Source organism: Gossypium hirsutum, chromosome A07, assembly GCF_007990345.1.
Source record: "Gossypium hirsutum isolate 1008001.06 chromosome A07, Gossypium_hirsutum_v2.1, whole genome shotgun sequence".
Classification (NCBI taxonomy): domain Eukaryota; kingdom Viridiplantae; phylum Streptophyta; class Magnoliopsida; order Malvales; family Malvaceae; genus Gossypium; species Gossypium hirsutum.
Genome location: NC_053430.1, coordinates 98,165,941 through 98,235,260, shown reverse-complemented (window position 1 = coordinate 98,235,260; position 69,320 = coordinate 98,165,941). Strand labels below are relative to the sequence as shown.

Sequence of the window (69,320 nt, the reverse complement as noted above, 5' to 3'; positions counted from 1 at the left end):
AATAGTGAGAATTTATTTTCTAAGTATAAATTCTATTTTCTAGAATAACAATTTTACCAGTTTCTATTGAAGAGAGATTTATTTTCCCCTTGCAATTATAATCATGTTTAGCGGAATATATGTGAATGAATGCATGTCATTATTTTATTATTTTATATGATAATGTAATTTTGTCAAAGTTGTGATTCCTAGAAAATTGATTGTAATTATTATTAATTTTTGGGTATATGTAATTAGATCGTGGACTATCTGTAACACCCCCTACCCGTATTCATTGCCGAAATAGGGTACGAGGCATTGCCGGAGTTTACGAATTAATTAAAATTTTTTATTAAAAAAATCAATATAACCCCTTTATAGATATCTAACCTTCCCTGCAATTTTAAACCGAGACTCATCCAAATCAACCAATCCAATTCAACAAATTTTCAAGATAGATTCATGCATATTTATAAGATAACCTCATCACACATCAAAACCAAGATTTGTTAGCCATACCATTGGCTGACCTTACATTCATTTCACAGAATCATTTACTTTATTAGCTTATACATGCTATTGATTTCCAAAATAAAGTTTCTTTATATACCGAAGTCCTGAGGTTGATAGTGTGATGTGTCTCCGACCAAATCCGACCTCCGAGCTCTTAACACTACAAAACAGGGGAAAATGAAATAGGGTAAGCACTTTGTGCTTAGTAAGCTCATGTAACAAGAAATATACTTACCTAATATTTCCAATACAATACAGTAAACATTCATATATCCATTCAATGCATTATTACCCTAACATGCACAAACTCAACATTCAAGTTAGTACAATAATTTCCATGTATCAATAATATATATATGATGATTGATGTGTTCACCAATACCATGATTTCTATTTCCTTGTTACTTTTCCATATTTATCCCGTTATTTTATCGGAATTGCGATAGATTTTTCAGAGGTACACTTTTAATGTACAATTCTGAGTCCATCAAATCATATTCATGTGCGCATATTTCCATTTCAGATAGCACACTTCCACGAACCTCAACCTTGTAGCGGGATTACCAGTCCAGGCTAAATCCCCTGCAATATAAACTCAGAGTATTGTCCGGATTACAAGTCTAGGATAAATCCCCTGCAACGACAATTACTCTAATGAGCTTGGATCTGAATTACCAGTCCAGGCTAAATTCAGACCTAATTCGGATTACTCGTCCGGGCTAAATCCATTTTCCGCATATTCTTCGGGAGAGCTATATCAAGATAGGATCACCCGTCCGGGCTAGATCCTTTTTACCGTCAATTCCTTTTCAGAGATCCATCAAATTTTCCTTTCATTCAACTGGGATTTCTTTCTCTTTTATCAAATATGTCAATGTTTCATAAAATTTCATATATTGAACATTCAAATCATATTCATATCGAAAACATGCATTTCAAGCATTTAAGAATATAATTCAAGTTACATGAACTTACCTTGATACTTGTTCCTGTACAAAAATCTATTAATCCCGAACTTTTTCCTTTCCTCGATCTAGCTTCGTATTTGAATCTTCTGGATTTGGTGCAAAAATTATGAAGTACCAGCTTAGAGAACCCTTCCTATGGCGTTTTGGCTGATGAGAATGAAGAAAAATGAAGAGAAATTTAGATATTTCCTATTTAGTCCTATCTTTATTTAGTTAATTGTGCAATATTCTAATTTTGCCCTTAAATTATCAATTTTCCTGCTGACTTCATGCCCTTGTCGTCCAGCCCAAATAAATTTGGGTCTAATTTCCTTTTAAATCCTTTCTCATTAGAATCTTAAGCTATTTAATCATTCTAGCAACTTTTACACCTATTACAATTTAGTCCTTTTCATTTAATTGACTACCCAAACATTAAAATTTCCTAACGAAATTTTAATACCACATCACTAACTTTTCATAAATATTTATAAAAATATTTTCGATTCGATTTTATGAGATCAAGGTCTTGATACTTTGTTTTTACCCAATTTCTTTAATAATTTCTTTTTCTAACTAACCACTAAATTGGTAAAAAAAATTTATCGATATTTTCATACGATTTTCCTATTATATAAATATTCATGCAAAAATATTAAAATAAATTTCTCTTTAAATTGAATTTGTGGTAATGAAACCACTATTCTGATAACATTGAATTTAAGCCATTATAACTTTCCCCCCTTTAAGGATTTTCGTCCTCGAAAATCTTACCAGTAAAGAGGTTTGGGTATTGGTTCCTCATTGCCTCCTCCGGTTCCTATGTCACTTCCTCAATCCCGTGCTTTTGCCACAATACTTTCACCAAATTTATCTTTTTATTTCTAAGCTCTTTTGTCTCCCATGCCAATATCTTGACCGGTTCTTCACTGTAAGTCATATCCGGTTGAATCTCCACTTTTGTCGGAGAAATAACATGTGAAGGATCTGATCGATATCATCGTAACATAGATACATGAAAAACATTATAGATTCTATCAAGTTCCGGTGGTAATGCCAATCGATAAGCGACCGGTCCAATTTTTTTTTATAATTTCATATGGCCCGATAAATCTTAGACTCAGTTTACCCTTTCGACCAAATCGGAGGACTTTCTTCCAAGGAGATACTTTCAGGAATACCTTGTCACCGACTTGAAATTCAATCTCTTTTCATTTAAGGTCGACATATGATTTTTGATGATCGAAAGCTGCTTTTAGACTATCCCGAATAACCTTTACTTTGTCTTCTGTTTCCCGGATCAAATCAATCCCATGTATCTTCTTTTCACTGAGCTCTGTCCAATATAACGGTGTTCTACATTTTCTACCATACAAAGCTTCATACGGAGCCATTTTAATACTAAACTGATAACCATTATTGTAAGAAAATTCAATCAAAGGTAGATACATCTCCCAATTACCTTCAAACTCTAGTATACAACATCGGAGCATATCTTCCAATACTTGAATTACACGCTCAGATTAACCTTCTGTCTGAGGATGAAATGCAGTGCTGAAATACAACTGAGTATCCAAGGCTTCTTGCAATTTGTCCCAGAAACGAGACGTAAATCGAGGATCTCTATTTGATATAATGGAGACAGGCACTCCATGTAGCCTGAAAATCTCAGATATGTACAGTTCAGCTAGTTTATCTAAAGAATAATCTATACGTACCGGAATAAAGTGAGCTGACTTTGTCAATCGGTCAACAATCACCCAAATAGCATATTTTTTCCTCGGAGACAAAGGTAACCCCGATACAAAATCCATAGTGATTTTTTTCCCATTTCCATTCCGGTATAGTAATTGGCTGAAGTAACCCTGAAGGTATCTGATGTTCAGCTTTAACTTGCTGACATATTAAACACCTTCATACAAACTCAGAGATATCACGTTTCATTCCCGACCACCAGTACATCTTTTTCAGATCATTATACATTTTATTACTCTCCGGATGTACAAACATAGTACTGCTGTGAGCCTCGCGTAAAATCTTTTGTATGAGCTCTAAATTCTGAGGTACACATACCTTACCTCTGAATAATAAACAACCATCAGAACCAATCTAAAATTCAGAATCATTACCTGACTCACACTGTGCCCGTTTAACTTGTAACTTCTCATCGTTCTTCTGAGCTTCACATATTTACTGTAAAAATATTGGTTTAGCTCTCAATTTAGCTATGATTGAACTATCATCAGTCAGTGACAATCGGGTATTCATAGCTCGTAAAGCAAACAGAGATTTTCGGCTCAAAGCATCAGCTACAACATTAGCTTTACTCGGATGGTAATCAATAATCAAATAATAGTCCTTTATCAGTTCAAGCCACATGCGCTGTCTCAAATTCAAATCTTTCTGTGTCATCAAATATTTCAAGCTTTTATGATTAGTATAAATATGACATTTCTCACCGTACAAGTAATGCCGCCATATCTTCAACGCAAATACAATAGTAGCTAATTCAAGATCATGTACTGAGTAATTTCATGTGGTTTAAGTTGTCTTGAAGCATAGGCTATTACTTTACCTTCTTGTATCAAGACACAACCTAAACCATTTAATGAGACATCACTATAAATATCAAATTCCTTACCGGTTCAGGCTGCACTAATACAAGTGCTTTCGTTAGTAGATCTTTCAATCGGTTGAAACTCCACTGACATTCATCAGTCCGTTCGAACTTTACATCTTTCTGCAATAATAGAGTCATTGGAGAAGCTATCATAGAGAATCCCTGTACAAATCTCTGATAATAACTAGTTAAACCCAAGAAACTTCTAATTTCGGATACATTTTTCGGTGGACTCCGATTGACAATAGCTGAGATTTTACTTGGATCTACCCTGATGCATTCGGAAAACACAATATATCCTAGAAAACCTACTTCTCGAAGCCAAAATTCACATTTACTGAATTTAGCATATAATTGCTTCTCTCACAGAATTTGCAACACAATTCTTAAATGTTCTACATGTTCTTCTTCATCCTGAGAATAAACCAAAATATCATCAATGAATACTACCACAAATCTATCTAAGTACAGTCTGAATATCCAGTTCATCAAATCCATGAATACTGCAGGTGCATTAGTTAGCCCAAACGGCATAACCAGAAACTCATAATGCCCGTACCTGGTTTTAAAGGCTGTTTTTGGCACATCTGACTCCTTTACCCGTAGCTGATAATAACCTGATCAAAGATCAATTTTTGAAAACACAGTATCACCTTTCAGCTGATCAAATAAATCATCAATCCAGGGTAACGAGTACTTATTCTTTATGGTTACTTTATTAAACTGCCGGTAGTCGATACACAATCTCAAAGACCCGTCTTTCTTTTTCACAAACAGAACCGGAGCACCTCAAGGTGAATGACTCTGTTGGACAAAACCACTGTCAACAAGTTCTTGCAACTGTATCTTTAACTCCTTTAATTATGTAGGAGCCATACGATACAGAGCTATGGAGATCGGAGTAGTTCCCAGAATCAAATCTATAGAAAATTCCACTTCTCTTTCTGGTGGTAATCCTGGTAACTCCTCTGGAAACACATCAAAAAATTCACATACCACTGGAACTACCTGTATCTTTGACTCAGATACCTTAGTGTCAAGTACATAAGCTAAGTAAGCATCATACCTTTTTTTAACATACCTCTGTGCTGCCATTACTGAAATCACATCAGATAACCCATCTGTCTTATTAGATTTAACCCGAAGCAACTCACCATTCTTACATTTTAACATAATATATTTCTATCTACAATTTACTACTGCATCATGCTGGGTTAGTCAATCCATGCCCAATATCACGTCAAATTTATCAAATGGCAGTAACATCAAATCAGCCAGGAAACAATAACCTCTTACCATTTGTAAATAATTTTTACAAATTTTATCCACTAACACAGTCTGGCCCAGGGGGTTTGAGACTTTAACCACAAATTCAGTAGGTTCAACAGATAAATTTTTAACAATTGCAAGTTTAACACATATATATGAATGCGTAGAACCAGGATCAATCAATGCAATAATATCAATATCAAGTAAAGAAAATGTACAAGTAATAACATCGGGTGTTGAAGCGTCTTCTCTGGCACAGATGGCATATGTCCTAGCAGGTGCTCGTGCTTCAGACCTACTTGTAATATCTTTCGTAGCTCCTTGGCTACCATTGACATTACCGAATGGTCGAGGTGGTCTGCCCCTCGAAACTAGATTACTTAGCTTCGATATCTGTTCAGCTTCTTTTTCAACCCTTTTTGGACAATCTCTAAGGAAATGGTCGAGAGAACCACATCGGTAACAGGCCTCACTCTTAAATCGGCATTCACCAAAATAAATTTTATTACAATACTGGCATATAGGCTTAGGGGTACCAACACTGCCAACACTGGTAACTGATGGAGTGGAAGGTCTTGGATTAGTGTGTTGAGAACCTCGCTCTCTATCCGAATACCCAGTGGTTGAGGTAGAACGATCCTGGTATTTCTTCAATTTTTTGAAGTAGAAAATTGGGATTTTCCCATCGGTCTTTTACTAAAAATTTGAGCTTCCCTCTCAGCCTGTTTCTTTTCTTTGCTCAATTTTTCTACTTTATAAGCTCTCTCTGCCAATGTAGCAAACTCTCGAAGTTCAAGAATTCCTATCAGTAGCTTTATGTCTTCATTCAACCCTTCTTCGAATCGTTTACACATTTCAGCTTCTGAATGTACCCATTCTCTAGCATATTTATTCAATCGAACAAATTTTCTTTCATATTCAGATACTAATCTGTTACCCTGTTTTAGCTCAAGAAATTCTTTTCTCTTCTGATCGAGAAACCTCTAGTTGATATATTTCTTTCTGAACTTGGTCTGAAAGAATTCCCATGTAATTTCTTCTTTCGGAACAACTGAAGCTTTAATATTCCACCAATGGTAAGCTATGTCTTTTAGCAATGAGACGGCACATTTCAGACATTCTTCTGGTGTACAAGATAATTCCTCCAAAACCCGAGTAGTGTTTCCTAACCAGAATTTAGCCCGTTCAGAATCATCATCAACTGCTGCTTGAAATTCTTCGACCCTATATTTTCAAATTTTATCTATGGGAGTTTTTCCTTTTCTGACAGATTCAGTACCTGTACCCTGTAGGATCTCGGGAACCGGTAGAAGAGCAGGAGGGGGAGCTTGAACTTGCTGCACTACAGGGTTAGTTCTTAAGTACTGACTAAACCATTCATTCATCATTTGAAAGAAGGTTATTTTTGCCTTCTCCCCTCGACCCTCAGATACGAGCCTTGTACTACTAGTAACTTCGGCTTCCTTCTGTGCCCGTTCTGGAGCCGGAGCATGACTTCCGGCTTCCTCGGATTGAGCTCGATCGGTAAACATTTACTATAAAAAAACACATTTAAATGATCATGAAATATCACACTATCAATAATAATTTAAATGACATGTATAGCTAATCCCGTATTTGTTACATCTGTCCTAGAATCGACTAAATCGTAGCTCTGATATCAAAATTGTAACACCCTCTACCCGTATTCATTGCCGGAATAAGGTACGAGGCATTACCGGAGTTTACGAATTAATTAATTTTTTTTAAAATCGAGTTTGTGGTTACGAAACCACTGTTCCGATAACCTTGAATTTAGGCCATTACACTATCATCTTTACACATTATTTATTTTATTATTTTAGAATAATTTATGTTAGCCAAAATGGACATAAGATTTATGTAACCAATATTTTTGGCAGAACCCAGAGAATCGAGACTCATTTAGGCTGATCGAGACGATGCAAACGACCCCAAAAAACTTGCGAAAGACCAATGGTGGTTCGAAAATGAAGGCTATTAGTGGTCCAACGGTGATGGTTGACAGCATTGGCTGACGGCAGTGGTCCGATGGCGGCCCAACAATGGCAAAAAAATGACAACAACAAAAGTCTGTGGTGGCAAAATAGAAGACCCAAATTATGCTTTGGGGTGACTTTTGTAATTTTTATTATTTTTCTAAGATGAAATCATGAAAACTTTGGCTACTAAGGGTCATTTAAATTTTATGCTTTTATTTATGGTAACATGATAATATTTATTTGACTACAAATGTATGTTCATACATATGTATGATAAGCATGTCATATAGTTTAAGAAAAGAATGTCACACGTACTTGCCATACTTTTATTGATTGTCATGCATTTATTGATCATTCATGATTAAAACCGGTTATTAAAAACCTTACATGTTTTTAAAAGATTGAGTGGGAGAAGGTCTCTAAACAATACCTATAGCTTCCATTAATAGTCTCTTGTGATGACATAAGAATTTAACTACGCCACGACAGGATTGCCATATGGATCTCACTGAGGAGATTTTCTGAAAGTAAGAAGAATTATCTTGTAATCGTATGATAGTTGGCCAACCTTGTTGTAGATATTACAATGCGATATAACAAGAAGTTTTTTTTTTAAGAAGACAACTAGTCACAACATCTCACTGGATGAAATTGTCCCACGGTGACTCATTTTTGGTACAAGATGTGATAGGTGTTGAGTTGATGGTTATACACTTAAGATCTTCTAATTAAGTGACTTCTCATGATACTCTATTTAAGTTGGAATGATGACCAAATGTTAAACGATTCTTAGTATGTCTGAATGCTTAAGGAAATAGGTTAATGTATTAATTGGATGGAAATCCATGTTCTTAGTAGTTGATTAAGATTACCCCATGATAACTTAATTCAATAGGTGTAGAAATTATCGTTGCTTTGACTTACAAATGTTTTCAATGTTTAATGTAAGACGCATGCATAATCTTAATGCATACCATAAGTTGCAAAATGTTTTCAAAATATTTGCTTAATACAAAGATATTAATGAATGAATATTTTATTTTCAGTTCGAAAATGACACCTACTCCCTTATTAAATATACTCGTTGGGAACAAATTGAATGAATATAGCTATAAGGAATGGAAAAGGAACCTCACGATTGTCTTGAGTTATGAGAAACTAAAATCAGTCCTTGATACTAAATGCCCTCCGACTACACAAACCGAGGTTAGAAAAAGCTGAAAGTAGTTTGATGAGATAGCTCATTGTTATATGTTGGCAAGCGTGACCAGCACCCTTTATAAGCAATTAGAGAGTTGTAAGACTGCCAAACTGATTCTAGACAAACTAAAGGACATGTTTAGAGGCCAAACTGCCTTGGCTCGATAGTTGATTATAACTAATTTGATGAATGCCCAGCAAAAACCCAACACACTGGTCAAAGGCCATATGATCACTCTTATGGGATGCTTTTTCGAAGTTGCAGATAATGAGGCCAATCTGGACCAGAATATGCAAATAAAGATAGTGTTCAAAAGCTTGTCCAAGGACTTTGTAGGATTTTGGGTTGCATATAACATTAAAAGCTAGAATCTAACGCTTACACAACTCGTGAAGGAATTATAATCCTACGAGTTGATGTTGAATGATGGTTCGGTCCGAAAAGCAAAAGCAAACTTAGCAATTACTTCTTCCTCTAAAGGGAATGGAAAACATACTAAAAGAAACAAGGCTAAGTTCTTTAGACTACCAAAAGTTATCTAGAAGGTTAAGTTGAAATATTTGTGCAAATTTCTTTTGGTATTATTAAAAGCTTTAACTTTACAAACAATCACTTATTAAAGATTCAATATTCATTTGTACTAATTCTCCTTTAATGAAAGAGATTATTCAAGTTGTTAAGGTAGAAAAATCACAAAAGGAATTAGAAGTTCTATCTTAACCTTGTAAAAGATAAAAGGTATAAAGGTTATACCCTATTATTAAAAAGTGGCAATTCAAGTTAGTGAATTGAGAACTCGTTAACAAATGAAGCCAAAGGAGAGGATATTGACAAATCAGGCTAAATCTCTATAAATTTGATGTCAAATTCACCCTCTTGACCTTTTTCATTCATTTCAACTAACACTAATTTATATATATCGGTTTTGTAAAAATTAAAATAATAAAAATTAAATCCTTTAAAAAAAAGAAAAAAAGAAGAAGCTGAAAGTAAAAAGCATAAATTTGCAACATGTTCATAATTTAAACATCATGCAACCTACCTTGTTAATTTTTTTTAAATTATTTTAAATACGATTTGAATTTTTATCAAAATATTTTATATATATTAATTATTTTAATAATGGCTACTTAAATTAATTATATAAAATAAAAAATTATTAAATATAAACATATTGACGAGCAATGATAAAAAATAGTTACTAATAAATATATATATTTTTTCCTTTTCTATAACAGCAATGTCACATTTTCTAATTAAAAGTGTCGCATATGATTTTCTGGTATTTTTAAGCAAATTAAAAATTTAGGCAAATATGGTAAATAGAAGCATGAGGATTATTTTTCGATAGAATAAAAAATTAAAAGAAAAACAGTCTCACGAAAGATTTGATATAACTCATAATATCAATTTAGAGTGTGATTAATAAATCATTAAAATTTTTTATTTCATTAAAAATAAAAATTTTCAACATTAATTAATATTTTAATATCAAATTTTCAATAAAGAAGTGTTGAATAAAATAAGTAGGTAGGTAGCTACTTATAAAAAATATTAAATTGATTTTATTTTATTAAAAAATTAAAATAAATTATTTTAAAAAAAGAGATATTCAAATTATCATATTTATCTTTTATTCAAACTATCTAAAATAATTTAAATTATAATTTTTTAATATAAATTCGGCACTTATACAATTTAACAGTAAAAATATAATATTAAAATTTCAATTATCAAACACACCTTAAAATTAAAAAAAAATCTTTTAAAAATAAGTATTTATTTTTATCAAACAATAAAATTATATTTAGTACTTACATTTACTAATTTACCAAATAAATTTTAATATAAATCAACACTTATAAAAATTTAGTACTTAATTTTTCAACACTTAAATTTTCAATTTATCAAACAAACCTTTAGTTAAAAGCTTTATATTAATATTTTTTTTATCAACACTTTGAATCTATTATATATAAGTGCTTGACAAGAGTTATGATCACTACTCTAAATAAGTTTTGATGACTTTATATTCTGGGGCGAAAGTCGAAACTAAAAAATTATTTGGGGAGCTAAAATTAAATTGTAATTTTTAAGATAGAAAAATATAATTTAACCAGTTTAATAGATGATATCTTTATAATTTATAAAGGAATAAATCAAATTTTTATATTTTTAAGGGGGCTAAAGTACAATTTTATTTTTATTAATTTAAAATTTTAAAAATTTTAAGGGAATCATATGAAAAAATTTTCATTTTAGGGGGCCGGACCCTACTAGCCCCTAATTTCGCCACCGGTTATATTAGTATAAATAGATATTCAACTAAAGCTATGCATAGATAGAGTGTAACAATTATCTAATTTCAAAAATATTTTCAAAACTAGACTAGTTTTCAAATTACCCCGAACTAACCCAAACCCATTTTATTGTTGGAAATATTAATAAAAATAAATATTTATATTTATATTTTATAATTAAATTTAAAATTAAAAAATATCTTTTTATTATTTGAATCGAATGGAGCTGACCCGGTATAAAAAAATTCAACTAATTAATAAATGTTTTAGACGCGACCAGTGAGGGGCGTAGAAGAATGAGAACTAAACCCTCACCGCACTTCCTAGATTTCGAAACACTGACACCACAAAAATTTTTGTTTCTTTGGTTATAAAAAAAAACCAAACTGGGCAAAAAAGCCGTAAAATACTAGATTTGCAAGGGGCATTATCGTCACATCAACCTATAAATACAATGAAAAAAATCCACCACAGTCGAGAGCAGCAATCCAAGCGTTGATAAAAAGATAAAGTGCTCTTGCTTTGTCTGTCTATTCCAATAATCCTTTAAATTGGCTTCTATATCCTTTGAATCAACCTTTGCTAAGCCTAAAGAAGCTTTACTCTTCTCAGTTGGTAAAGTCCACTTCTCTTTGTTTACTTCTTTGTTAAATCTGAACATTATTTTTTATTGTTCTTATTTTTTTTAATGATTTTGATTTTGATTTTGATTGTGTGAGTCTTGTTTTTAAGTTGATTATATATGTGGGTTGTCTGATTTTGGTTTAATTTTTTTGTATTGAGTTTGGATTTGGAAAAATGTTGGTTGCTTTTTGAGTCAAGTGCAGTTGACTTTTTAAGTTTTGAGAAAATGTTAACTTCTAGGTTTTTTTTCGTTGTTGTGTTGATATTTCTCTCTTTAGTTCAAGTGATGGTTCAGTTCTTGAGGTTTTATATGTTATTGGGTAGAAATTGAAGCACCTTGCTTGATTTAGTTCTTTTGGAAGTGTTTGTTAGCTTAGGTAAAAGTTGAAAATGAAAAAGAAAAATTAAAATGCTGTATCTTTGCCTCTTTTGTGTTTGCTTAGTTTTTGATCTATTTCTGTCTTTTCTTCTGTAATTTAACAGTTCTTTACAATCTGTGTTGTGTTCTCTTATAAGGGATTTGCAAGATGGAGAGAGCAAATAACTTTTGGCAGTTGGGAGATGATCTTCGGGGACTAGCAAAAGTCGCAGAGGATCACAAATGGTTGATGGCTGCATCGAAACTGGCTGAACAGACGAGGACAAAGGGTGAACGCATGAACAATCTGGATCTTTCCAAGGGTCCAGCTGAAATGAGGACAAGGGATAAATTCGGGTTCCAGGAAGACAACAAGCTCGAGAACCTTAACTTTAATATGTTGAACTTGGACTCTAAGGTTGGGGATAATGTAAGCAAAAGTTCTTTCCAAAATGGTATGTACAATATGAATGCTGTTTACCAGAAAAATAACAGTATTAGCCTTGGAAACCCTACTGGCAACAAATATATGAGCAACAATCAGAGCAACAAAGATGTCAACAATAACAGCAGCACCAAGAATAACAACAATGGCAATGAGAACAGTAATGCAAACAATGCCGTTGACAAAAGATTCAAGACTTTGCCTGCAACTGAGACACTCCCAAGAAATGAGGTGCTTGGAGGGTACATCTTTGTTTGTAACAATGATACGATGCAGGAAGATTTAAAGCGCCAGCTATTTGGTAAGACTTGTATTCTCATTGATGTTATTTTTAGTTCATTAACTTCTATTATCAACATTAGCAGGTAGAATTCTTACATGCTGTTATTTCATTTAATAGGCTTACCACCAAGATACAGGGACTCTGTTCGGGCAATTACACCTGGCTTGCCTCTATTTCTCTATAACTACACTACTCATCAATTGCATGGTATTTTTGAGGTTTGTTCCCCACTTCATTTTTTTCTAGCATTCCTTTCATTTACTCTATAATGCTTGGAGCTCTTGGTTGATTAGGCAGCGATAGTATTTCACTTTACCCATTAGAGTTCTCTCTGAATGTCTGCATTTGCCTTGGTTTTACTAGATTAAAATTCATTGCGTAGCAAGTTATGATTTTGTTATGTCTTTCTTGTGATTTTATGTGATGGTAAGATTTAGCAGTGATACTTTTTAATGGTGAGATGAGATTGCTCGAAGAAATAGATGTGATGATCATTTCAAATCTTTTCTTCGCCTCTCGTATGCTGTTTATGGTTTCTTTTATATGCACAGGCAGCAAGTTTTGGGGGTTCTAACATTGATCCAACTGCTTGGGAAGACAAAAAGTGTAAAGGCGAGTCAAGATTTCCTGCTCAGGTAAAGCTTGGGTTTTTATGGTTTTTAGGATCACTATTGTTAATTTTCATGGAAGATTGCACTAACTCTACCCTTTTTTTTTCCCTTATCCCCTAATAAATAGGTGAGAATCCGTATTAGGACACTCTGCAAAGCATTGGAAGAGGATGCTTTTCGGCCAGTCTTGCACCACTATGATGGTCCCAAGTTTCGTCTTGAGCTCTCTATTCCTGAGGTATGACAAACCTTCAAGTTTTCCGCAACATTTGCTTCCATTCCCACATATATATCATGTAAACTTTCCTAATAATCAAATTCTTTTAGTCGAAGCTCATGAGTTTCAAATTGGACTTTTGCAGACTTTGGACCTACTAGACCTTTGTGAACAAGCTGGCTCTCCATAAGCAAAAATGTTAGCTGAGTGCAAATGTAGCAAGGGTTATGCAATTCAGCTGCCTGCTTCTCAAAGATTTTTCATGGAGCACAAGCTATGGCTGTAAGTCCAGTTGGTGAAATCATCTTTGGAAAATAGTAGTGGGAAATGACATTTGCCAGCTGAATAAATGCATTATTATATCTTGTTAGCTTTGTAAAACCTTTTTGCATTATTATATCTTATGAATTAAAACCCTATAAAATTAGACTTGCAAGATGTGAAAGAGAATGATGACTGTGTAATATTAAAAGCCCTCAAGAAATGAAGGTCATTTGTGCTTTATAACTATCTCCTCTCTTACTTGTGTTGCTATGTTATCTGAAAATTCTCGAAAGATATTCCATTTTCATATTATTGATATATCACCCAAAGCACATTGTTGATCAACCTTTGTACTTAAATATGAGTTCTAGCTGGGCAAAATAACCATGATATCAAGAAACCCTGATGTACGTTTCCACTGTAAATGCTCTTGTTAACAACAGATTAGGAGACTCAAACCAAACACCTTAAGAAACAACATATTTTACCAAGAATTCATTGAAACATGCCATAATAGTTTATCATCCATAAGGTCAACCTTCCCAAGGAAGATGAACAAACTTGACTTCAATCAGAGGACTAAAACCAGAGGTTTTTTGCTCCAATGTTTCATCTAAACCCAGGAGCTGACAGCAAACAGGGAATAAATACAATAGTAGACAACTGGAAACATCTATAACTTGCTGATCCCCTCGCAGCAAGATTGGATGAACGAAATTCCATCCAACTTGCTGTGCCTGCGAACACTGATAATTCATTTGACCTAATGGTATTCTTCTATTTCAAGTAAATAACATCACCTTAAACAAAACAAGGCTTCCATTGAAATCGATCTAGCAAGTATGAACAGCTCTATTGATTTCCCACCACTTTGCTATGACCAAAGTATGCTGATGATCAAAGAGCGGCAGACATGAGAAACGTGCGAATTCTTTGCAATAGCTCAGCCTTTACGGAGTCAGGAACGGAAGCTGCATAAGCTAGGATTTAACCAAACCATGCATATATATATCACGATAAAATAAAGGAAAAAGGAAATTAGATTCTTACCTCTGCCTTTTGGGGTGATCAAATGCACGAGGTCATCTACAGTGACATTAGTTCTTCCTTTCTTCTTAACATGTGCCCTGCCGTTCATCAAAGTGAAATAGGTTTCATGAAGAATAATCAAGATTGTACACAAAGACTGAGGTACACAAGAAATTAAATACACCAGAATCAACTTAAATACGTAAAGGAACAAATAGTTCGTTGGATAAATAACTCATCTTTTAAGGGAAAAAGCCTCTACTAGTACAATTATCTATTTTGTGAAATGGCACTTCATTTCTCTTTTTGTCTATCGTTGAGAGGAAAAAATAATAATAGATGTTGAAGAAGTAAATGTTGACAAATGAGTTACAAAGCTTCTCATAACTATCAAGAATAGTTCAATACAAAGATGCTTTGTCAATCTCCAAAAGCACCACACCATACCATATAGCTAGAGCTAGATACAATTCCATGCATCATTCATATGCCTTAAGCATCTTTCATTCATTATCGTAATAGAAAGGCTTCATTAGCAATTTGGCCCTTAAATCATACCTCAAATCTCAGATTGGTACTTCAAGTTTTTGTTGTTTTTTTTTTCTTTTGACATACACTATCAATGTTGTCTTAGTTTACCCTAAAAAAAATACCAGCCAATAAGAACGTGACATATAGATGTTCTTATTGGTCGCTGTGCACTTTTTAAGGTAAAATGAGATGAAATGATAATTTTGCTACCGCTTTTGACCAAAAAAAAAAAAATTATAAATTCCAATTTGGGAATTGAGGTATAGTTTACGGACCAATTTACTAATAAAGGTCAATAGAAAACACTATTATCTTTCAGTCAGTCAATGTCCAGAAATGCAGCATATCTCTCACATTTTGGACATGGTCCTGCAAATTGTGTCTATACAGGGTAGCAATCAACAGAGAAAGAACCTTCGAACCCACAACAAAGTTATTCTCATGGATTAATATCTATCTTACTCAGACTTGGTTCCTTGTAGGTCATATCCCCATATCCGTGTGTCAAGCATAAGTGTCTGATACGGATACTTCAAGAAAAATGAAGAATCCAGCAACATAGATTAATAACTTACTCAGAACCGATGGTTGGCAAAAGAGGGAAGTGTTAGTTAAGTAATGTTACATGAGATGAACTAATTAGTTCAAAGTACTCCATTTGACTTTACACTACCAATGCACAACATTAAACTACTTAAATTAAGTATTCAAAGCAATCAAATTGCCTTAATACTACCAATGCTCAACATTAAACAACTGAATTCCAAGTACTCTAATTTCTAATTTCTAATCCTAATTCCCTCATCTATGAGTAATCTTCAACATTGTCTCCACTCTCCACTATCAGATACTAACAATGCAAAGTTGCTAACCCTTTCAAACACTTCAAACAATAACTTGAAACAAAAGGAACAGTGAAAAGTAGAAAACCTGCAAAGAGCTTTCATCTCATCCTTCCAACCACAGTCTATGAGCCTTTCTCTTAACAACTCCATTAATCTCTCTTTTTCCCCACTCTCAATCAACTGCAAAATTCCATCAAATCACAGTAAATAAACTAAAAAAGAATACCCAACTTTTTTCAATAATCAAAAAGAAGAAGAAAAAAAAAACCTTGATGTTAATAATTTCTTGAAGGGTGGGTTCTTTCCCTTGATCTTCTGCAGCATCTGGGGTTGGTGGTCGATTTACTGAATGTTTCCTGTTATGAAAAAAAAAAAAATTTAAAGATTCAATTTTGATTATATATTGTTTACTTAGATTTAAATAAAATTAAGAGCTTTACATGATTTTGACGACAAATGAAATTGAAGAAAAAAAGTTAATCCTGGAAACAGCTTAGGAACGAGAATATGAGGGGAAAAGGACGGGATTTTTATTTTCTCCCCTTGGTGAACCGCCATGTGAAACGACAACGTTTAGAAGGACAGAGATGATGGAAGTGTTTTACCATATTTGTCCCTGGGATTAGTTCGAAACTACGAAAAAACCTAATACGTCAACGGCCGGAAGACAAAGAAGTGGCGCCAAATGGTTACCATAAAACTACAAAAAATATCTTTGAAAATTCATTAATAAAACGAAAAATATCCGAAGAATTTTAATCTCTTCCATAAACACTAAACACTTGGTGTTGGCGTGTTTTCCGTCTAATCAATGGCTTCTTTGGTTCTCTCTTCTCTCTGTTTCACTTCTCATAAGCCTTGTTCTTTTACGTCTTCGCTCCGTTTCAGCTTCGGCGCTCTGACGGGATCTAGATTCGCCGCTCCTTTAACTGTCGGATTCCGACCGGAGAAGAGGAGAAATGGAAGAATTAGGGTTTCGGTTTACTCCAGAGCTTCTCCTCTTGTGTTTCGGGACCTCGACGCTGATGATTTCCGGCATCCGCTCGATAAACAGGTGGGGATTTATGTTGCAAATTTAATTGGAGAATTTAATTTAATCAATTTGTTTGATTTTATTTATTAACTTTTGGTTGCAGAATACGCTGATCCTGAAAGCGATTCCAGGGCTTAACGAACTAGGAAGAGCTTTACTAGGTAATTGCTTTTACTAATTATTATTTGATAGTTTTGAATATTTTTTAGAAAATTCAAAATTAGACAGTAAATACAGAACTAAATTTCATTGACAAAGAGGAAATTGTAAGATGTAGAAGAAAATTCATGTAAGCCATTTATTTTGTTCTTCGAAACTGTGTCTTTCTAATTTGGATTTTGGAAGCAAAAAAACAAGTTAAAGGACTTTTTTTTAATTAAAGAGCAAAACAAATCCTTTTTATAATTTATGGTAAATGTTGAATGTTAAAGTAGCTTTTTTTCCCTTAATGCTTTGTAGCAGGAACTGTCACAGAGCAAATCATGCTTCTTGAGAATATAGGGACTTCAGTCCTTGTTTCGAAAGATCAGGTTATTTGACGTTTAGAAGACTGTTGTTTAAAGTTGTTTTGATCAGTTGTATCCAACGCAAATTGTTTCAAACTATTGTCTTTTAATTTCTTGTATCAGCTTCCTGAACTTCATAAAATGATGATTGAAGCTGCGGGAATATTGAATATTGAATCTCCTGATCTCTATGTTCGGCAAAGTCCTGTTCCAAATGCTTATACATTAGCTATAAGCGGTAAAAAACCATTTGTTGTCATTCATACTAGTCTTGTGGAGCTTCTGACACGAAACGAACTGCAGGTCTTCACTCCTTTCTCATTCTCTTTTACTAAATGACTTAAACTCGCTGTCCATTTTGGTTTTCCCTTTTAGTGTATTGACTGCTGCTTGAATCCTTTAAGACACTAGTTTTCTATGACAAAATGTTTCCATATTCATATATGTGATTGTAAATGTCTAAATCAGACTAGATGTGCTTTATTTTCCATAGTAGTGCTGTGCTTTAAAAGATAAAGTACCATTAATTTAGTGCTTTTCAACTTTGAAATAGGCTGTCTTGGCTCATGAGTTGGGTCATCTCAAATGTGATCATGGTGTGTGGCTTACCTTTGCAAATCTTCTCACTCTTGGAGCCTATACTGTTCCTGGTATGATTTTAGTTCTTTCCATCAGTTGTGGCAACTTAGCTTCTGTGATACAATTTTAGTTTAGCTAGAGCACATTATACTCGAGAAAGCATCTCAGACAAGGCAAAGGAGCCTATGGACTTTTAGGATAAGTGATTTTTTGGTTTAGTCTGTTGCAGTTGACCTTTCGAGGAGGGCTTTATATATTGTTGTGGAGTACATTATATGATTGAGAAAACAACTTGGCTGGTATGTATCTTGTGGTGTTCACTGAGGAGAAGAACAAGAGAATCTTGAGGATGATTGTCCTTACAGGAACTAGGATTAACATTTTTGATCTCCTATTGTAGTGTATAAAACTTTGGTGGCACATTATCCTCCAAAAGATTTATTTTTTCCCTAGACAACTCAAGCTTTTGGCTATGAGTCTGTGGCATATATCTGTAATAGTGTTCTACTGCAGATAATAAACAACATGGCTTTGAATGCTTTTGTTTTTCACAGGACTTGGTGCCTTTCTAGCTCAGACTTTAGAGGAACAGTTATTCCGTTGGCTTAGGGCAGCAGAGCTTACTTGTGATCGTGCAGCCCTTCTCGTTGCACAAGATCCCAAGGTATGAAATATCATTCTCTGAACCAACACAATCTGCAATTATATAGTTGAGATTTCATTATCTGATTTTCTTTGTGGTGCACCTACAAGAGGTTGTCATCTCTGTTTTGATGAAATTAGCTGGTGGCTGCCCATCAATGGCTGATCAGCTAAATGTGGATGCATTTTTAGAGCAAGCTCGCTCTTATGATAAAGCTTCTTCGAGCCCAGTTGGGTACTATATAAGGTAAAGCATTAAAAATTGGCCTAGAATTTTCCTTTTGGTTGTGTCTAATTAACTAATGATGTCCAGAAATGCTCAAACGCGGCAACTTTCACATCCTCTGCCTGTTCTACGTGCACGTGAGATTGATGAGTGGTCAAGAAGTAATGAATGCAGAAGCCTTCTTAAACGTGCAACTCAGATGAACGTTGTAGAAAAAGTTTAGCTCTGGTCTGGACCTTGAGAAAGTCAAAGTTGAAAATAGCTTTAATAGGTATGCGTTGCATGGTTTTTTTCAGAATATTTTACCCGCATGTCTTTTTCTTTCCTATGTTTTACAGTACAGTCTATTTTTTCCTGAATAACAAAGAGCCTGCAACTCACCATTCACAATTTTTTTATTGCTATTACCTTGCATTTGTTTCATTTTATTACATGACCTATAGTAATAAACACATACAAATTGCAACTTATGCTTTTTATTATATTAAATCAGGATTTTCTTTTGGATGTTTTTCCAGATTTTGACTTTGCCTTGCAAGATTTGGTTCCCTTTATGTTTATAGAAGATACTTTGCCAGACAGAAAGAACACAGAAAATGGAGGAAGCTTTTGCCCAGAGCATCTCTAGCAGTGGTAAAACATTTGTCTGTAAAGAACCACAATTAGTTAGAGTCTAAATTTATGGTAAGAGAATTATATATAGTTCATCTTTGTAACTATGATACAGATTGTTTTAACATATGCTTCATACTCAAAAGAACAGAATACTGTATATCGTCATCCAAAAGGATAAAGCAAATATAGCAATTTTTTTTTCTTTTAAATCCTGTAGTAAATACAATGCTTGCTTGGTTAATATTTTCTATGGTGTGCCCTGAATTTTCCACTGTTCCCAACTTAATAGATATGGCATTGGCATATAATTTTCGGCAGAAACAACTGTTATTCCATTCAGGGATTGAGGTTCTTTGCTTCCACTACAGATTGGTGCAAGTTCACCAAAGGGTTTCTAATCCACTTCGTAAAACAGAATTTTGATGTCAAAAGAAAAGGCTTGCTCAACTAAGTAGCTAAAGAATTGCATATGCTAGAGCTCATTACCATAGAATCACTATGAGCAATAACAGAGAAATCAAAATGTTCGGATTGATTATGATTATCAGGCCATTGGAGGAGAGCAAGACTACATTGTCAACCACAGGACCGCAAAAGATACCATCTTTTGTCTGACTTGTTGTGAAGCTTGAAAAACTGATTGGAGTAGCTCTTGAACCTGCCTTGAACTTGATCAAAGATTTCTCTGCTGATCCTGTCCCATTACTTCTTATCGTAAAATTCTGAGCTACTGATCCGGCTCGAACTTCTACGATAAAATCTCCTTCACAGGCATTGTTAGCATCTCCTAGTGTGAACTCCAGATTATATGCAGAACCTTCTGCAAGTGTTACTTCGTTATGTATGCCAGCTGAAATACCTGATACAATCTCCACTGCAGCATTGCCATGGGGCACAAAGAAGTGCTTGGAGCTTATATATTTGATTGTCCCAACCACGGCCCATTTTCTTAACGGTGATTGAACTGGACTTAATGCAGAATCAAGTAGAATCCCCTCAGTGGAGTTGCTTAAGAATTCCGGGCCAAATTCGAATCCTCCATTCAGCAACAGGTTATCTGTGTCCAACAAAAATATGCAAAGCTGTTAGGGAGGATAATGGAAAAAATCTTCAACATATTCCAGATTCCATCTGAATGTTATGAGCAATTGTTAGTACCTTTGGTTTGAACCAGTTTTTCTACTGCTTTGACAAGTAATGAGTCAATCACCGGCCAACATGTGGAGTTATCATCAGATTCAACTGCTTGGCTTTCAAAGACGAGGTTAACGGTTTCATCCTGACCAGCAAGACCTAGGTACTGGCCATAGCTCTGCCATGCTTGCTTCCCATAATGCTGCTTGAAAGAGAAGATCCCCTGATTGTCTGGTCCTGAAACTATTATTATTAGCATTGGCTGAACAGTTCTGATCATCTGGAGCTAAAGTAAATGTAAGTATATATTCCATGTAATCGCCGTTGGCTTGGAAAGTCTGGTTGATTTTGGCATCTTGACCCAGTTGTATGGCATGTCCATTATCTGGCAATGCCATGGTTCGACCAGCTGTTACATACTGAACTGTCCCTTGGAATGTCCATCCTGGGATCGTGTTGTTTTCATTCAGCAACACAAATGGGACATTGCTGTTTCTGGTCAAGTTCTTTGGTGGCGACTCGAAGTCGGAATTCTGAAGATAATCTGTGAATAAAGTGAATGTCTTACACTTGAAACAATTATATGCTAAGCCAAAGAAGGGGAAAAATAAAGAAAATGGAGCTTTGTTTACCTGCAGATGCAAATCCAAGGAAGAAAAAGTGGAAGAAAATGGAAAACAATACAGGGTACTGCATCTTTTGGATTGAGATAGAAGAAGAGGAAGTCATTAAACTGACTATATATATATGGAGGAGTTGACTTGGAGTTTAATTGATTATCAAATTAAAAGTCCTACGAGTTGCTGCAATGGTGGATCCATGTAGTCATTAGTTGACGTCGAGCTGGCCAGTTCACATTTAAGAACGTGAAACATAAAAAGGAATTGTGGCATGTTATATATTCTAAAATTGCTGATATTTTAAAGACAAAGACAGTCAAATTCTATGCACAATAAAACCCTTCTTTCATGGATGGGGTCCTCCATGAGAGCAAGTTCAAAGTCAAAGGATCCTACAGCGATTGGAATTTGGTATTCATTCTCGATGAGGAATGCTTTTTTTTTAGTTGTTGCCTGAAAGATGTTTGGGTAAGGATTGTTGGACTGTGTTGGTGATGAGGTATTGTTTATTTTGAAGGTAAAGATCATTCTCACGATTTTATTTTATTTTACTTTTTTCGAAAAAGGCATCTAATGAGAGGAAGATGATATTTTTATATGTTGCCACAGTCCAATTCTTGACTAGTCAATGCGCGTAGATTGTGCTTTTATGAAGAATGGTCATATCTATAGCAGGTTCTCATGAATGGTACCAGTGTTTATGCAAGGAAACTGAATTGCACTCATGAGAAAGCGAAGATTGTGATAATATTAGATAACTAAATTTGGAATATGTCTTGTTATTACCTAATATTTTACAAATTCAAACCCAAAAAAGTAAATTCGAGTTTAGATCCAAACAAATACAAACGAGCAAACTAGTCTAAATAACAAAAGCCCACCTCAGGCTAGTGACCCATACACATAATGAGATAAGCCTCAAAAGCTTTAAAGTTCTTTCCCTAACAAAGCACAAATGCTCTTTCACGAAGCATTCTCTCTCTTTTTTCCTTTTTTTTTTCTTGAAGATTTTCTTTAGCTCTAGTTGTAGGCACGAAACGAATAAGGGATCTAGTAACCCTGAATTTGCAAAGAAAGCTTACACGCAAAACTGTTAAATTTAGGGCATCTACCCAGGCAATCTTGAACAGGGAGCACAAAGCTTATAAAAGCTCATGCACACCACCAATAAGGTACAAAACACCCTTTTATCCCAAACCTTATTTCACACTCTCTATTGCTTATAATCATACTGACTTGAGTATTGGAGAGTGCTTCGAAGATAAAATTTCGATACCCTTTTGACCTGTTTCCCTTTTTGCAGATTGTCGTAGCTTACTAACCATCATCTCAGCCTAACCCTCAAAAATTGACATAAACAATTGGCACCATCTGTGGGAACCTGAACAAAAGCCCTGGATTCTCTTGCTAAACAACTTATCCAAATCAACACCAGTACGCAAAGCCTTGAGTCAAAGGTCATCACTTCAGGCAATTTTTTTCAATCACTCATGGTTATCGTGACTACCAATCCTCCTCACAAGCTAACAATTATTGGAAATGCTAGAATGACCTCAGACACACATCCTTTGCATTTCACTAATTGAATACGACCTAACCATGGATATAGCACCATAACCGTCCTCATCACCGAACCAATTCATCAATTTTGACTAATGTGTAGACCAATCTTGGACAACCATCTTCATTTGCAACTAATCATGTGATCCCTAGATTGAGCACTCTATTAGTCACATCCAGACCGCCGGACGTCAACAACCTATAGCAAATATTTTCATAGTTGTCAATGGCTAATGCTATACCCTTGGGTTCACAGCAGCCCAATCCTCATTCCCAATGCACGTCACAATTTCGATTCTTGTCTAATGCATTCGAAGCACAATAAAGGGCTCTAGACAGAAGACAAAGACAACTAGAACAGCTCCTTAAAATCCACATAGATGAACAAAGAACCACTACATGTCCTTCAAAACCTGTTGTGCCTGATGAAAGCTCGAGTTTAGCCATAGAGCCCCAATACAAGTAATCAAGCCAAAGCGCGCTTCAACCTCCATCAAAGCGTAAAACAAAAAGTTACCAAACTAAGGCAGTTGATCTTGTAGAGCCGGCCGTAGCCTTGAAGTAGAAGTTAAAGAATGTAAAATAGCCAACCCAGAATGACTTTTAGTGGTTGGACGCTACTCATAACCCATTATCCCTTGTTATTCGACAACTATCAGTGCCTACTAAAGTCAAAATATCGCCAGAAGTTTATGATGGCTTCATCAATCCTCTGGACCATTTGAACCATTTCAAGGCTTTTCATTATCTTAGGAATGTTCATGATCCATCCAGTGTCGTATTTTCCCAACTACACTCAAAGGACCTACTAGACAATGGTGCTAATCGTTGGCACTAGGATTGATCGTGAATTTTGACCAGTTGAGCAAAAATTTCATGGTGCATTTCGGCAGCTACAAACACACCTTAAGAATCTTAGCAAAGCTTGATGTTGATTACCCAAAATCAGGAACAGATGCTACAGGAGTATATCTGATGTTTTCATACAACAACGTTGGCAGTTAAGGAGCTGAACAATGAATGGGCGATCCAAGTGTTTATCTCATGCGTAAGATAGAGGCCCTTGAGGTATGCGCTGACAGATGCACAACCAAGTAGACTCTACCAAGTAAACGAGAAGGGTATGCGACAGTCGAAGCAGAGGAGGTCGAATTGGCTAAAGGAAAAGGGAATATAAATGGAAAAGATTTCTAATGTAGTAAGGGTAAACTATATTGTTGGGTACTCAATTATGTATAAATTTTCGTTTTGAAAATATTTTTAGATTATTTTTTAGTCACTCGTCCGTTAATTCTTAATGAAATGGTAAAGTGACATATTTTTAACTGACTAAAATATGTATGCCGATTTATAGTATTCACTTAATCTTTAAACGGTGCGTTTGCACCAATAATTACTCTTCAACCCATCCCAACCCCATTTACTTCAATGTTCTAATCTATAAGATAAAAACCCAAATATAAATCACTTCTAAAAAATCAAAGGGTTTCTAATACACTTGAATAAACAGAATTTTGATGTCAACAAAAAGGCCTTGCTCAACTACGTAGCTAAAGAATTGCATATACTAGAGCGCATTACCATAGAATCACTATGAGCAATAACAGAGAAATCAAAATGTTGGGGTTGATTACGATTCTCAGGCTATTGGAAGAGAGCGAGAGCAAGACTACATCGTCAACCACTGGACCGCAAAAAATACCGTCTTTTGTCTGACTTGTTGTGAAGCTTGAAAAACTGATTGGAGTTGTAGCATTTGAATCTACCACGAACTTGATTGAAGATTTCTCTGCTGATCCTGTCCCATCACTTCTTATTGTAAAATTCTGAGCTACTGATCCGGCTCGAACTTCTACGATAAAATCTCCTTCACAGGCATTGTTAGCATCTCCTAGTGTGAACTCCAGATTATATGCAGAACCTTTTGCAAGTGTTACTTCGGTATGTATGCCAGCTGAAACACCTGATACAATCTCCACTGCAGCATTGCCATGGGGCACAAAAAAGTGCTTGGAGTCTATATATTTGATTGTCCCAACCACAGACCATTGACTTAATGGCGATTGAACTGGACTTGATGCGGAATCAAGTAGAATCCCTTCGGTGGAGTTACTTAAGAAATCTGGGCCAAATTCGAATCCTCCATTCAGCAGTAGGTTATCTGTGTCCAATAAAAATATACAAAGCTGTTAGGGAAGATATTGGAAAAAATCTTCGACATACCCTGCTTATCATATTACGGATTCCATCTGAATATTATGAGCAATTGTTAGTACCTTTGCCTTGAACCAGATTTTCTACTGCTTTGACAAGTAATGAGTCGATGACCGGCCAACATGTGGAATTATCATCGGATTCAACTGCTTGGCTTTCAAAGACGAGGTTAACAGTTTCGTCCTGACCGCTAAGGCCTAGGTACAGGCCACAGCTCTGCCATGCTTGCTTCCCATAATTCTGCCTGAAAGAGAAGATTCCCTGGTTGTCTGGTCCTGACACTGTTATATTAGCATTGGCTGAACAATTCTGACCACCTGGAGCTAAAGTAAATGTAAGTATATATTCCATGTAATCGCCGTTGGCTTGGAAAGTCTGGTTGATTTTGGCATCTTGACCCAATTGTATGGCATGTCCATTATCTGGCAACGCCATGATTCGACCAGCTGTTACATACTGAACTGTCCCTTGGAATGTCCATCCTGGGATCGTGTTGTTTTCATTCAGCAACACAAACGGGACACTGCTGTTTCCGGTCAAGTTCTTTGGTGGCGACTCAAAGTCGGAATTCTGAAGATAATCTGTGAATAAAGTGAATGTCTTACACTTGAAACAATTATATGCAAAGCCAAAGAAGGGGAAAAATAAAGAAAATGGAGCTTTGTTTACCTGCAGATGCAAATCCAAGGAGGAAAAAGAGGAAGAAAATGGAAAATAATAGAGGGTGCTGCATGTTTTGGATTGAGATAGAAGAAGAGGAAGTCATTAAGCTGACTATATATATGTGAAGGAGTTGACTTGGAGTTTAATTGATTATCAAATTAAAAGTCCTACGAGTTGCTGCAATGGTGGATCCATGTAGTCATTAGTCGAAGTCGAGCTGGCCAGTTCACATTTAAGAAAGTCAAACATAAAAAGGAATTGTGGCATATTATATATTCTAACATTGCTAATATTTTAAAGACAAAGATAGTCAAGTTCTATGCACGATAGAACCCTTCTTTCATGGATGGGGTCCTCCATGAGAGCAAGTTCAAAGTCAATGGATCCCATGGCAATTGGTATTTATAATTGATATTTATTTATTTTCTAGTGACCCTTTGTAAATGAGAAATTGGAGGGGTATTTTTCCAAGTAAATCAAAATTGCAATACCTTGCTCCTCTATTGGTCTGAGAATTAATGTTGTGGACTGTACAGCGGATTTTAGTGTATGACGTCTCTATCGATTAGTATACCGAATTTTTTTATAATATAAGATGAGACTACAAACAGTTAATGCATAACCATTCTTAAATTTCTAACACCATTAAGATCTGCATGGAGCATAGGGAGAACCTCATTCTGTGGCCTCGAGAAAACATGAATTCCCATCCGTCTTGTGAAAGCAATACTCGCCAGCGCCCTGTTACCTTCCCTGTAAACATGCCGAACTCTTACTTCCAGGGGTGAAGTCAGGACTCCCTTTTTAGTTTAATTCCTTCATAATTTATAAAATTTTAAATTATTAATAATAAAATTATAATGAAAAATTATTTAATTTTCTAAAAATTATAAAAATATAGACTATTAAAATAAAAAAATTATATTTTTATTATCATAAAAATATATAATTTAATTTTAACTCCAAATTTTTTTTAAAAAAATTCACCTCTGCCTCATCAATTGTATTTCTAAACAGGCCACTGTTTACTTCCCATTCCAGTTGCAGCAGCCTCCTAAGGCCCTTGCTAAGGCGCTATAAGCATAATCAGACTCACGCGGCTACGCTATCCATTTCCAGCTCAACATTACTTGCCCGAATTGCAAATTTTCAATAAAGCACACACTCTATTACTTATAACCATGATAACTTAAGTATTGGAAGATCCTTTAGAGATAAAACTCCGATACCCATTTAACTTGTTCTCCTTTTTGCTTATTGCCATAGCTTACTAACCATCATCTCAACCTGTTGGATAAAATGGCAGCAACAACCAAACAATGAAACACTAAGAGCATAAGCTCTTCAAACAGCAAGCAGAAAAACACAAAGCATCAAGAGCATAAGCTCTCGGTTAACAAGCAAAAAAAAAATATGTTTGATTGAAACCGAATGATAATACCATTTTCATTTCATTTCAAAATATAGAGTTACAAAAGTGGAATGTTTACCTAACAATTTCCACTAAATTTGGCAACTTGCCAATTAATAATTAAAAAGATAAAAGCATTATAGCTATCATTATGAAAGCATATTAGCTATTATTATGAAACCAAGTTGCATATCAACTTGTTTCAATTATAGCTATCATTACAAATATTAAAAATAAACAAAATAAACAAAATGCACCAAGTTGCTCCTTTGTTGCTTTACAGTCCATGTTCAACACTCCTCCTTGGACTGTAGGCAACAAACACCAATTGATTTCCTTAGAAATTCAAACCTGATTGTGCCAAGAGGCTTTGTCAAAATGTTAGCCAATTGATCTTGTGAGCTGCAATGTATTAGACTCACTTCTTTGGATTGGACAACTTCTCGAACAAAGTAAAACTTGAGCTTAAAATGTTTGGTTTTGCCATGAAAAACAGGATTTTTAGAGATGGCAACTGCTGACTGGTTATCCACCAAAATTTCAGTAGGCTCGAGCTGTTCTTCATTCAAATCACATAGCAACTTCCTAAGCCAAATGGCTTGATTCACTGCTGCAGCTGCTGCTATGTATTCGGCTTCAGCAGTAGACTGAGCAACAGTTTGTTGCTTCTTTGAACTCCAACTGAAAACTCCCAAACCAAGTGTAAAGAAGTAGCCTGAAGTACTTCTCATATCATCAACTGATCCACCCCAGTCACTATCTGAGTAGCCAGTTAATTTCAGCTCACTTCCTTTCTTGAACATTACACCAAACTTCAAAGTACCTTTGACATACCTGAGTATTCTCTTTGCTGCTTTCAAATGAGTTGTATTGCAGCTGTGCATGAATCTAGACAGTAGACTAACTGAATGCATAAGGTCAGGTCTGGTTGCTGTCAAGTAAAGTAAACATCCAATCAGGCTTCTATACTCCTTTTCATCTACCTTATCTTCATTTCCAAAGCTGCTTAGTTTCTCTCCCACAGCTAATGGTGTGCTCACTGGTTTGCTGTTTTCCATATGAAACTTAGTGAGAATTTTCAAGGCAAATGCATGCTGGCTGATAAAAATGCCTTGATCAGACTGGTCCACTTCCATACCAAGGAAGTAAGTCATGATTCCCAAGTCTGTCATGTCAAACATGTCTTGCATATTCTTCTTGAACTCCTGAATCAAATCGACCCTGCTTCCAGTCACTAATAGATCATCTACATATATTGAGACAATCAACAAAGTCTCATCTTTGGACTTCTTTATAAACAAAGTTGGCTCACTCAAACTTTTCTCGAAATTGAGCTTAGACAGGTAAGCATCTATCCTGTCATACCAGGCTCGAGGAGCCTGTTTTAGTCCATAGAGTGCCTTCTTCAGCTTGTAAACCTTGTCCTCCTTTCCTTGGACTTTAAATCCATCAGGCTGTTCAACATAAATCTCCTCTTTAAGGAAGCCATTCAGGAAAGCTGACTTGACATCAAGCTGATGGACCTTCCACTGTTTCTGTGCAGCCAAAGCAAACAGGAGCTTTATGGTGTCCAGCCTTGCTACTGGAGCAAATGTCTCCTCAAAATCAATGCCAAACTGTTGATTGTACCCTTTAACCACAAACCTTGCCTTGTGCTTGTTCAAAGAGCCATCAGCATTGAATTTGGTCCTGAAAACCCATTTGACACCTATGACCTTCTTCTGATCAGGTCTGTCTACCAGATCCCAAGTGTCATTCTTATGGATCATGTCGATTTCAGCCTCCATAGCCTTCTTCCAGCTCTTGCTTCTTGCAGCTTCTTCATAGCTTGAAGGCTCAACAATGGCCACATTGCATCTTTGGTAGATATCAGTAATAGACCTGGTCCCTCTCACAGGAGTATCATCTACATTGGCATTACTGACTTCATTTTCTGCCAATTCCAGATTGTTGTCAATCTGCTCTTCTTCAAACTGACTTGTGTTAGAGCCATCTAGACTCCAAAACCTTCCTTCATCGAATTTGACATCCCTGCTTACCAAAATCTTCTTGGTTGAAGGATCAAATACTCTGTAGCCCTTCTTGCAGCTACTATAGCCAACAAATATACCAGGAACTGATCTCTTCTCAAGCTTGGTTCTTCTTTCTGCAGGGACAAGTACAAAACACATGCAACCAAACACTTTTAAATGGGAAACTGTTGGTTTAAGATCATACCATGCTTCAAAAGGAGTTTTATCATTTAAAGCATGTGTTGGCAGCCTATTGAGCAGGTACACTGAGGTGTTGACACCTTCAGCCCAAAAAATGTTTGGAAGCTTGCTTTGAAACAACAAACACCTGGTCATGTTCATCACTGTTCTGTTCTTCCTTTCACATACTCCATTTTGCTGAGGAGTATACACTGTGGTCAATTGATGATGAATCCCAGCCTGCTCACATAGCTTCTGAAATCTTTCAGACAAGTATTCAGAACCATTGTCTGTCCTCAAGGCCTTAATCCTGCAGCCTTTTTGATTTTCTGCCAATGCCTTGAACTTTCCAAAAACTTCAAACACTTCTGACTTTTGTTTCATGAAATAAACCCAGCAAAATCTGGTCAGATCATCAATAAACAGTATAAAATACTTACTGCCATTCAGTGAAGGAGTCTTCATTGGTCCACAGACATCTGAGTGTACCAATTCAAGTCTTTCTCGAGCCCTCCATACTTGGTTTACTGGAAAAGGCAACCTGGCCTGTTTACCAAGCTGACATACTTCACAAACAGACTCATTTGCATCAACCTTAATCATGTCCTCTGTCAAACTCATCTTGTGCAGCAAATTGAGTGACCTGAAATTGACATGGCCAAATCTTCTATGCCACAGATCAGCATTGTCAACTGAACTTGTATAGGCTCTTCTCTCAAGTTGGCTCACATCCAACATAAAACACCTATCTGCCATGGGTGCTGAAACAACTTCTCTACCAAGAATATCATTAATAACACAAGAATCATTCTTGAAAACTAGAGAGTAGCCTTTCTTAACCAGCTGACCTACACTAAGTAGATTTTGATCTATTTCAGGTACATAAAGCACATCTGAAATAACCTTGTTACCTGAACTAGTGTTGATCACAACATCACCTCTGCCTTTAGCTTCAATCAGATTCCCATTGCCTATTCTGACCTTTGAAGCAAAACTCCTGTCAAGATCCTTGAACAGGCTCTCATTTGATGCCATGTGATGTGAGCAGCCACTATCCACAAGCCAACTGCATTTGGATTTGCTTGTGGTTGTAGAACATGAGGCAGTGAAGACATGCTCCTCCTGAGCTTGAAGATCTTCAGCAGTCTTGGCTTGTACTGGCAGAGTTTGTGACTTTTCTTGATTTCTACAAATCTTTTCATGATGACCATACTGCTTGCAGCTCTTGCATTGGATGTCTGGTTTGTTCCAGCAATACTTCTCCAAATGGTTAGTCTTCTTGCAGTGAACGCATGGTGGAAACCTCCTTCTACCGACATCTTTCTTTGATCTTTCCCTCTTTTCAAACCAAGGCTTCTTAGCTTTCTGACTTGAGCTGGAGCCTTCTCTGACCTTTGCTTGAAAAGCACCTTCAGGACTTTCCTCCTGCCTACTTGCTCTTCTCTGCTCAAGTGCATAAAGTGAGTTAACCAACTCAGATAAAGAAATGGTTGTGAGATCTCTCGAGTCCTCCAATGAGGAGATTTTTGACTCAAACCTTTCAGGTAAGGTGGTAATAACCTTCTCAACAACCCTGCTGTCACTGAAATCTTCTCCAAGGAGTCTAATATTATTGACAGTAGCCATAATCTTATCAGAATATTGCTTGATAGTTTCTGACTTCTTCATCTTCAAATTTTCAAACTCCCTTCTAAGATTAATTACTTGTTGCTGCCTTGTCTTGTCTGATCCCATGAACTCCTCTTTCAGCTTGTCCCAAGCTTGTTTGGGTGAGTCACAGGCCATGATGCGAGTAAAAATTACATCAGACACTCCATTCTGTAGGCAGGCCATGGCTTTATGCTTCTTGGCTCGCTCCTCACCATGTTGCTTGATCTGAGCAATGGTTGGATTTGCTCTCAATGGTAGTGGCTCGACATCATTTTCAACTGCACTCCACAAATCAAGTGCTTGAAGGTAGGTTTTCATTTTAACTATCCAAATGTGGTAGTTTTCTCCAGCAAAAATTGGTGGTGGAGGAGGTGCAAAGCTCATGTTGCTGAAACTGATTTTGCAGAAGCAAAACTGACTTTGTTTTGAAAACTAAAACAAAACCACAAAGGTCCTCAAAGATAGGATGCTCTGATTACCATTTGTTGGATAAAATGGCAGCAACAACCAAACAATGAAACACTAAGAGCATAAGCTCTTCAAACAGCAAGCAGAAAAACACAAAGCATCAAGAGCATAAGCTCTCGGTTAACAAGCAAAAAAAAATATGTTTGATTGAAACCGAATGATAATACCATTTTCATTTCATTTCAAAATATAGAGTTACAAAAGTGGAATGTTTACCTAACAATTTCCACTAAATTTGGCAACTTGCCAATTAATAATTAAAAAGATGAAAGCATTATAGCTATCATTATGAAAGCATATTAGCTATTATTATGAAATCAAGTTGCATATCAACTTGTTTCAATTATAGCTATCATTACAAATAAACAAAATAAACAAAATAAACAAAATGCACCAAGTTGCTCCTTTGTTGCTTTACAGTCCATGTTCAACACAACCTAGTCCTCAAAAATTGACAAACAATTGGTATTGTAGGAACTTGAATAGAAGCCATCGATTCTCTTGCTGAACAACTTAGCCAAACCAACACCTATACACAAAAAAACTTGAGTTGAGGTAATCACTTCAGACAAATTTGTTTTCAGTTGTTTTTCAATCACTCGTGATTATCTTGACTACCAATCCTCCTCCCAAGCTAATAATTATTGGAAATGCCAGAATGACCTCAGCCACACATCCCTCGCCATATACGTCTGCTCAAGAATTCCGACAATGTTCTTCACTAGTTAGATATGACCTAGCAACGAATATAGCACCATAACCGCCAATCCTCATCACCAAATCCATTCGCCAATCATGACTAATGCGCAGACTAATGTTGAACGACCTTCTTAAGCTACAACTAATCATGTGATCCCCAGATTGAGCACTCTATTAGTCACATCCAGATCGCTGGACATCAACAGCCTACGGCGGATATTTTTGTAGTCTTCAACGACTAGTGCTACACCCTTGGGTTCACAGAGCCCGATCCTCATTCCCGGTGCACGTCACAGTTTCAGTTCTTGTCTAATGCATTCAAAGCACAATAAAAGGCTCTAGACAGAACACAAAGGCAACTAGAACAACTTCTTCAGATCTAAAAGGATCAATTAATAAAGAACCATTACACGTCCTGATGAAAGCTTGGCTTCAACCATAGAGCCTCCATACAAGTAATCAACCCAAAGCGCGTTTCATCCTTTGTCAGAGTGTAGAAGAAAATGTTACCAACATAATGCAATTGATCTTGCAGAGTAGGTTGTGGCATTGAAGTAGGAGTTGAAGAATTTGAAATAGCCAACTAGAAAGTGGTTGGACAATACTCATAACTCGCTATCCCTTGTTATTCGACAAATCCCGGTGCCGACTAATGTCAAACTACCATCAGAAGTTTATGATGGCTCTATTGATCATGCGGACCATTTGAACCATTTCAAAGCTTTTCACAATCTCAAGAATGTTCTTGATCCCATCCAGTGTTGTATCTTCCCAACTACACTCAAAGGTCCTGCTAGACAATGTTGGTATTTGCTGGCACCAGGATCAATCGTGAATAATGACTAGTTGAGTAAAAATTGCATGGCGCATTTAGCTGCAAAGTCGCCTCAAGAACCTCGGCAAGCCTAATGTCAATTACCCATTATCAGGAAGAGACGCTGCGAGAGTATATTATACGTTTCCCATACGACAACATTGGAAGTTAAGGAGCTGAATGATGAATAAATCTCAGGCGTAAGACGTAAGACACAAGCTTTTGAGGTATGTGTTGGGAAATGGCAAATGCACAACCAACCAGGCTCTACCAGCAATATAAGATCATGCGCCAGTCGAAGTAAAGAAGGTCGAATTGGCTAAAGAAAAAGGGAATACAAATGGAAAACAGTTTTATTGAAATAAGGGTAAACTATATAGCTGACATTTTGGTCACTAATTATTTTAGATTACTTTTTTTTAGTCAGTATGGTGACTTAACACCTTTTTTAGTTAACTAAGATAAATTTAACACACATAAGCATAGGGGTGTGCATAATTCGGGTAAAATCGAAAAAATTCGGTTAACCGACCGAATTCGGTTAATCGGTCGGTTAACCGAATTTTTTCGGTCGGGGGTCGGTTAATTTTTTTATGATTTTTCGGTTAACGGTTAATTCGGTTCGAAACCAGTCGGTTAACCGAAATTTTTCGGTTAACCGAAAAAATTAATAAATAAAATTATCCAACCCAACCCAAACTCAATTACCCAACCCAATAAAACTAAAACTAAAGTTTACCCAATTACCCAATCCAATAAAACTAAAACTAAAAGACAACCCAATTTACTAAAGTCTAAAACCCAATTTACTTTAATAATTTATAAATTTTTTAAATTTTAAAAATAAAAAATAAAAAAAATTCGGGTATTTTTCGGTAATTCGGTTAATTCGGGTAATTCGGGTAATTCGGGTAATTTTTAACCAAAAATAAAAAATACATAATTTTCGGTTAATTCGGTTAACCGACCTTATTAACCGAAAAAATTTCGGTTCGGTTAAATTTTTTAAAAAAAAAATTGGTTCGGTTAACGGTTAAAATTTTTGGAAGGTCGGTTAATTCGGTTATAGTAATTTCGGGTCGGTTAACCGAATGAACACCCCTACATAAGCATGCTATGCAGATTTATAATTTTCACTTATTCTTTTTTTTTAAATAGCCGGTCAAGTCTAAGTATGATATTAATATATTTTATACTTATTCAAGTCTAGTCCAGTTCACAATTTAGGTCTTAAAATTTTGTCTAAAACTGTCCATATTTATAAAATACTAATCCAAACCCATTTTAGGTCCATCTTTATTATTTTTTATTTAAAAAAAATATTTATATTGTTTTATTTTAATATTTAACAATTTTTAAAAAAAATTATTTAATCAACATTTTTTTAATTTACATTAAAGTAGTATTATATATTTAATATAGGTTTTTGTTAATGTGTTCTAAATTACATAATATATAAAAATAACATAATAATATAAAGTATTATAAACTTAAAGCGGGTCGAGCGAGGCCAAGCTCAGGCTTTAGATGTTTAAGTTCAAAACTGACCCTTATTTTAAATGGGCTTAGTTTTTTTGCCGAAACCCATTTTTCGAGCTTAATATTTTTATCAAAATCTTCTCAAATTACAAATGGACCTTTGAGTCTGGACGAATAACCTAACAGGCCTACTTCGATCCATCACTAGTATGTATAAGATAAAAATTAAAAAATAAACCCCATCCAACAATTTAAAGCATTTGAAAAATCAAAACAAAAGTAAAAATATCATAAATTAATTAAAATATATGCAACGTATCACATCTTGAATCTATGCAAAATGGATGAAATGAGAGGGGTTTCTACCCAGAATCAAGCATCAAGATTCCCCACGCCTCTTTTTTTTCCTTATAATTGCCAATTGTAATCATCACATTTATGATCAACATATTTAAACATGGAAACAATCTCTTGTCTTTTAACCAAAAGATTTGCATTCACAAAAACAGGGGGCGTTCCTTCCTTTCTATGGATTCCATGAGCAAAACCACAATTTGTATGGGTTTGATCTTTTTTTTTATTATTAATCAAAGCTCAAAGATTATATCTTCATTGTTGAAGTGGGTCCAATTTGGTGATGATTGCCGGTGGATGATTGGTCGTCATCACCAAAGCATTTTTGGAAACTACACTATAAAAAGCCAGCAAGCACTTTAAGAGAAAGTCTTCTTCATAGGTAGTGAAAATGCCAGGATTAAGTGGTCCTTCTGATTATTCACAAGAACCGTCCCGCCATCCTTGTCTTCATATCAACGCCAAGGCTAGTTTTTCTTTTGTGCTGTTCAACATTCAATTTCATTTTCCATTTTTACTTGGGATGTTAGGATCCAATCATATGATCAATCTTGTTTTTTTCTTCTATCAAGGCGTGTGAAGATTTTGAGGCTATAAACTCGAATACATATAAGACATGTTCAATTCATTTATTTATATTATAAATGCTGTATTATTTTATATCTAATAAATATATTTATTTATGATTCTCTTGTTTATTATTCATGAACAGAGTTTTAATTGTTTGTGAATATGTCCAATCATATGTTTATGATGTCTGTTTAATGTTTGTCAAAATTTTCTCTTTAATGTTCATGAAATTTAAAAGAACTATAACAAACATAAATTTGAAATTTTTAAAGAAAAATTAATTGAACACAAACAAGTTTAACCAACATGAATAGAGGCATGTTGATTCAAGCTCTATTCATTAAAAGTCAAAACTAATTGAAGTTGTTTCTTTGCCCATTGAATTGAGTTGAGCATGGTCCAAAATGCATCCTTTAATCCAAACGGAATGCCTTTTTTCCTGCTTTATATTCCCATTGCTACATGAAAACATGATTTTGTAGGTTATGTTATTCATTGATTGGAGTTTCATCAAGTAAACCATTGGCATCTTTGGCGCAGGAGCCTTTTAATGCTGAGCCACCGCGTTCGGCTTTAGTTTCCTCTTATGTGACTCCGGTGGAGTTGTTTTTCAAGAGAAATCATGGACCAATCCCTCTAGTTGATGACATAGAGAGGTTATGTACTTTTCCCTTGCTCCATGCTACCACTTGTTTGGTTACTTGTTTTGGGGATTATTACTGAGTTTAAGCATTCCTTTTCGAAAAGCAGATATTGTGTCGATATAAGCGGTTTAATTGAAACTCCGAAAAAGCTTTATTTCAGAGATATCAGGTGAGTGATACCGATAGCATTGCTGATTGCATCAATGTTGTGTATTCACTAGGTCAGATTTTCAAACAATAAAATGAAAATATTTTGATCACTAACAGGATGCTACCAAAATACAATGTCACTGCCACTTTACAGGTGCCATTTGCTCCCCAGATTGTTGTTGGTCTATGTAGCACTGTGATGGTTGCATTTATTTCACTGATTTGGCTTTAATATTTTTATTCAGTGTGCAGGTAATAGGAGGACTGCCATGAGCATTACCAGAAAAGTGAAAGGAGTTGGCTGGGATGTTTCGGCTATTGGAAACGGTGTGTTTTATCTATCTCGAACTTGCAATGAGTTTGTCGATCTTATATTTCATTTGTATGTGCTTGTGCTAGAGAAATGCATATACAGAATTATCCCAAAATCTATGAATGTTTTCTTGTATGTTCTGTGATTTTGGTATTCATGATCACACTTCATGTTATTTCATATATGCTCGATTATAGTCGGTCTTTTATCGTCCTTATGACCTTTCAGCTGTCTGGGGTGGTGCCAAATTGGCTGATATTCTTGAACTTATTGGGGTTCCGAAGTTGACAAGTTGCACTCAGAGTGGAGGAAAACACATTGAATTTGTGAGCGTTGATAAGTGTGAGGTGGTAACTTTGGCCTCTTGGAATTCATTGTCAACTTTTTCCTGCAATTCAATGGCAGCTTCTGTCGATACGAGAACATCACTTTATATTTTTCTCTTTAAAAAAAATGTAGGAGGAAAACGGAGGTCCATACAAGGCATCGATTCCACTTAGTCAGGCCACAAACCCTGAAGCAGATGTTTTACTTGCATATGAGATGAATGGAGAAGTAAGCAACTTCTATCTTATGATCATATTCTTTCCCACACTCGGGAAAACCAGAAATCAAACTGAACTCAACAAGTATGCTAAAATGGTTGCATCTTTTATAAAAATATAAAAAATGAACTATTATCTTGCCATCTTTGCCAAAGCCTCTCAACAGGGATCATGGTTACCCGTTGAGAGTAATTGTACCAGGTGTTATAGGTGCTCGTTCCGTCAAGTGGCTGGATTCTATCAATATAATAGCAGAAGAATGCCAGGTTGAAGGATGTTTCTGCTTCGTGTTAAACTTGATTTATCGTTTCCGCATTGCCCTCTGATCGGTTTCCATTTACAACCTTGTAGGGATTTTTCATGCAAAAGGACTACAAGATGTTTCCACCATCGGTGGATTGGGGTAACATCAATTGGAATACCAGGAAGCCACAAATGGATTTTCCAGTTCAGGTGTTTACAAGATTTTGCTTAGATTAGTTTACTCTTACATGTTAAATTGTATGTTTATTTGCTTCAAGTTTTCCATTAAACTGTATAACTCCAACGACAAACCTGCATTTAGTTCTTTCGTTTTAATATTGGTTTCTTTGCTGGTTGACAGTCCGTGATTTGTTCTTTGGAAGATATGCAGTCGATAAAACCGGGAATGGTTCGTTCTCTTTGCATTCATGGCTTTATAAAGGTCGTCTGTATGTAAATACAGATATAATTGCACTTATCTTCAAGTTTAGTTGACTTGTATGGTAGACTTGAGTATTTTGATCCGGATAAATTTGATAAAAGCAACTTCCTTGTCATGCAGGTAAGAATTAGTGGATATGCAGTATCAGGAGGTGGCTGTGGAATTGAACGCGTAGATGTATCTATTGATGGCGGAAAAACATGGATGGAAGCCACTAGGTTTCAGAAAACTGGTATCCCTTACATAGCAGATGGCATAAGCAATGACAAATGGGCATGGGTGCTTTTTGAGCTAACAGTTGATATCCCACAGAGCACTGAGATTATTGCCAAAGCGGTACACAGCCTATCCCTCTTTCTGAGTCATTTTCACCCTTTTAGCCAATGGTTGCAACTGTTGCATCCTGTTGCCCTCTCGTTGTATTGATACCAGTTTTTCACTGATGTTTACAGGTAGATTCAGCTGCAAATGTGCAACCTGAAAAGGTGCAAGATATTTGGAACCTAAGAGGGATTCTTAATACTTCATGGCACAGAGTTCATGTCCGCATTGGCCACTCAAATATGTAAAACGAACCCGAATGGAACAGTTAAATAACTTGGCTAGCAACCTGAAATGTGAAGCAAACTCTCTTTTACCATTTGGTTTTGTTCAAAACAGTATCCTCTGGCTTTAATTTAGTGAGTTCTTTGAGGGAACAAGATAGAGTTGTTGAAAGCTTTGCAACACAGTTCCTTTTCTATATTGCATGATTTCATATTACGCGAAATATGCGACTATGATTGCCCTCTGGTGTTGCTAATTTCATGCTGTTGTCAGAACCAATATTGTTGACTTATGCCTAAGTAAAATATTTGCATCAAAGTGTAAATTTGATTAAAAGAAACATTGTTCTCGAGTAATCAATCCGATATAACAAAAATTGAGCATTTCCGATGGTCAATCTACATTCGTAAACCAAAAAGAAGCATTCAAGTCAAACCAAGAAAGCAACCATGAATCTACCATATATAAATTACAATTTTGAACAAAATAAAAATTACTATCTTGCTAAATTCTACCCCTTTTTTTTAAATGAAGTTTAATGATAATTATGACTAAACATTCTACTTCCTTTCCTACATCCCTCTCAATAGTCATCCAACAACAGTGCACATCTATTTCAATTAAATGGAATGGATCAATGAAAGAACGTACCAGGCACCAATTTAAGTTTCAAAATTATGATTCATATGCTTCCTGGTGCATCACTTCCGGCAGCTGGCTTGCGATTCAAATAACGGACAACAGCATCTTCAACCCTGTTAGAATCACCGAAACAGAAGCTTGATTAATCTTAATCCTTCACAAATAGTATTACCACCATCATTGTTATCAAAAGGTTTTCTAAAAATTAATTCAGAGAAACCATGCGAGTGTAACCCAATCCAAGCATGTATAATATATACAAAAGATTGAGCTACTCAGACTGCAGCAAACAAATTTGTCTCAAATACTAAAAATTCAGTCAAATATTTTACAAGTAAATTAAATCTTAAACAAGAATAAACAGAAAAATGAGCTTACCATGGTTGGTTAAAAAAATCTGATCGTCGCTCTTTTTCAGAACTTCGACTAGCTTCCCCAGCTACCAGTTTCACATCCAGGCTCTGAGACTCAATTAAAGCATTAATAAACTCCACTGGTGATTGACTGAAACCTAGAAAGAAGGCACGCCTTCTACGGTGCTCATGAATTTTCCTTATGGCAGCACATATTGCTTCATCACAGGTCTCGATCTCTTTGCTCTTCTCTGCATTTGACAAAAGAGCAGACAATTCCCTCTGTATGGGGAAGGGCAAATCAACTAAGACATCATAGCATACATTCCCAACAGGACTATTCCCCGAAAGCTTGACCTTATGCTCCAAATGTATGGGTGGTGGTCGAGACAAATGCTGTGATATCTTCAGTGGAACCATGGTAAATTTTACTTTTTCTTCCCCAAAAACTTTATGAAGTTGTGCGTCACAATTAAAGGAAGTCGGATCATTTGGGCTCTGAAGTTTTCTAGCCTTCACATAATGCCAAATTGCAGCAATAATTCTGGGGCGCGTATCAACTTCAATACCAAGGACTTCCATTAAAGCAGAAGAAAGCTTAAATTTCTCAGGTACATAATTCATTTCCAGCCGTATGTTCACAGTGAACTCCTTATCCCCTTTTCTCTTCACCTCAAAACCTTCATTAGGTGTCGGTGATCGAGCATGCTCCCATATAATGATATGATTATCTGGATATAGTTTTTGGTCCAATGAAATTGTCACTCTCTTGAAGAAAGATGAAAACTTCGGGTATAAAGGGTTTGTTCTTTGAACAAATCCAGGTTGATCTGGATCTACTCCATCTTCCAGGATTCTCCCAATAATCTTAAGGGTCCATGTAGGAGGCTCTGCATTAGGCTTCTGCGGAATTGTCTTAATCTGATTAGCAAATGTGTTGAAAACATATATTCGAAGAGTTTTCTGAACACAAGGTGGGTTCTTAAGTGCTTCCTGGATGTCAACTTTTTTCCTAGCTAATGCAGCATCAACACGTGCCTCAAACTCAAGAAGCTGGGTATACAAAGCAGATTCAGGAAGAATTGCTGCCACTCTATCCTGTAGTTGTTTCTCAGGAAGCTTCTGCTTCTTTCTACGTGCAGCGGCTGTAAGTTCCATTGTTCTCAAAGGTGACATTGTGTTCATCATAGGAACACCAGGAGGGCGCATGGGGGGCCTTTGAAGGATTCTCTTTGCACTTGCACTGCCAGAAGTAGACATGGAGGGTGAAGACGAACCTAATGTCCCAAAGCCAGCATTCTGAGCCTGGTTAAGGGACAAACCTTGAGCTTGTAACTGTGCTTGGAGTTGGGCATGAGCTTGAGCTTGAGCTTTCGACTGAGCCTGAGCAAGTGCTTGAGCTTGGGATAGCTGATACTGAGCTTGAAAACCAGCGCTGAGTTGAGCTTGTGAAAATGCAGGGTTTCCAGGCATAGGAGGAGGCACCATCCCCGCATTACCAAAGGGCGACGAAGATGCCCCAAGGTTCTTCGGGGGATTATTGCCATTCATAGACATCACCGGAAAAATATCAAATATCCACCAAAATCTAAAACATTCACAACAAAGCAAATTCCAAGCTATCTCAGCAAATACCCACTAACCAAAAACACCCAAAGAAGCAATGATTCCCTTTAAAATCAAGCCTTTAGAAGTTGAACCGTAAAAGGTTACCAAAACCCCGGAAGAAAAAGCCCTAATTTTGAATTAAAAAAACCCAAAGCCGCTGAATTTGAACTAAATCTTATCCAAAAAAAGCTTCTAAATATGCAAAATGGGGGAAATTAAGGGAAAATAAAGATGGAAAGTGCACGAAATGAAGAATTTGAATTACATTATGAGATCAAGGAGAGTTCTCTGGAACTAAAATAGAGAGAATTAAGAGAGGGGCAAAAAGGGGGTAAAATTAAAAAAAAATGAAATAATCTTACGGAAGTGTGAAGAGATTTTAGGCCTTCCCTTACAGCAAAGAAAGAGCAGCAGCTACAGAGAGAGTTCGTCTCTTCTCTCTCTCTCTCCCAATTCCTTCTTTTTCTCTCTCTTGTTCAGTCCTTTTTTCTCATTTACCAAACATCAATACCGGGACCCGGATCCGATCCAAAAAGACTGGGCTCAACCTGCTACAATCTTATGGGTCAAGTTAGTTACCGAATACAAAACCCGATTCAGTTCATGATCTTGTTGTGTGATTTTATTAACGAGTATTTAATATATTCTTCCAAATTTATTTGGAGAATATCATATCATTAATTTTCGGATAAACTAAACCATTAAGCACTAAATTATGGGTAAATTTTTGTTTTGGCCACTTAATTAAAAAAAAGTTACAATTTGGTCATTAAGCTATTAAAATTTTTTTATTTAAGTTACTAAATTATTCAAAAGTTTTTATTTAAGTTACTAGGTTATTAAGTTTTTTTTTTAGTTCCACCAGTGAGCTTTAAGTGATGATTCGATAACTGGTACAGTGGATCAATGACCAACATACTTTAGATCCAAGTCGATCAGATGGTCAGTGTCGGAGACGGAGAAAAAAATTGCTTGAATGTTAATTCGCAGATTCATGACGTCTAAAGTTGTTTCATGAAAAAATGAATTGTAGAAGAGAAGTGGAGAGAGAACTTTTGATTGGAACAGAGAAAACCATATGACATTGATTTTAATAGCGTAGTGACTTAAATGAAAACTTTTAAATGGTTCAATAACCAACTTGTAACTTTTTTTAATTAAGTGACCAAAATAAAAATTTACTCATAATTTAATGACTAATGACATAATTTACATTTAAATTTTTTAAACAATTAAGACTGTGAAGGGTGATTCCTATGGGTGATGCCTTAACACATCAAAATTTGAATCATGCCTCTAACATTTAAAGAGAATGAATGTAAATATGATACTATTTTGTGAGAACCACTATGACTTTCGATATTATTTGTGAACCACCTTCCACCTTATCGCTCCTAGGTAGTAATGGGCAAAATCTCAATCCCCAATAAAAGTAATACCTTCAAGTTATTGAGAATGATATCTTTCTTTTTGATGCAAGAAATATCACACAAGTCATTAAGGTGTCATGCTAATAATGTGATGGTTCTTGGAGAGAAGGGGAGTCCCAAGATTTTATTTGTTAAAAAGGGACCTCACGGTGAAGGGTAGTTCATACGACGATATCATTGCAGTTAAAGGTGAATATGAAAAGGGGTAAGTAGGGATTTAGCCCTCTCAAAAATATTTTTTTTAATTTAGTCTTTTTATAAATAGATAAATTATAAATTAATATATAATGAAATTACATCTTGTCCTCCTCACAATGAAATATTCTAATTCAATCATCTTATAAATAAAGAAATTATAAATTAATATATAATAAAATTACACTTTAGCCTCCATAAAAATAAAAAAATTTATGTTTAATCCCTTCAAAAATAATGAAATTATAAATTAATACATAACAAACTTATATTTATATCTATGAAAAAAATTATAATTAAACTTCGAACCTTGTTAAAAAAAATTTGGATGCACACTCTTTAGTTTCCACGGTTTCACTTGTTCAAGCACCGCTTGTGGTTGCTGTCAAAGTCGTGTGAACAAAACTTGTGGAAACAAACAACAACATATAAATGTGCTCTATGATTTGAGAATTTATTGTTCAAGTGCTGAGGTTTATGGACATTCCTGATGTTTTTGCAGGTAGATTAAAACTTGTATAACTCAGCCCATGTACTCAGCTGCTTTGAATGGAGGGCTTATTGGTTACTTCTCTCTTCATTTTGGGGAGAAATGTGCTCTCAAGTCTTTTAAATAAAGCTGCTATTAATGGGGTTTTTTCATATGTATCCCAAATGCAAAAAGATTCATCTTACTAACTTCAGTTTTGCTAATCATCTTTTGGTTTTTGTTAAAGGTTTTGTAGACTTCATCTTTGCAATTAAGGAGTCTATTTCTGGTCTGCAGATGAATAATAATTCTAAGAGTGAGCTTTTCAATTCTGGTACGAGTGATTCTACTCTTCTTGCAGTGGCGGATTTCACTGTACCTATCAGGTTTTTCGGGGTTCTACTTGTTACAAGGAGTCCAAAGGCTGTTGATTGTAAGGTATTGATTGAAAGGATTAAGAATGAATAGAATTCGATTTGATTCAAAAAAAATTAAAAAAATTAAATTTAAATTATTTAAATTGATTTAATCGAGTTAATTGATTTTTTTTCAGATTGCAAATTCAAATCGAATTGAATTTTTTAAATTTGAATAAACTAAATATCAAAATTGTTTTATTTTCTTTTCTGTTCAAACCCCCTCTAAAATGTCAAAAGTCTTTTATTTTCCTCCAAAAATTTTACTTTCCTAAACAACATAAGTTTAAATTTTTTGTTGGTATCAATTTCACATTTTATTTAATACATAGCGACAAGAATCAGAATATAATTAAAGCAGTTAAGCAAGCAAAGAAGCTTACATGTATATAAAATATTAATAAATGCTTTCATAACAAATTTTATTATGATGAACAAATTTAATTATAATATGTGGCAGTAGCTATAAGGACTTAAAGTCATTTTTTTAATTTAACTCGAACAAATATATTCGATTCGAATTTTATCTCACTCGACTTGATTCGAGAAAATTTTAACTTGAATTAAGATAAGAAAAATAATAGTCATCAACTTGAAAATTTTTTTTCGATTCGATAAAACACTCGCCCCTAAATAGAATTACTCTGAGGATTTAGTTGGACTACTGAATTCCTTTCTTTTGCTGGCAGATTGCAACTATTGCAGTCTATCATTTTCAGCATTATGAATTTTTGGAGTAAGATTCTTCTTATTCCAGCTAAAGTAATCAAAGATATTTCCTCCATTTGTACAACTTTTCTTTAGAAGGGAACTGATGGGACTGCAAAGGATGCAAAAAATAAGCTTGGAGAGTGTCTGTCCAAGGATCTGGTAACTCATTTGGACTAATTTTTTGTACCTTCTCTTGATTAGTTCAACCCAAATTCAATTTAAATAATATAAAAACATTTTTAATATTTTATTATTATTTAAATAGTAAAATGAGTTTTTTGAGCGGGTCGTCCTGAAATGAATCTGAGAATGAAAATTTTTTGACATTAGGTCTCGACTCATGAATAGCTGTAAGTGTTTGTCATCCAAAAAGTGAAAGTTGACTTGTCTTAAACCTCAACTCTAGGAATAAAGCTGGTATTTTTGGCAATCTTTGGACCGTGTGGATCAAGTCAGGCTCTTTATATGGTTCCTGGATTGAGACTTACAGATTAAAAGGTAGATATATACTGCAACTTCAATGTTCACAAGGGCAATGCTGGTATTGGAAGACATTGCTAGAACTTAGGAGTCTGCTGCCTTTGTGGTGGATTTCAATCTTTTTTCAAGGCAAATAAAGTTTGGGAAAAGGTAAGGCCCTAAAAGGAAAAAGGTTGCATGGCATAGGCTGGTATGGGGTAATCTAACCTTCTCAAGACACTCCTTTGTTGTCTGGTTTGCTGAGTTAGGTCGACTTCCTGTGAAGTCTAGGATGATTAAATGGGGTTATTAGATGTTCACTATGTTCTATGTAGATTTAACGCAGAGATCATATTTTTGGAACTCAGTAAATATGGATTCTCATCCTTCATACTTGTGATATTCATCTGCAGCTTGACTCTTGGCAGTGCATATTGGTTGGATGGTTAAGAATGGAAGAGGCAAGACCTTAAGCTCTACCATTCTTAGGTTGGCATGGGGTGTTTTAATCTACTTTGTTTGGCAGGAAAGGAATAGCAGGGTCTATGGTGGCAACCTTAAATTGGTTCATTCATTATTTGCACATAACAAATGATTTGTTCGTGATAGAAGTGTTAATACTAAAATAACTATAAGAAATACTGATGATATATGTAGGAATTGAGGCCTGGTGTAAGTAAGTTCGTTGTAATTAGGTTTTTATCCTAAGTTGACAATTGCTACTTAGGAAATTAAAAAAGCAGTACGTTCCCTTGCTATACCCTATTTATCTTCACACAGTTAATTTTTTTCAGAAGGGACCGAGTGAAAAGCACACACCACATGACAAAGACATACAAGTTTCTTACAACTCACTCCCCTTACCCTACACAATCCATCTTTTATTCAGCAAATTAAGTAAACACTATATGGTAACCAATACAACAAACTACAAAGTTCAAGCTACCATAACACAACAGTTTAGGAGAAAGAAGTTAAGACGGTCTTTGTATCCCTCAATGCACCTCCATTGCAATTCCTTGCTCTCGGGTTCCGGTTTGCAAGTGTAGATTGTCATCCCCTTGCCATTGTCATTCCCACTTGAAATGGAAGATGAGAATCCAATCACCAACAGTTCATTGCCAAGTGACTTGAAAGCCACTCCCCATCCTTTATGAAGATCAGCTCTAACCGGTACTGCTCCCAATTTCTTCCATGTGTTGCTGTTCTTAATGTAAACCCTCAACTCATTTGAAGATGTTTTGAGAGAGTAAAGCTCGTTGTTCACAACCGCAAGAAGGGGCGGAGATTGCTGTGTTGCAACCTGATTATCATTGTCTTTCAACATGTCTGGTATCAGTTCCCATGTGTTTTTATCCTGATTATAAGCTTCCCCACAAGTGAGTTCATTGTTATTTTCATCTTTCCCTCCGATTACGTAAAACTTGTTGTCCATGAAACAACCTGAGCAAAGCTTCCTCTGCTTATGCATACATGGGAGACTCTCCCATGACTTTGTCTCAGGATTATATTTCTCAGCCGAGTTCAACACATTGGTCCCTATTAACCCCATCCCAATCCCACCAGCTACAAAACCAAAGGTACCACAGGTGGCTGATGCGAACAAACATCGAGGATCGATCATGAAGGGCCCTTTGATCCATTTACTGGTTTCAAGTTCAAATCTCCACACAACATTGCCATCAGTGATCTCCCTGCCGGAGACAATCAAATGACTCCCAGCACAAAGTGACTCTTTATCTCCACCAATAAAACACACATCTCTAGATGGCAACTCTGGGAGCTTCCTGCAACACTTGAATAGCCTATCAAATGCCCACCAAGAATTGCACCCACTAGCTGACATGAATATAGATGATTCTTTAAACCCAATTTGCCTCCTAATCTTAAATAACTCTCCACTCTTTAAAATCTGTAAGAAATGCTTGTTTAATAAGTAAAGTTTCCAATATTCCGATCGAGGAAATCGAGCCAAAATCAAATTCTCTAACTCATCACAGAGCTGAGGAACGTAAGGGTAATCTGCATCCTGAGGTTCTACACCTGAGGAAGAATCACTATGGTTCAGATTCGGTTCTCTTTTCGCTTTGCAAATCCGAATCTTTCGGCATGGGGGCATAAGAAAGCTATCCGCAGCCATGTTTTCAGAGAAAACAGGCAAAGGATTACATAGAAAAACACCCTACAAAACCCCAAACCAGATTATTTCAGAAACCATCAATCTAGTTTATACATATGAAAGAACAACCTGATATAAATAATCACCTGAATTGAATCCAAAACAGACAAATATGGAAGTTTCCATGAATCAAAAACTAGGAACAAGGAAGTATTTTTCACATCAGCAGTTGATCAAACATTCAAAAGACAATAAAACTCACATGCACACTTTAAAATGCAAACTTTCAATCTTTTAACACTATCCTACATAAAAATTTTAGATTTTTATTACTTGAAAGTGATCAAAGATTGAAAAAGTTCCATTCATGAACTAACATAGATATGAAAACAGCCAAAAGGGTATCTAAAAATCATCAAAACAAAGCTAAAACAACAAAATACAACGTCAAATTAATCAAAATAGAAGAAAACGAAAAAGAAAAATAGAGAAACAAGAGTTCAGAGAGTGTGAAAAGGAGAAAGCTTACCAGAAAAGGGGGAAAGAGTTAATTACAGTCTATAGAGCTTAAACATGAACACAAACTCTTTAACATTTGAAGTAAAGGAAGAGAGAGAAGAGATGATATATAGGAAAAGAAAAGAAATTAAAGGGGTATTACAGAAATGAATTTACAATTACAAGAACCCCTATTTGCTGGAGATTTTTACTCTTAATTTGGTATGGCGCATATTGTTGGGATTACAACATGATGCATTTGGTTTTTATTATTTTATTATTTTTTACTCTTATTTAATGCTTATATATTTTTAATTGCTTAACATCTCCAATCTAGTATTTGTCTTGTTCTTGAACTTTTTTCCTACTACTTAAAATTGGTGGAAGAAAATGTTTTTATATGAACACTTAATATTATATACTTTTGAACCTTAATTGCATTTTTTTTTTATCTTTCATTAAAGTTGTAATGGATTACATTGTTAAAAGATTTAGGACCAATTCATGAAAACAAAATTCTTTTTTCAATTGATTTCTTTTTAATCTTTGAATTTAGAACTTAATTGTGGATTTTTATGAAATCTACTGCTTTCAATAGGCTTTAGGGGAAAGAAAGCTAAAGCAATAAATAAGTAGAAAATAAGAAATTTGAAAGCCTATAAGCTATATCACATGATACACCAGTTAATTAAACATTTATTTTTTTATTGGTTCCTAATTTTCAGAGAAGAAGATGGCAAGAAAATGTAAGCAGTTGGTTTAATTACCATTTAAGTCTTTGTGAGTTTTGAAATGGAATAAATTAGTCTCTCTTGACAAAAATTAGTTTAGTGTTCATTTATACATCTTTCACTACTTTTTGTTTTATTTAAGTGTCATATTATTATTCACCGATAGTGCATGAGACTTATGCACCGATAACACGGGCAGGTCTAGGAGGTTGGCAAGAGCCTCGAGCCCCCTAAAATGGAAATTTTTTTATTTAGGTCCTTTATAATTTATAAAATTTTAAATTAATAATGATAAAATTACACTTTAGCCCCCAAAATGATAAAAAAAATTATTTTAATTCTCTCAAAATTATAAATATATAAGCTATTAAAATGTCGAAATTTCATTTTTACTATCATAAAAATATATAATTTAATTTCGTCCCCAAACAAACTTCTTACTTCGCTCCTGCCCCTGTAAGTCGTATTTTTGAATCTACCATTGACTGACACTGACGATGCATCAAATATTCTCCCTTTATAATATTTTTTTTAATATTTGTTATTTTTAAAATTTTTCTAAATTTTTTTTATTATTTTATATTTTTTGAGATTTTCTATTTTATATAAATTTTCAGTTTTTTTTTCATTTTTAAAAATCAGCTCGTCAAAGTTCAACATTTATCATGTATTAAGAAAATTAATTAACACTATCTTTGATTCTCCTTATTTATTCACTTTCAAAAAATAAAATAAAAATTAAATTACTCTTTTTTTTAGAGGGATCAATTTAATCAATTTTAAAATTAACAAAGACATAAGCTGTTTTTAAACTTGTTAACGATTACAAACCCTCAACAAGCCTTGTATTGTCTTTGTTGGGGGAGGGGGGTTAGTTAACTTTGTTAAGAGCCCGAGTAAATTCATAGTGATTCTGTTAAGAGCTTAAAGAGACAACTTGAAGAGTAGATGGGTTCATAAAGTAGGATACCTCATTGGGTGCTTGAATAGGAGAACTATGTGCATTGCATATGATTGGACTTGAACCCTTACGTTCACAGTGTAATAATTGTTTAATTAATTTGCACTATTTATCCCACGTCGCGTACATATATGACTAGAAACATTCACATGAACTTTGATTCTTGATAGTATATCCCTTACTAACATTTTTAATTTGACTAAACAACAATCGAACTTAACTAGTCAAGCCTCCATGTAGTCTTCTATTTTTTTTCCTACCAGGTCATATACACAAATGCATTTCATGCCAATCGAATATTGGTTGAGAACAAAGCCTTTCCCTTCTTGCTTTTGATAATCCATTCAAGAACGAAACTAAGAGGAGTTTACCATGTGCAAGCCTGCTTGCAAAATACACCCCACAATTGCCTTGAGAAGGACGAGCTAACAAAAATATTAGCCCATGATTCGGATCCTTTTTTACACAACACATACTGATCAGGGTCAACTTGGTATGCCTAAGATATCAATTTATCCTTCACTATCATCATCTGAATAATGGCTAGCTAGGTTATGGAAGAGTTTATGGTATAGAAGAATTGCCCTAGACAATTTCATGCTACGTGACCTTGTTTTGCTTGTGTCTAAGAATGTCCCAAGCCTTGCTTGGTTTATAATCCTCTTGGATTACACCTATCTTTGGGACTAGATCCCTAAGCTTTAATAGTTTTCTCAAGTCCTATTTTATCATTTTAATTCAATTTGATTTTTTTTTCAAACACAATCTGAAATAAAATTGGAGTCGAATCGAATTGAGATTTAAGTTAAATTAAAAAAAATTAAACATGTCAAATTAAAATCTTGTTATAGTATGACTAATTTCATGTTAGAGCACATAAATTTGAAATCATATATATCTGAAAACTTTTTCAAAGCAAAATAATAATAAAAATAAGATACTTTAGTATGATAAACTTGAATTATTAATTAACTTATTTAGGTCTTCAAAATTATTATTTTAGAATTTTTTTAAATATTTAACTTTCTTTATATATTATTTATAATTTTTTGAATTTTTATAAAAAAATAAAAATTATTTTGAATTTTTTTTTAAGTTTTGTTAAAAGAGAAACCAATTTGCTCATTTTCAAAATTGGCAAGACCAAAAGGGTATTTACATCAATATGTTATTCAAATTATTCTAGTTATTTAAATTATAAAATTCAACTCGAAACTCAAATTACTCTAAAAACTCAATTCGATTAACTTGAAATTCGAAATTTTTTTCGATATTTTCAAATCGAACAGAAGTTTATTCACCCTTACATAAAAAGATAACTAAATCTAGAATTCTGGGGTTCCATCCAAAAATGCATGCTATGTTAAATGATATTCCATACTTGAACTCAAATAAGTTTACCTCTATTAGCTTAATTAATCACTAAGTAAAAGCATTTAATATTATACTAAAAATGGTTATTTTTTATATTTATTTGCATTGAATATTATACTGCTTTTGATCAGTGGACATTTAACATTCAAAATACTGAATTAAAACATTTTAAAGCTTTAAGGTGAAATGAAAAATTAAATTATAATTTGAGGAAGCTGGATGAAATTAACCCTAATATGGGATGTCCAATAATAAAATAAGATTAGGGCATGAGCATCTGTACTAATCAAAGAATAAATTAGTTAACAAATTTAAGGGTTAGAGTAATGGAGGAAAAGGCTGGGGGTGCCACGCCCTCAAACCTAGAAAACCCAACTCCATTGGATAACCTTTCCCTTTTCAACACTTCTTTTTATTTTTTAATGTTTAGGTGTCCACTGATTAGTGGATTTACCTTTGTTATTAATAAAATCCAAACATTCACTGTCATTATCTCATAGGCTTAGCATTTGTGAGTGATAATTTAAATTAAAGGAATAAAGATGTATATAAGCAAAAGGATTGGCTACAAGACAAAGCCCTAATCACCTTTCACACCATACATTTACAATCACCATGCTAATTCAACCTTGATTTCACCAAAACTTAATTCAATTAATTTACCATCCATATTTCGTATATTATCAGTCTATTTTTTTTATTTCACAAATAATTTTAAATATTAATATTTTTTTAATATTTTATATACGTACCAAATAATTTCTTTTAAATTAACTCTCCACTAAGTTTTATTGTAATTAGGTTACGTATGTTAGCACCACGAGGTTCATGGATGTGAAAGACTACCATAGATTTTGTTAATTATTACTTCTAAAACACGTGTTAAATCTATATGTATACAAAAGAATTTAACTTAGATTAGGATTATTTTAATAATTAAATTTGTAATTACCATTTAAAATATCTTGTTTTAATCAATCCATAGACGACAGTAGGTGTCATATTTTGAGTGAACCTTTAATATATAATATAAAATTATGAATTTAAATTATTATTGTTGAGTAGATTTGTTCATAGGTCAGGCCACTCACTCATACCCGAAGGTCTATTCGAAATTTGAGAGGATTTAAGCAAAAAAATTAAGTCTGTTTAAAATATAAGTTGGGCTCGGGCTTGAATATTCAAAGTCCAACCCGACTCATTTTAAGTTTATAATACTTTACATTATGTTATTTAGAACACATTAAAAAATATACATATAATAAATATATAACTTAACCCAATTAGAAAACAACTTCTATAAAAAAAATACATATTTTTATAAAAATAAAATCTTTTTAAAATGAAATTACCAGGGAACTGTCATCTATTTAAAAGATGTTTTTACATAATTTGTTTTCTTTCTCTTTAGAAAGGGTGGTGATCTACTAATTATTTATTACTAAGATATTTTATATAAATGAAACATTTAATATTTATATGAAAAATGCTTAAATTACCTAATAAAATAGTAAAAATTTAAGAGATTTAACTTCGCTGTGGGTGAGAATATTCTCGAGCCGCAATGGTGAGACCACTTCAAACTATGTAAGCCTAGAGAGAGCTAGTGAGCCTCCCTCAAACAAGGGTGGTGATATGTACTTTTTTGGCAAGTGACTTGAATGAGCTTCGTAGCCTTTCCACAGTGAGCGAGGGTCATATGGTCACCTTACGAAATCGACAGATTCCTTGGGTACGCTCAGAGGTGCCTTAGGAATGTCTGGGAAACTTGTGAGCTTTATAAGGGCAAGGATAGCTGCTTATTGAGGTTAGCGGACCTCATGAAGCCTTTTGGAGTATGGAAAGGCTTATGACAAGGTTGACGAGCTATGGTGGGCCTTATGGGTGCGACTAGAGGGTTTAACGGAATTGATAGAGTTGTGAAATATTGGGATAAATCCGAATTAAACAATGAACAATAATGAATAGAAAAAAATTAGATACAAATATTAACGTGAAAAAATTCTTCTAAAAAGGATAAAAAAATTACGGATAAATTTTTTTTCACTAAAACGGTAAATAACCGTAGAGGAGTACAAGATGGAAAAATAAAAACAAACTCAAACCCAAAATACATTTGTATTTTTTGAACAAATTGATTTAATAAAAATATCTTTTAATTATATTAATATTCCTTTTATATTTTCCTTGATGTTTTTGCATACAAAGCAAAATGGAAGCAATTTTTGGATCACTGGTCATCTAATATTTAACTAATACTAAGTGGTATTAAGTGGTCAAATCATAATATGAAAAGACAACTTGTATTAGTAGATGAAACTAAAAATGTTCTTACTCTAACCGGAAATGAGTAAACCGATTGAAAAGACTAATATGTCGTCTATCAATTCCAATTGGGGAGATTTTTTATCTTGAGTATCAGAGCAAATGACTCCTAAAAAATAGTAATTAACTGAACTGACAGTACGTCAGACATGACCCAAGTATAATAGATCTTGAATTTACTTATAGATTTATTCACTTGTAACGTTCATAGTGGGACATACATTAATCCTGAGTGAATAACGAACTATGTATGTGCAGCTCGTATACTTTAACGTAAGTAAAAGTCTGAATTCAAATATATAAGGAACCAAAAGTTTGTGCGCTAGGTATACGACTTCTGCAGTATGTAGCATCATTCACAATAGTGAAATTTATAGTCCAAAAAATGGGTAAATAATAACATTTAATTGACATTACATGATAGATGAAAAATAAACGTGGCTATAGATCGTTTGTCTTTATGATAAATGACTTAATTATTATATGATAGTAATTGATTGTTAATGGAATATGTAATGATTACCATGAGATAAAATATGATCATATTGGGAGAACATATTTATCCTAAAAAGATTAAAGATATCTTATGAGGGTAACACACTTATGATAATGTCATTAAACAAACATTGATCGAGTAGCTTTCGTAATGATATGTAATTAGGGAGAGCTCAGTCACAATATTATAGTGGAGTGACTTCATTACTAAATGAGTTTATAATTAATAAGCGAAAAACTTGAATTTAATTATAAATCATTTAAGCCCTAATTATATATGTTCAGTTGATTCTTTGGCTAGCTTGTTGAAACTAGAAATGAATTGCATAAAAAATCAAATGAACATAAATGAATGAAAATGATAAAGTTAGAGAAACGAGCCACATTTGAAAATAAATGTTTTTTCTCACTAAGTATCGAAATGACTTGAGAATTAATTTAAATTCGAAAATAGAATTAAACTATTTGGTCATCATAAATTTGTTGAATATGGAAATTAAATATATTTTATCATAAATTCTTTTATGGTAAGGTTTTCATGACTTCAACGAAATTAGAGTTGGGTTGAGAAAATTATTTATTTGAAAAACTAATTTATCTAATTAAATTAAATTAAATTAATAAATAATATTTATTTTAGAAAATAGAAAAACATGTATTAGGTTGGATTAAATTATAAAGTGCTAGGTTAAAATTTCAAAAAACATATATAATTGAATCAAATACATGAGAGGCCCAAAAACCTTCTCCTAGTTAAATTAGGAGACTAGTTTTTCTATTAAATAAGTATTATTTGCATTCTACTAATTCAATTAGGATTCTTCTATCTCTCCCTATAAATATATGACATTGGTAGAATTAAAAATACACAATTTTAAGTTATTATTATTCTACCCGAAAATAGTGAGAAATTTATTTTGTAAGTATAAATTTTATTTCTTGAGAATAACAATTCTATCAGTTTCTATTGAGAGAGAATTACTTTCCTACTAAAAGTATGAAATTATTTTTTATTCTGTGTTTGATTCATGATTGTTCATGCCTACACTCGAAGTGATTTTTGATACGGGAATAATGGAGAATGTCGTTTGGTTGAAACCGAGAACATCTAGGATCTATCTCACATAAAACACATGTACTTTTCGGGAAAAGTTTATTGCTATAAATATCACAAACCAACTTAGTTTTTAAAATTTTAATTCTTTTTATGTGACAAAAAACTATTCTTAAATCGATTTTTTTCCTACAATTGGTATTAGAGTTAAGTTATGCTATATTTATAGTATAAACCCATACAAAATTTTCTCTCTTATTCATGTTTGGTTAATTTTTTATAAGATGTAACATTTTTATAATTATTAGCATGATTTTTAATTATTTTATTATTTATATGATAAAATAATTTTGCCAAAATTAATATCCCTAGAAATCAAATTGGTTGTAATTATATCTGTCGAAACCATTTTTTTGAAAACAGGGTCGACTCTATGTTTTGAAAATAAAACGAAAATTGGGAGTCACCACCAATCTTTTTTGTTTAGGTATGATCGGATCACCTAGAAATTTGGTCATTTTAATAAAACATTTCGATTTACTAAAACAACGATTTTGGTCTACGAAATTTGAGAAAACGAGTTTGGGAGTCGGTTACGTACGAGGAAGGATTAGCACCCTCGTAACGCCCAAAATTGGTACCTAATTAATTAATTAATGTCTTAATGTCGAAATTTAAAAACTCGAAAAGAATTTAGAATACGATCCCTCTTTTCATTAATGTTAATTTTGCAAAGATGTTTAGATAAATCGAAGCAGATGTTAAAGACCTTCTCGTCCCGAAGGAATAAAATGTCACATCCAACACGTTAGGACACAACATTTTAAACCCTCGAGAGTAAGCCGGTCTTTGGATTTTCAAAACTCATGCACCTTAATTTTAAAAGGTTATTAGGTTATTTGGGTCAAACGAAAAAATCGAAACCAGTACGTTAGGGCATGATCTCTCGAATCCCAAAAAAACAGAATATTGCCTTCATTTTTAAATTTTTCTTTTTAAATAATTATCAAACATAAGCTAAAACGACATGGGCTTATTCGAAATATGATTCAAAGATAACCGATTATATTTAAACATAGTTCATGAGGAATAATAATGCAATAATATAAAAGAACTATACAAGTCAAGAATATATGATAAATAAATGATATAATAATACTAATGTACTATAATAGTCATAGTAATATTAACAAACAAATTACAATAATAATAATACATATGAATATGAATAACTAAAGATGAAATAAATAAATAATAGTGAGGACAATAATAATAAAGTAATGAATAAATAAATATAAGGGAAAAGGTTTAAAAATATTGGAAGTAAAGAACCAAATTAAAATAAATAATATTTAAAGTACAATTTGTAATAAAACATAAATAATAATATGACAATAATAATAACAATAGTAATAAATAAATAATGATAATAAAAATAATAGTAAAGAAAATAAAGACAAAATTAATAATAATACTAACGAATATAAATAATAATAGTAAAAATAATAATAATAATAATAATAATAATAATAATAATGGTAATAAAAATAAAAATAAAAGTAATAATAATAATATGTTAAGTTATAATGGTAAAATAATAATAATAATGATAATACAAATTAATAATAATGATGATGTAAGTAAAAATATAAGTAAATGCAAAAGGAAACATATAATGAAGTAATAATATAAAATTAATTAACCTAATAATATGATAATAATATTAGTAACAATACAATAATAGTAATAAGGTAGAAAAGATAATAATAGCGTACTAATAAGAATAATAATATAATAATTATGGAAATAATAATAATATTAATATTTTAAATTAGATAATAATAGATAGAAAGTAGTAGTAATATTACGTTAAAAAAAGTAAGAGTAATAATAATAATAATTAATTTGAAAATAAAATAGCAAAATAATAAGAAAGGACTAAATTGAACTTAAAATGAAAGTTTGGGGCAAATCTGAAATAAATAAGAAGGAAATGGACCACATCGAATGCGCGAATAATAAGGAGGAATTAAAGGAGAAAATATCCCCGCCCTCCTAAACACAGCATTTTAGGCGGGACCAAAATGAAATCAAAACAAAATTTTAGGGCAAAATTAGAAATAACGAAAGATTTAATTGCAAGGTTGTAAAAAAGCGGAAGGGCTGGGATCGCAAATATCCCACTAAATAAAAACACGCGAATTCTGTTAGCAGGTCGGGTCAACACGCGGATCCTAGGTGAAACGACGTCGTTTTGGCACTGGTGCTTAAGTTCAAAACGGCGTCGTTTGACCCTATATAAATAGCAAAAAAAAAAAAACACATTTCCCTTTCACTTTTCTCCAAAAAAAAACTGAGCCTTCTCATTTTCTCTCTGCAAGGTCTTTGGTCCGGCAAGGAGTCCGGCCGATCACCGCCGTGGCCCACCGCCGGCACCACTGTATACGGCGGCCGAAAAGGTAAAATTTTCAATTTTTTTATATATATGTATCTATCTATCTATATATTTTTTTTTTCCTAAAGATGAAAAGACAACTTGTATTAGTAGATGAACCTAAATATATTCTTACTCTAACCGGAAATGAGTAAACCGATTGAAAAGACTAATATGTCGTCCATCAATTCCAATTGGGGAGATTCTTTGTTTTGAGTATCGGAGCAAATGACTCCTTAAAAAATAGTAACTAACTGAACTGATAGTAAATAAGACATGACCCAAGTATAATAGATCTTGAATTTACTTATAGAATTATTCACTTGTAACGTTCATAGTAGGACATACATTAATCTTGAGTGAATAACGAATTATGTATATGTGGCTCGTATACTTTAACGTAAGTAAAAGTCTGAATTCAAATATATAAGGAACAAAAAGTTTGTGCGCTAGGTATACGACTTCTGCAGTATGTAGCATCATTTACAATAGTGAAATTTATAGTCCAAAAAATGGGTAAATAATAACCTTTCATTGACATTACATGGTAGATGAAAAATAAACGTGGCCATAGGTCGTTTGTCTTTGTGACAAATGACTTAATTATTATATAATAGTAATTGATTGTTAATAAAAGAAGATGCAATGATTACCATGAGATAAAATATGATCATATTGAGAGAACATATTTATCCTAAAGAGATTAAGGATATCTTATAAGGGTAACACGAGAGAAAGAATAGCACACTTTTCCTTCTAAATTTAGTTAGAATACAAAAAAGGAGTTTCTAATTTTATACAAAATTTTAGTTTAATGGTAATGCAAACTTGGGGATAACTTTAAGATTAAGTATATATTGATAGGGATAATTCTGCATGTCGCTGTAATTTATCATAATTAGTTTTATCATGTTTATTTTTCCTTAAAAAGTTGTAATATATTGTAATAAAAAAATTAAATATATATTTTTTGTGATCGTATTTATTTATAAAATTGGGCTTCGGACCATAATAATAATAAATTTATTTTTCTTTGATAATTATTTAAAAAAAATAAAATTTATAATTATTTAAATAATTTATTTGATTTTTTTTCTAAAAGGTGATTTTTTTAGAACAAATAAAAATGATAGGATCTATTTTTATAATTTTAATAAAAGAATTTCTTAATTTTTAAAAGGTTGGAAACAACAAGGACTAAAATTGTGATTAAATAATTTAATAAAATATGGATGAGTTTAAAATGGAATTTACCCATTTGTAAAAATTATAAATCTCTATTTTATTGCCTTAAATTCATTTTACATACTATTGATTATTCTAATTGAATCAACGAAATTTTTTTATTGTTTGTTTATTTTAAAAATGATTTTTTCTAGTGTTATTTTATTATTCTAACTCGATTTGAAATTTTTTTAATAGAGTCAAGAGAAATGAAATTCGAATCGAATCAAGTAAAATTGTTCGAGTTAAATTAAAAAATTAAATATGTCAAATTAAAATATTATTATAATATAACTAATTCCATGTTGGAGTACATCAATTTGAAATCATATATATTTGAAATTTTTTTCTAGTTTTTAAAGCAAATTAATAAAAAATATTTTAATACGATAAACTTGAGTAATTAATTAACTTATTTAGGTTCAAAAATTATTATTTTAGAAAAAAAAATTAAAAATTTAACTTTCTTTATATATTCTTTAAAATATATAAATTTTAGAATTTTTATAAATATTTAGAAATTTGAAATTTATTTAGATTTTTTTTTAATTTTTGTTGAGAGAGACCAATTTTCTCATTTTCAAAATTAATAGGTACCAAAAGAATATTTACACTAAATTGTTATTCGAACTGTTTGAATTATTTAAAGTATAAACTCAAACTCGAAACTCAAATTATTTATTTTAATAACTCAATTTGATGAATTCGAAATCCAATTTTTTTCCGACATTTCTTACTTAAATTGAGTTTTGCTCACTCGTAAATAATATACTTACATTATACACTTCTACACTCCATCCAAAAATAGTTATTTAAATAACACTTGCTTCCTTGAATGATTCAACATCTATTGGATTTTATGTTAAATGAGGTGATGATATAAAGGTGGGATTTTTATTGAAATTAAATTATTTGGGGTTTAATCTTTAGATAATCTCTACCCTTTCTCTTATAAAAATATAATTTCATGTATTTATATAATTTTTTAAGTAATTAATATTTTAATAATTCAAAAATCATATTAAAAAATATTATGAGATTGATATCTCAACTACCCATGGTTTGGTGAAAATTAAATTAGGAGCAGATAGTTTAAAAAATTGCTTGTTGAATTTTATATTTAATATTTATAAGCACCAATTGTTCCTTATTAAATCAAATATATATAAATATTCTATAATTAATTTCTAATTCACGATAAATTAATTAAAAATTAAAATTAATAGTAAAAGTTACATATTAAAATTATCATTAATTACACGTAAGTCTTATCTTTCAAAAATAGAAAACAAAAAAATACGTGTGTATTAATTTATAAAATTAAATTCACAAATCTTGAAAATTTCAACTAATCAATGGATTTATATATACTTTTACATCTATTTTTTTGTTTTTTTTTTATGATGAAGAAATCTGTTATATACCACTAGCTCTTGTGTTTATTTCTAACATCCCTTCTTTCTTTTCCATGGATCCTACCAGGACCATTTTCATTTTTCTTTCTGTTCTTTTATATGGTTCTACTACTGGTTTCAGTCGCGTTTTCTCTTCGGAAAGTTGTCGTTTTCCGGCGATTTTTAATTTTGGTGCCTCTAATTCCGATACTGGTGGCTTCGCTGCCGCCTTCATTCAACCTAAGCCTCCTAATGGAGACACCTTTTTTGGAATGCCGTCTGGAAGAGTATGTGATGGACGACTCATCGTTGATTTCACCGGTACTTAATTAATTATTTTTTTTCATACTTTTTTTATTAAAAAATACTAACAAGTATATTATACTTATTATTTATTAATTTTATCATTTATTAATAAAAATATACTTTAAAATAAATTTTTATACAATTCCTATAGCTAGTCATGATTCCTCGTAAATTAGAGAATATTTCACATTTAAATATGTCTGAATTTAAGTTCTACTTATTGTTGTTACGATAATTGTGCCAATTGAATTAAGGTTAAATTCATGTTTTAAAATATTTTTTGAATGAAAATAAATATTATTTTTTGAGTTTGCTTCAAAACAAATATTATCTTATGTAAATAAATATTATTTTTGGATTTGTTTTAAAATAAATATTATCTTATGTATTGAAAATAAATAATTCAATTACTACAATATAATTTATCTTCTAAATTTCAAAGTTTGGTTAAAAGTTTTTTTCCCTCTTTAATTATGAGCAAGTTTAATTTAATTTAATTTATGTTAATGACTATTATTGTGAACAGCTGAGAGTTTGGGTTTGCCCTTCTTAAGCTCTTACTTGAATTCACTGGCAACCAATTTCTCACATGGTGCGAATTTTGCAACGGTGTCTTCCACCATAAGATTACCAACGGCTGATGTTATCCCCCAAGGCCAGGCGAGTCCATTCTACCTATCTTTACAATATTCACAATTTGCTCAGTTCAAAAATAGATCCCAAATTATTAGAAGACAAGGTAAGTAATTTTTCACCTACATATTACATATATCACTGTAATTTAGCATAATAAATGGATTTGAATTTAATGTAAATGTGGAATTAGCTAATATAGAAATTGCAAATATTTTTTCTCAAACAAAAAATACAAATATTTTACTAGTTGTCATCTTTAATTTCATTTTTTATTTTGTGTAGGAGAAATATATGCAAGTCTAATGCCAAGGGAGGAAACTTTTGCCAAGGCATTATACACTTTCGACATCGGCCAAAATGATCTCACGCAAAGTCTCTTCCTTAACATGAGCATAGTGCAAGTTATCGCTGCCATCCCTGATATAGTCAACCACTTCTCAGACAATATCAAGGTTTCCTTAATTAAAAAAAAATAACAAAAATGTCACCATTAATTATTTGGTTTGTCATATTAAACTAAAACGGTTCAATGATTTTATTCATGCATTGCAGAATCTATATAGTTTAGGAGCAAGGTCATTTTGGGTTTACAACACAAGGCCAATCGGTTGCTTTCCACAGATTCTAACTAGTTTTCCATCAGCTAAAAAGGACTCTGTCGGTTGTGCAAAGCCGTATAATCAATTAGCTCAACGTTTCAATGCTGAGTTGAAGAATGCATTGGCTCGACTTAGGATTGAGTTTCCTTTGGCTACAATTGTTTATGCAGACCTCTACTCTGCTATATACTCTTTATATACTCACCCGACCAAAAATGGTAACAAAATACCGAAAGATGCGATATTATTACTATTTTATTTTAACTTAAAATTCTTATGTGCCAATCAATATGACCAGCATAAATTTTTTTTTTGAATGCTTGTAGGATTTGAACGTCCTCTTGTTGCTTGTTGTGGTTATGGAGGGAAGTACAACTATGGCAGGGATGCAACATGTGGAGGAACAATTAGTGTTAATGGCAAAAACATTATGGTGGGATCATGTAAAGACCCATCAGTTCGAGTGAGTTGGGATGGAGTTCATTTCACTGAAGCTGCAAATAAGTTTGCTTTTGATCTTGTGTCATCTGGAGATTTCTCAAATCCACCTATTCCTTTGAAATTGGCATGCCGCCCTAGGTAAACGTCATCTGGGGTTTTGTTTGGTTTTTTTTTGGTGAAAAAGAGATGATTTATCATAACCAAGGAGGAAACACTAAACTGCATTAGTAAAATTGAAATAAAAAAGCCGATCGAGTTTTAGCTCGACTGGCATGGATATCGTTGTCAATATAGGAGGATGTGGATTTGAGTGCGCTGAAGTGCATTATCCTCCTATTTATGGGTTAGGGAGGAGCTATGGGTAGTTCTAGGTATTGTGTAAAAAAGAGCAGATATGATCAAAACCTATAATGAGATTGTTAAAAAAAAACTGAAACAAAGAAAATTAGTGTTTGTTTCTTTAGAATGAAACATGTATTGCAATCATAAAATCAAAAGAAAGAATGTGTGAACTAATGTTTGGTCATACCATCTTAAATTACTCCTCATTCATCTCCAAGTCATCAATAAAACATGTGAATCCTTCGAAAACTATGCTTTCTCTTAATTAGGACTTGATAGTGTTTGTATGTGGAGTTAAAAATAATATTAAGATAAATTCATTGAAGATTTAAAGGCATGTAACATTCCACTTTATTTAAGCACTCAACAATATGATAATACCAAAATATGAAGAATAGAATGGAAGTTGTCTTTAGTATGTGATTTAGATGAAATCTAACTCCTTTTTATAAGAGTTTTCATGTCTCTTTAGACATGCATAACTATCCAATAGTTTTCTTACAATAATGATAACTATTCAAAAGATATTTATTCGAATAATCATAACTTTTTGTCAATAATAATCATGTAACATCCTAACCCATCTCAGTCGCCAGATTAAGGTTACAGAATATTACAGTACAAATTGAAACAATTAACATCACATAGAACAATTAATCTCACATAGAACAATTAATCAATTTAAAACACTAACATTCAATTCTAATATTCATTCATAGCATAAATACCTTTATGGGCCTTAAACCGAGCCTATGGGGCCTTAAAAATAGTTTGGGATCAATCAGGGACTAATTTGAAATGAAACAAAAAGTTTTAGAAAAAATATGAAAATTTTGGAAATAGGGGTCACACGGCCGTGTAACAAGGCCTAGGCCATGTGGCTAACCGTGTAGAATTCGAAGTATGAATCATACGGTCATGTCCCAACCTGTGTACCCACCCGTGTGAGTATTCAAAATACACAGTCATGTCGCAAGCTGTATGCCAAATCGTGTGTTTATTCGAAATAAGGTCACACGGCGTGTTGCCAGGCTATGTAACTCTCTGTGGCTGTATGGACCAACATGCACTTAAAATTTAAAATGAAACACTTAAAACCCATGTCCCAGATTGTGTGCTATCAAAATAACCCCTAATGCAAGCCAATTCAACAACCCTTTCTTACTCACCAAGACAAATCATTTCCAAACACCTTCACACATTAAAACACAATCAAACACATCTAAAACATGCCAAATCAATCAACTTAGGTGCCTGACCAATATGCCATCCCTTAGCACCACAATTCATTCACCAAATCAATTCAATTACAATGCTACGAGTTCACACCTTAAACATATAGCAAACATATCAAATAACCATTCCATACATGTTCCATTATACCATAAACTATCTACTTTCAAAAGACACAATTAAGTGATCAATAGCACATATTTCATAAACATTTACAAGAGAAAAATCAAAGACACATATATACAAGTAAGCTTATCATAAGCTCAAACCATACCATATTGACAAAATAACATAAAGCTCCTATTACATGCCATTTATAACCATCAACAAAATAATAAAACATCTACTAACATGATGGATGGATAGTGTGATTATGCTCCAACTAGCTTCCAACCGATCAAGCCTTCTAATGATCTATAAGAAAGGAAATAATCTTAAACATAAATTTGCCAATTAGGATCAATTTATAAAAGTAATGAAGCTCATAAATTTATCCAATTCCTATTTACATCACCAAACTTGTAAGTTAGTGAATTCATACATGAAACATGTGATTTATACATATCATGCACATAAACTAGAATCATAGTAATTTACATTACATTATCACCTTTCCAACTTATACCATTTGTTCATTCCAAACAAGTAAATATGCCAACACTTTCCATTTCACTTATCATGTTCACATAACATATCATAAAATTAAATTTACTTGTTTAGACCTTTATTGCCCGTTGAACCAAATAAAACAACGTCGGATACACGAGAACCATGCTCATACAAAGTGTGCCTGTATATGTAAATGTAATCGTATTTGTAATGCTCATACGAGCTATGAAATGGTCTGCTCACACGATCTATGGGTCGGGATGCTAAGCTACACAATGCTGCTCACACGAGTGTGGAGAATCCGCAACAAACGCAAGAAATCGCCATCAGTAGGACATCTAAGACCAAAAATCGAAATCGTATAACCCCTAATAATATGTCATTTGTATCCTAGGTATTCAAAAGGTTCAAATGAGACACTTTTCTTACCTTTATCCTTGAACTTCATTTCCATTATAACATTTCATACTTATATGCATGTAATCCACATTATCAACTATTTCATCAATTGATTATTATAGCAATGTAATTCAATTTAGCATATAGTACACATTAAACATTTAAGTTAGCTAAATTAGTAATTCATTAGCGTTTAACAATTCCACGAGAAATAAATTAACTATTATACGAACTTACCTCGACGAAAATAGCTGCAATGACAAAGCTGATGACTAGTCCGATATTTTCACTTTTCCACGATTTAAGTCTGATTGACCCGTTTCTTGATCTAAATAATAATTTTTATTCAATTAAACCATTAAAATAGTTTACATAATTAATTCAAGCCTATAACCTTTATCATTGTGAATTTAAAAATTTACCCTCAAATTTTAACCTTCATGCAATTTAGTCCCTAAACTCGAAACTTGCAATTTAACCACAATTAACTAAAATTCATGCCAGCCGAATTTCATAGGGTTCACAAACAACCCATATTTATCATCATTTTAACCTATTTGCATGAAATTTTACCTTTTTCATAAATATATCCTTAAACATTAAAATTACCTAAAATCACTTAACAAAATACTTATATCTATCTATCAAACTCATGAATCTATCAATTAAGTTCACATCCACACCTAACTCATTCATGATAAGTCTCTAAACTTTTAAAAATTTTACAATTTAACCATCGGGTTAGCTAGATTAAGCTAAAACAACTTCAAAAACATTAAAAGCATGAAAAACAGTTTACAAAATACTTGCATGCACACAAAGGTAGCTTGTCCGAATGCTTCCAAATTTTGGCTATGGCTTTTCGGTTTTCAAACAAAAATAAAAAGAAGAAGAAGATGATAATACCTTTGCCATCTTTTGTTTAATTAACAATTTACCTAATTACAAAATTAACCTTTAAAAATCATCAAAATTTCACCAAAAACCAAACCACAACCGTCCACTATCTAATGGTATTGTATTTTTACTCATTAAGTCTATTAGTTTAAAATTTCATAGTCATTTAATACATTTAAATAATATAACTAACTTTTGTAGCTTTTACAATTTAGTTTTTTACTTAATTAACTATTTAAACGTTAAAATTTCTTAACCAAATCTTAATAAATTTAATAAATACTCATAAATTAAATAAATAATATTTATTGACTCATTTTTTGACATATGATCCCGAAACCACTGAAAATAAGCTGTTACAAATCAAGTCTTATAACTTTTTATAATTACGAGAATTCATCAATTTAATTTATTTTAGATTATTTACAACTTTCACTTATAAATATTGAAATATATTAAATGTTTTGAATATGTTCCAACGCAAAGAATGCTTTTCAAATGGCCTCTCTCTTGATCTCAAGAGTGACATGCTCAGATTCTGCAATCCGGCAATCTCGAACTTCTCCAATTGTGCCTCATTGTCAATCGACAAATAAAAATAGTAATTAAAGTGAAGGGGTGAGGGGTAGATGAGTTCAAACATTGGAAATTGACCCAAAGACAATTGCTCTAGCAACTAATAATACAAGTAAAGCTGCAAAAAAAGTGAGGTGGCGAGAAGACCATCCTAATGAAGGTGACAGGTCTTAAGGCCTCCTTAGAAAAATAGAATCTCATTTGAAGACAAGGTAATGAATTCCTAGAGAAGGGTGCATGTGAAATGGTAGAATTTGATGAAAATGGTTTTGATTTGAATAAGGGAGATGTGATAATCATGGTAGGTTCCTAGAAAATAAGCCCAATTCGTAAGAGGTGATGGCTTGGATCAAGTTATCAGGGTTGCTGTTTTTTCTTTTTTGGTATTCTACATATCCGTTTTACGGTCATATTCGGGGCCCGTGGCAGTCTTGTCCATCAATGTCATCTCCAAGGTTTGAACTTGTATCTCTTCTTGGGAATATAATATACCATACCATTGCACCTGTTAGGCATAACAGAAAGTAGTTGAAGTCTGTTAGCAGTTGATTAGTTGAAGACTGTTAGCTAGTCATTACTTCTACAAGTGTATTATAGATATACCTCTCTCTTCATGAATAAAGTCAAGTCAGTATTATTCTTTCCATGATTTTGACATGGTATCTGAGCTAAGGTTTTTCTTAGGATAGCTCGTTTTTTTTTCTTTCTTGTTCTTACTTCTCTCAATTTCTTTTCTCATGGCGACTGACACTGTCCCTCAGGGTGATACACCCCGTCATTCTTCTAATGTTGATTCCGCGCATCCTTCCCCAGGTCTTAATACTACCTCTCTGCCGAGTGTTCATTATTTTTCTAAGCACGACACCATCAAACTTGGAGAGCACAATTTTTTGTTATGGAAACATCAGATCTTGTTGATTTTTAAAGGCTATGATCTTGAAGGATTTGTTCTTGGCACAACCCCTGTTCCATCCTCTCATCTTCCTAGCCCTGATGGACAGTATGTTGATAATCCGTTGTTTTTGGTTCATAAAAAGCAGGACAAACTTCTCGCTTCTTGGTTACTTTCCACTGTCACTGATGAAATTCTGGTTCATCTAACCTCTGTCAAAACAAGTTTTGATATATGGTCTGTTATTGAAAGAAGATTTGGAGTGAAATCCAATGTCAAGTTGTCGAGCATGCGTTATGCACTATATTCACTCAAGAAATGGAGTTTTACTATAAAAGAGTATCTGTCTAAGGTGGAAACTCTCAGTGACAATCTCAATGCTACTGGTAGTCTTGTCACGGAGTAAGAACAGGTGAGCATCATCTTAGCTGGTCTTTCATTAGAGTATGAGCCTATTCGGGTGGTTGCATCCGCCACACCGATGTCTCTCGAGTTGTTAACCGAGATACTTCTCGACTGTGAAGCACGACAATTGGCTTCTTTGACTGAGATCTCCTTGCAAGCTAATTTGGCCTCTTATCAGAAGCAGGGTGGTAGTGTACTTTCTAAACATCCCCCTTCTTCTCATTGTTGTAATCAAGAGTACAAACATGGCCACAGAGGACAAGGCCGTGGATGGTCTCGTGGTAGGGCTCGTAGTTCTGGTAGGAGTTGGTCAAGATCACGTCCGCAATGCCAATTATGTAGCAAGATAGGTCATTTAGTTCAGACGTGTTATCATCGTTTTGATGAAACGTTTTCGGGTGTAAATTCCAACCAGACTCTGACGGTTAACTATCATCAACTTCGTGATCAGGGAGGTTCCTCTACTTGTACTCCTTCATGTCAGACGGCTGTTACCTCTCTTCACCAGCCTTCCTCTACTGTTAATGATCAGGCTTGGTATCTTGACTCTGGAGGAACTAATCACATCACTCCTGATGCGGCAAATCTTTCCTCCGTCTCTTCTTACACAGGTACGCAACATGTTTCTATGGGTAATGGTGCGTCAGTTTCAATTGCCAACATCGGGTCGTCCAGTAGGCAGGCTGATTCTAGGCTTCTTCGCCTAAAGAATGTACTACATGTTCCCACTGTATGCAAAAACTTGCTATCAGTAGGCCAATTTGCCAAAGATAATGCTGTATACTTTGAGTTTCACCCCTTATTTTGCTTTGTGAAGGATATTCAAACCAGGAAAACACTCCTAGTGGGCCACATGCATAATGGTCTCTACAGGTTCAATGCTTCTGAATTCTTTCCTCATAAACATGGTTCCACTTCTTAGCCTCCCTCGACGTGCTTGTACACCTCTCAACTTGTGCCTTCCACTGCAGTATGGCATATTCAACTAGATCATCCATGTAACAATGTTCTTGTTAATGTTTTACAAAGCTGTAATGTTTCTTTTCAACGTAGGGATTTATCTACTGTTTGTTCAGCCTGCCAGTTAGGCAAGGCTCATAAACTACCCTTCAATTCATCAAAAACGTTGTATTTAAAGCCTTTTGAATTAGTTGAATCTGATGCCTGAGGCCCTGCTCATCTCAAATCCGATGGTTATGTGTATTATGTCTCCTTTGTGGACATGTCTAGTAGGTACACCTGGGTATATTTTCTCCGGTTGAAATCTGAGGTTCTTCGGTGTTTTCTTCAGTTTAATGCTATGGTTCAAGCTCAATTTGGCTGCACTATTAAAAGTCTTCAAACCGATTAGGGAGGTGAATATCGTTCTCTGTCAGCAGAGTTGTCACGTCTTGGAATTCAGCATCGTGTTACTTGTCCTCACACCTCCGAGCAGAATGGGGTGGTTGAACGGAAGCATCGCCATCTTGTTGACATGGGGTTGACTCTTCTAGCGCAGGCGTCGTTACCTTTGAATTTCTGGTCTCACGCTTTTTTTCATGCTGTCCACTTATTGAATCACCTTCCTACTCCCACTCTCCAACAGAAGAGCCCTTATGAGGTACTTTATAATACACGACCTACATACTCTCATCTTAAAGTCTTTGAGTGCGCTTGTTTTCCTTGCTTAAGGCCTTATTAGTAGCACAAGCTCCAGTTTAGGTCCAGTCAATGTGTGTTTCTTGGTCTTGCTCCCAATCATAAGGGCCACAAATGTCTCGCTCCGGATGGTCGCTTCTTTATATCTCGCCATGTTACTTTGATGAAGCTTTGTTTCCCTTTCAGACTGGGTCCTTTTTCAAGTCTACTGCTGGCTCAAACACTTATAACCATTACATGTCTCGGCTTCCCTTGGTAGTTAGCTCACATACTGCCCATCCTCCTCTAGTTGATCCTGTCGTCTCTTCTCCTATGGACGAGTCATTTTCATCCTCTGCCCACCAATCTCCTACTCACCCATCTAGGTCCTCATCCTCTCATGCTACTACCCCTCTTACAGCTCCTCCGTCAAGTCTTGCTCAACCTCCTGTTCCAGGGAATATTCATCCTATGGGCACTCGATCAAAGAGTGGCATCTTCAAACCAAAGGTGTTTGCTTCCTCTTTATCAAAATAGGAACTCTCTTCTATTTTCGAAGCTCTTCAAAGTCCAGAGTGGAAAGCTACCGCTCACACTGAGTATGAGGCTTTGTCAAAAGAGGATCTTGTTCCCTTACCCGACAGTCGGAGGGCTGTCGGTTGCAAATGGATTTTCAAAGTTAAAAGACATGCTGATGGGTCTATCGTTCGGTACAAGGGTCGGTTAGTTGTACAAGGCTATCTTCAAGAGGCTGGGGTTGATTTTCAGGAGACATTTAGCCCTGTGGTTAAACCATCAACCATCCGTGTCGTTCTGGCCCTAGCTGTTTCTATAGGCTGGCCTCTTTGACAAGTTGACATCAACAATGCGTTCTTGAACGGTGACTTGCAGGAAGATATCTATATGGTTCAACCACCGAGGTTTGAACAACAAGGAGATAGGGGTACTCCATTAGTCTGCAAGCTCAGGAAAGCTCTCTATGGACTTAAGCAGGCACCACGAGCCTGGTTCCACAAGCTCAGGGATTTTCTAGTCATTGCTCATTTTGCTGTCTCCAAAGCTGATAATTCCCTCTTTATTCATCGGTCAGGCTCTCATCTACTCTATTTCCTTGTCTATGTCGATGAC

At 33.9% G+C, this 69,320-nt stretch overlaps 9 protein-coding genes and 1 pseudogene across 28 annotated transcripts; 5 read left to right on the top strand and 5 right to left on the bottom strand.

Moving 5' to 3' along the window:
- The first annotated feature begins 11,118 nt into the window (after positions 1-11,118).
- Positions 11,119-13,877, top strand: LOC107937120 (B2 protein). The gene is made up of 6 exons (XM_041116881.1): positions 11,119-11,444; positions 11,970-12,557; positions 12,657-12,757; positions 13,091-13,174; positions 13,278-13,388; positions 13,513-13,877. The coding sequence occupies exons 2-6, from the start codon at positions 11,981-11,983 to the stop codon at positions 13,555-13,557; spliced, it is 918 nt and encodes a 305-aa protein (XP_040972815.1). The 5' UTR covers positions 11,119-11,444; positions 11,970-11,980; the 3' UTR covers positions 13,558-13,877.
- Positions 13,878-14,098: 221 nt separating this feature from the next.
- On the bottom strand, positions 14,099-16,639 carry LOC107937121 (transcription and mRNA export factor ENY2). The gene is made up of 5 exons (XM_016869943.2): positions 16,477-16,639; positions 16,305-16,392; positions 16,122-16,216; positions 14,682-14,758; positions 14,099-14,602 (listed from the first exon to the last, which is right to left on the bottom strand). Coding segments are annotated over exons 1-5 (336 nt in total). The 5' UTR covers positions 16,479-16,639; the 3' UTR covers positions 14,099-14,528.
- Positions 16,640-16,847: 208 nt separating this feature from the next.
- LOC107937119 (protease HtpX homolog) lies at positions 16,848-19,846 on the top strand. Of its 3 annotated transcripts, none has more exons than XM_016869940.2 (9): positions 16,848-17,090; positions 17,173-17,230; positions 17,532-17,599; positions 17,699-17,878; positions 18,129-18,225; positions 18,709-18,818; positions 18,910-19,043; positions 19,110-19,293; positions 19,541-19,846. In XM_016869940.2, the coding sequence occupies exons 1-8, from the start codon at positions 16,848-16,850 to the stop codon at positions 19,243-19,245; spliced, it is 1,026 nt and encodes a 341-aa protein (XP_016725429.1). In that variant the 3' UTR covers positions 19,246-19,293; positions 19,541-19,846. The 3 variants fall into 3 exon arrangements, 2 of the variants coding, with proteins under 2 accessions (XP_016725429.1, XP_016725428.1); XM_016869939.2 differs by having other exon boundaries at positions 17,529-17,599; XR_005929979.1 differs by lacking the exon at positions 19,541-19,846 and having other exon boundaries at positions 17,529-17,599; positions 18,908-19,043; positions 19,110-19,252.
- LOC107937107 (uncharacterized) lies at positions 19,774-21,670 on the bottom strand (annotated as a pseudogene).
- Positions 21,671-24,397: 2,727 nt separating this feature from the next.
- LOC107937088 (uncharacterized) lies at positions 24,398-27,925 on the bottom strand. 3 transcript variants are annotated; one of them, XM_041116878.1, is made up of 5 exons: positions 26,816-27,925; positions 26,503-26,644; positions 25,835-26,045; positions 25,228-25,746; positions 24,398-25,112 (listed from the first exon to the last, which is right to left on the bottom strand). In XM_041116878.1, the coding sequence occupies exons 3-5, from the start codon at positions 25,929-25,931 to the stop codon at positions 24,529-24,531; spliced, it is 1,200 nt and encodes a 399-aa protein (XP_040972812.1). In that variant the 5' UTR covers positions 25,932-26,045; positions 26,503-26,644; positions 26,816-27,925; the 3' UTR covers positions 24,398-24,528. The 3 variants fall into 3 exon arrangements, with proteins under 3 accessions (XP_040972812.1, XP_016725394.2, XP_040972813.1); XM_016869905.2 differs by having other exon boundaries at positions 25,835-26,644; XM_041116879.1 differs by having other exon boundaries at positions 25,835-26,581.
- A 6,980-nt stretch (positions 27,926-34,905) lies between these two features.
- On the top strand, positions 34,906-38,571 carry LOC107926483 (sulfite oxidase). Of its 2 annotated transcripts, none has more exons than XM_041116876.1 (12): positions 34,906-35,361; positions 36,006-36,121; positions 36,216-36,278; positions 36,377-36,413; positions 36,505-36,586; positions 36,801-36,919; positions 37,032-37,127; positions 37,273-37,383; positions 37,469-37,570; positions 37,722-37,802; positions 37,923-38,138; positions 38,255-38,571. In XM_041116876.1, exons 1-12 carry the CDS (start codon positions 35,287-35,289, stop codon positions 38,369-38,371), a joined length of 1,215 nt encoding a protein of 404 aa, XP_040972810.1. In that variant the 5' UTR covers positions 34,906-35,286; the 3' UTR covers positions 38,372-38,571. The 2 variants fall into 2 exon arrangements, with proteins under 2 accessions (XP_040972810.1, XP_040972811.1); XM_041116877.1 differs by having other exon boundaries at positions 34,911-35,361; positions 37,722-37,769.
- Positions 38,572-38,711: 140 nt separating this feature from the next.
- On the bottom strand, positions 38,712-41,476 carry LOC107926481 (SWI/SNF complex component SNF12 homolog). Of its 2 annotated transcripts, XM_016857327.2 has the most exons (3): positions 41,314-41,476; positions 39,369-40,931; positions 38,712-39,103 (listed from the first exon to the last, which is right to left on the bottom strand). In XM_016857327.2, the coding sequence occupies exons 2-3, from the start codon at positions 40,898-40,900 to the stop codon at positions 39,031-39,033; spliced, it is 1,605 nt and encodes a 534-aa protein (XP_016712816.1). In that variant the 5' UTR covers positions 40,901-40,931; positions 41,314-41,476; the 3' UTR covers positions 38,712-39,030. The 2 variants fall into 2 exon arrangements, with proteins under 2 accessions (XP_016712816.1, XP_016712815.1); XM_016857326.2 differs by having other exon boundaries at positions 39,369-41,452.
- A 1,424-nt stretch (positions 41,477-42,900) lies between these two features.
- On the top strand, positions 42,901-45,185 carry LOC121231872 (uncharacterized). Of its 13 annotated transcripts, none has more exons than XM_041116875.1 (4): positions 42,901-43,078; positions 43,343-43,483; positions 44,266-44,331; positions 45,045-45,180. In XM_041116875.1, the coding sequence occupies exons 1-4, from the start codon at positions 43,067-43,069 to the stop codon at positions 45,102-45,104; spliced, it is 279 nt and encodes a 92-aa protein (XP_040972809.1). In that variant the 5' UTR covers positions 42,901-43,066; the 3' UTR covers positions 45,105-45,180. The 13 variants fall into 13 exon arrangements, 8 of the variants coding, with proteins under 8 accessions (XP_040972809.1, XP_040972807.1, XP_040972803.1 ...); XM_041116873.1 differs by having other exon boundaries at positions 43,293-43,483; XR_005929974.1 differs by having other exon boundaries at positions 42,901-43,483; positions 44,151-44,802; positions 45,045-45,185.
- Positions 45,186-45,471: 286 nt separating this feature from the next.
- LOC107926389 (F-box/kelch-repeat protein At3g27150) lies at positions 45,472-47,474 on the bottom strand. 2 transcript variants are annotated; one of them, XM_041116867.1, is made up of 3 exons: positions 47,280-47,474; positions 46,897-46,946; positions 45,472-46,813 (listed from the first exon to the last, which is right to left on the bottom strand). In XM_041116867.1, the coding sequence occupies exon 3, from the start codon at positions 46,769-46,771 to the stop codon at positions 45,569-45,571; it is 1,203 nt and encodes a 400-aa protein (XP_040972801.1). In that variant the 5' UTR covers positions 46,772-46,813; positions 46,897-46,946; positions 47,280-47,474; the 3' UTR covers positions 45,472-45,568. The 2 variants fall into 2 exon arrangements, with proteins under 2 accessions (XP_040972801.1, XP_040972800.1); XM_041116866.1 differs by lacking the exon at positions 46,897-46,946 and having other exon boundaries at positions 47,280-47,473.
- Positions 47,475-59,251: 11,777 nt separating this feature from the next.
- LOC107926430 (esterase) lies at positions 59,252-61,738 on the top strand. The gene is made up of 5 exons (XM_041116864.1): positions 59,252-59,561; positions 60,073-60,285; positions 60,465-60,634; positions 60,735-60,999; positions 61,108-61,738. Exons 1-5 carry the CDS (start codon positions 59,315-59,317, stop codon positions 61,362-61,364), a joined length of 1,152 nt encoding a protein of 383 aa, XP_040972798.1. The 5' UTR covers positions 59,252-59,314; the 3' UTR covers positions 61,365-61,738.
- Positions 61,739-69,320: the final 7,582 nt, after the last annotated feature.

Coding starts and splice junctions, on each gene's coding strand:
- LOC107937120 (XM_041116881.1), top strand. CDS start 11,981: ATGGAGAGAGCAAATAACTTTTGGCAGTTGGGAGATGATCTTCGGGGA. Junction 13,175..13,277: donor AGTCAAGATTTCCTGCTCAG/GTAAAGCTTGGG, acceptor CCTAATAAATAG/GTGAGAATCCGTATTAGGAC. Junction 13,389..13,512: donor TTGAGCTCTCTATTCCTGAG/GTATGACAAACC, acceptor GGACTTTTGCAG/ACTTTGGACCTACTAGACCT.
- LOC107937121 (XM_016869943.2), bottom strand. Junction 16,217..16,304: donor AAGAAATTATTAACATCAAG/GTTTTTTTTTTC, acceptor GGAATTTTGCAG/TTGATTGAGAGTGGGGAAAA. Junction 14,759..16,121: donor GAGATGAAAGCTCTTTGCAG/GTTTTCTACTTT, acceptor GATGAACGGCAG/GGCACATGTTAAGAAGAAAG.
- LOC107937119 (XM_016869939.2), top strand. CDS start 16,848: ATGGCTTCTTTGGTTCTCTCTTCTCTCTGTTTCACTTCTCATAAGCCT. Junction 17,879..18,128: donor TGACACGAAACGAACTGCAG/GTCTTCACTCCT, acceptor ACTTTGAAATAG/GCTGTCTTGGCTCATGAGTT. Junction 18,819..18,909: donor TCGTTGCACAAGATCCCAAG/GTATGAAATATC, acceptor CACCTACAAGAG/GTTGTCATCTCTGTTTTGAT.
- LOC107937088 (XM_016869905.2), bottom strand. CDS start 25,931: ATGACTTCCTCTTCTTCTATCTCAATCCAAAACATGCAGCACCCTCTA. Junction 25,747..25,834: donor CCTTGGATTTGCATCTGCAG/GTAAACAAAGCT, acceptor CTTTATTCACAG/ATTATCTTCAGAATTCCGAC. Junction 25,113..25,227: donor AAATCTGGTTCAAGGCAAAG/GTACTAACAATT, acceptor TATTGGACACAG/ATAACCTACTGCTGAATGGA.
- LOC107926483 (XM_041116876.1), top strand. CDS start 35,287: ATGCCAGGATTAAGTGGTCCTTCTGATTATTCACAAGAACCGTCCCGC. Junction 37,803..37,922: donor GCATTCATGGCTTTATAAAG/GTCGTCTGTATG, acceptor CTTGTCATGCAG/GTAAGAATTAGTGGATATGC. Junction 38,139..38,254: donor CTGAGATTATTGCCAAAGCG/GTACACAGCCTA, acceptor TGATGTTTACAG/GTAGATTCAGCTGCAAATGT.
- LOC107926481 (XM_016857327.2), bottom strand. CDS start 40,900: ATGTCTATGAATGGCAATAATCCCCCGAAGAACCTTGGGGCATCTTCG. Junction 39,104..39,368: donor GATTTTTTTAACCAACCATG/GTAAGCTCATTT, acceptor TGATTCTAACAG/GGTTGAAGATGCTGTTGTCC.
- LOC121231872 (XM_041116868.1), top strand. CDS start 43,205: ATGGGGTTTTTTCATATGTATCCCAAATGCAAAAAGATTCATCTTACT. Junction 43,484..44,265: donor CAAAGGCTGTTGATTGTAAG/GTATTGATTGAA, acceptor ACTTTTCTTTAG/AAGGGAACTGATGGGACTGC. Junction 44,332..45,044: donor AGTGTCTGTCCAAGGATCTG/GTAACTCATTTG, acceptor ATTCATCTGCAG/CTTGACTCTTGGCAGTGCAT.
- LOC107926389 (XM_041116867.1), bottom strand. CDS start 46,771: ATGGCTGCGGATAGCTTTCTTATGCCCCCATGCCGAAAGATTCGGATT.
- LOC107926430 (XM_041116864.1), top strand. CDS start 59,315: ATGGATCCTACCAGGACCATTTTCATTTTTCTTTCTGTTCTTTTATAT. Junction 59,562..60,072: donor ACTCATCGTTGATTTCACCG/GTACTTAATTAA, acceptor TATTGTGAACAG/CTGAGAGTTTGGGTTTGCCC. Junction 60,635..60,734: donor ACTTCTCAGACAATATCAAG/GTTTCCTTAATT, acceptor CATGCATTGCAG/AATCTATATAGTTTAGGAGC.